The sequence below is a fragment of the Melozone crissalis genome, unplaced genomic scaffold, assembly GCF_028551555.1.
Source record: "Melozone crissalis strain CALT ecotype California unplaced genomic scaffold, PUWL_Pcris_2 ptg000018l_1, whole genome shotgun sequence".
In the NCBI taxonomy this organism is placed as follows: Eukaryota; Metazoa; Chordata; class Aves; order Passeriformes; family Passerellidae; genus Melozone; species Melozone crissalis.
Window position 1 is genome coordinate 4369753 of NW_026535796.1, and position 69373 is coordinate 4439125.

Genomic DNA, 69373 nt, shown 5'->3' on the forward strand with positions numbered 1-69373 from the left:
GCATCTCTTCTGCCTGTGTCCAAGGAGCTGATCCCAGGTGACTCCAACAGACAATGTCATTTAAATCAATTATCTCCCTATTTGGAGCCATCCGCCCTCTCCCTCCTTCACCATACAGCCACCAGCCCCATAATTTATTCATCCTTGGCTGCACTTAAACATCTGCTCCACTGCCATTTGAGTTTGGCAGAGCATTAGCTTTAAAATTTCATGAAACATAGTGCAGGTGGCAAAATCAGAAATTAGGGATTATAATCACGGCAAAGCCGGGTTCGTGAGCCGACTCCAGCTCAGGACAAGAGACGCCAGGAGAACTCCTGGGGATTTAATGCCCCTCAGGTGTTCAAATCACATTTTTATTCCCTTTTCCCAAAGGTTGGGGGGATTTTTACATCACCACTGCTCTTAAGTGGATGTTAAAGTGAGGGGAGCATCTTGTGCTTATTGCTTCTTGGGTTTTGTTGCTCCACTGCTGCTGCTAGATAAATTTTCTGACTGGGGGGTTGTTTTTGAAGGCTGATGTGTCCCCTGAAAGGTGTCTGAAGACATCTTTGCCCACCAAATTTGGATTATCCGGATTAAATGACATCCTCCACCCCGGCAGTGCTTTTGGGAAGAAAGAACCATGCTGGAACTGTGCCACAGTTCCCTCTCCAGCCCTAGGGACGGGCCACAAAGTAGGGATGAGGTGCTGGAGCAATGCTGGTTTTAAGAAAAAATAAGAAATCCATATGTCCCCAATCCCTGCTTTCACCATGGAGCCACCAGCCTCTAAAACACGCTGGTTATCCGCAGCGGTTCCCTGTGTTTATAGCTAATGAAGAGAGCTTTGGAAAGAAAATATTTGCTTTAGCAATTCCTCTTTCATCTATTAACCCAGTTTTCATCGTTGCACAGAGCTGGGTTGGAGGGATAAGGGACCAGGAGGGAGGGCAGGGGGTGGCTGGGGAGGTTAGAGGGAATTGAGAGACCTCTGTGCCTCTGGATCTGGTGCTGATGATGCTGAGGAGCTTCAGGATCCAGCAATTTCTGAGCCATCAGACAGCCTGTCCCACAGAGGAGATCAACTCCTACTCCTCTTCCCAAGTGTTAAGGGGAAGACCAAGGGGATTATTTAGTGCTCAGCTGCACTTTGATGCCTGGGAAGCTTCTGGAGTACGGGAGGTTTTAGATCTATTGAAGCATCTGGCAGATAACCAGGTGATAAAAGAGCCAGCATGCATTTGTCACACAGAGATCACATCAAACCCTTGAATTCCCCTCTTTGCTGAGGAAACTGGATGTGTGGATGAAGAAACTGAAATGAGACATATCCTGACTTTAGGAAGGCTTTAGACCTCCTGTGACATCTTGGGAAGGAAACGAGGCTGTTTGGGCTGGACACAGACCCACTGTGCTGCACAGCTTGCCAGAAAATTCTCTGCCAAAGGCACAGCCAAGCTGCAGCCTTGGCAGGGTTCTGAGGGGCTTCCCTCCACACCAGCCTCCTGTTTTTCCCCTGTGTTCAATCTCCCTGGATCAAGGATGTTGTTTTAAAGAGAGGAACGAGTCAGCTCTCCAAATCCAGTCCCTGTGTAAGGAAGGACTTGCCTGGACACCACCAACACTCACTGCTGGGTGAGGAGGCACCAGTCTGGGTAGTCCAGGGCTGCACAGGTTCTAACGTGACAGAGAACAGCTCAAGGATGTTTGGTACAGAGATGATCCACTCAGACCCAAATTTAGGGCAAGGCATAGGAGTAAACATGCACTGATGAAATTTTCAGGTTATGCTTTGAAGTCTCAAGGATAGGAGGAAGGGAGGTGCCATCTCTGAGGGTTTGGGGCCTCAATTTTATTGGGTTTATGGAAGAAAAACAAGTGGGGGGAAAGAGGGTGACTTTTAACCAGTTTTATCTCCACAGGTTTGGACACGGCTCCCATCGGGACCTGCCTTGTTCCCCATTTTAGCTTTGAAACTTTCTACAGCTCTGGATTCTTACAAGGCAAACTGAACTTTACACGAAGTAACAGTTTTTAGCAACTTTTCCTTCCATAACCTTGGAAAGGTGCTTTTATGGAGTGGGGCCTGGCTGGAACCTGTACCAGTGCCCCAGTTCCCCCTGGTTGTGGGGATAAGGCAGGGCTGGGGCAGTCTCTGACCACGGTGGTGGAATAAGGAGGATTTATCAGGGTTGCTGCTCTCAGGTGAAGTTTGGGGAGCTCTTACCACACCAGCCCCTCATACCCAAATGCATTCTCAGCAGCCCCTGGGGATTTTTGTACTTCAAAAGCCTCCACTAGACCCTGCCTAAGCCCAGGCACAGGCTCAAGGCTGCGAGGAACCCTGGGAATGGGTTCCTGGGCAGGAGCCTGATTTGGGGTGTCATGTGGGTAAGGAGCTGGGCACAGCAGGATGAGACCTGGATGTGGATGGGCAGTACTGGGAAAGGCTCTAAACAGGACAATCACAGTGGGACTGTTAGTACCTGAGCACCCCAAGGTAGAGATCCAGCACTTCCACATACTCCCAGTGAGCCAGGCTTGCCCAGGGCTTCATTTCCCATTCAGAAACCAGGTCCCTGTGAGTGTGGAGCTGTCACTTTGATGGAGTGATGTGTAACTTCCCTGGCTAATTGTCAAAGCACAGCACTCAATCCAGGGCACTCTTTCCTTGGGAAAGTGGCTTCTCCTACCTGAACTGGCAGGAGAGCAGCCCCAGGAATTGGGAACATTGCATCATTCCCATGGCAACAGCCTGGGAGGCTGCGAATGGAGAATTATGACTGTGTTCCCCGTTCTGGCACGAGGAGAAGCTGGGCTTTACAGGATTAAGCAGATCCCAGCTCAAACATCCAGGGTACCACTGGAGGGAATAATGAATAGTAATAGCAGAATAAATGGGGTTTGATCCAAGGCTCTGTCCAAACAGTATGAACAACCCACTTTGTTTAAGTTTGGTCGGTTTCCAGGCCGAGTGTGAACCCGCTGGGGGTTTCTGAGCTGGGACACAAGCAAGGCTGTGCCACCATTCACTTCATGGACACTTCTGAGGAATAAACTGGTCATTAAATGTGAGGCCAAGAATGATCACTATCATCCAGGGTCTCCTGAATTAAATTTCCCTTTACTCCAGGCTCCTTTGAATCTCAAAAGAGCAGAAATCTTCACACTTCAGGAATACTTTGGTCGACTACAAGTCCTCACGTGGGGATCTAATGAGGATATTTGGGTTAATGACTATTTTTGCAAGGGTTGCAGCAGCCAGGACTTTGGGATAAGCCTTTAGCTGGGCCCAGAGCTGTGGCCACCCGCAGCCATGGGGCCCACATCCTCCTCTGCAGCAGCTCCCCCATTGTCCAGCACCCTTGTCATCCCTCACTCCATCCCATGGGAAGATTCTGCCATTGGATATGCGGACAGGACCTCAACATCCATGGCTGTGGTAGCTCTGCCTGTTTTCCAGCTGTTTGAGCATGGCTGTTCCTCCCCTGCTATGGTGTCTCTGCACCAGGGTTTTTCTCTGCTCTCCCCAAAGTGCCAGCACTCGCTCGATGACTGACAGCCCTGTGCAGCCCTGTCCCTCAAAACCCATCCTGCGTTTCAAAGTCTGGAGGAAATGGTGCGCTGACCCTTCCTTTTTTCCTTTCCTTTTTCTCTCTCACTGCAATAAAACAAGAGTGAGAAACATGTAGGAAAGGAAATTAAGGAGGTGCTGCCACCCAGGGCACAGCATTTTCCCCAGCCAGTTGCACATCCTCCAGATCCCTCCCCAGTCCAGATGACTCTCCACAGCAGCTCCAAATCCCCGAGCACTGCCTGATTTACTTCCCATAGGAGACCCCATCACCGGGCAAACCCTCCTTTGCTCCCGTCTCTCCCTTTCTGAGTATTTGTTATTTTAAGCCAACCCCTCAGGGATTCAATTTCTGTGCAGAATGTGGGGATTTAGCCACACAGCCCATGTTAATGCTAATAGGATTATCATAGAATCATGGAATCATTTAGTTTGGAAAAGACCTTTAAGACCATTGAGTCCAACCGTTCCCCCGGCACTTGCAAGGGCACCACTAAACCATGTCCCTAAGAGGGAGATTTGCACAGGGGAGCTCCAAACCTTCCCACTGAGTACCTGATGTATGGCCAACAAGGAATGGAGATGCAGCAGCTTCAGACTGTGAGTATTGAGCCCAAATTCAACCCCCAACCCCTGGGGTGAAGCAGAGGATTAACAGATCTATGTGTGTGTGTGTTTTCCCCCAACACTGAGATGTTGTTATTGTCCTAATGAAGATTTTGGAGCTTTTCCTGATGTCCCACAAAAAGCCCACAGAGATATTAGTTCCTTCTTGTGCTGATCTTGCCTCCAGCTGCTGAAAGTAAGGAAAGAAAAACAATGCTAAGGGCTGAAAATATCTCTGAATGGGACTCTGGGTGAGCCTCAGGATGCTGGACATCTTTGAGAGCTTGGGGACAAGGAAACAGTAAAGCATCCAGGAGTGATGTTTCATTTTCACATAGGAAATTAGGAATGTCCCTGTCTGCATGTCTGTGTGCTGGCACGAGCTCCCACCCACCTGAGGGACACAAAAGAGAGATGAGGATTTCCTGCTGATCCAGCTGTTTCTCTGGAAATGCAGATTGGCTGAGTGGTGCCTTTGGGATTTCTTATTAGGTTTTTCCTGTATTCATTCTGTGCAAGGAGTTGTACAAGCAGCCATGGGTTTGTTCCCACTGATTTTTCCAAGCAGGCCACAGCTGAAGTGTTTGCCCCAGCCCAACAACCCACAGAGGGGTGAGGGACCGGTGCTGGTTCTGCACAGCCCATCCCACGGCACAGATGGTCCCATAATTGCTGCTTGCTTTCCCATCCTGACTTTCTGGGACATGTGTTTTGCATTGTGATCCCCTCAGCCTCCCTGGTTTTGTGAATCACACTTCATAAAAGAATGGCTACCTTGGGAACTCAAGGCAGGACATTTATTCTTCCTGTGCATGCGAGTTTGTCACTCCCTGCCAGTTTGTCACTCCCAGCCCAGCTCATAAAGCAGAGTCTTTGCTTTTAATCCTGATTTTGCAATGTACTGAAGTACACACATTCACCTCTCTCCACTGTAACACTCAGGGATGTTCTTAACTCTTAGTCCTGGGATTTTCTGCTTTAATTCAATCCAGTCTCATTTCCTGACTGTGCTGGTCCCCACTGAGCTATTCTCATTGTCCCTCTGTTTTCACCTTCCATCAATAAATTATATGTTATATCTATCATATATTCCTTACTAAAGCACTTTAAAGTGTTAAGATGAGAGGCAAAACAAGAAATAGAACACAGCAATCCCCTTTCATTTGCTGAACTTACTTGGCACTGCTATATTCATAGACAATATAGGATACAAACAGCATGAAGTTTTCTAAAACTAAAATAAAATAAATTAAAATAAATGATAAATCAAACCTTTGTTACAGCAACAGCACCAAAAAGCTGCAGATGATTCCCTGAGACACCAATACAGTAATTTGGATTTTTCCAGGTAGGTAATGAGATCCTGTGTGACAGCTCTGTGCTGGCAGAGCCCTCTCCTCCAGCCTGAATCCCTTCTGGCTTCTTCCGGTGGAAAAGGGGAATATTTCACCCAGCTAAAAATGAGCAAATGCTGATGTTTAAACAGAAATCTCAGAGGAAACTGCCTCTGTAACCACAGCTGGTTTGCTGCAGACCTGAACACTCACAGCCAATTTGCTTTTTTGGTGTAATAGAATTCCAAGTCAGTCCATGGAGCTCCACCAGGGATTCATTTGGCCTTTTGCAGTTACTGGGTTAACCCTGGAAGGGAGAAGGAAAGGAGGGGACCACCAAAACCCATGTCTTTGCCAGCAAGCCAGTGCAGCACCAGCACCTTTTCTGTGGAGACATCAGGAGGGATGGGATCACACAGCTGGATTTGGGAATGTTTCTTAGTAAGGGATATGCCTGAAAAGGGCAGGATCCCTATGGGATGCAGCTGAAATTATAAACTTTTTAACCCAGCTCTGTCACTGCAGCCAGACAGGGGCCACACAAAGACCCAGGGATGGGTTTATCCCCATCTGTGGCCACCAGGCTGTTTGGGAAGGTGGGGCTGGCCATCCTCCCCCTCGCAGATGTGCCTGCAGCCAAGTCCTTCCCTGAGGCCCAGCCAAGGAACCAGTTGGTGCAGGATCCTCCACACTGCTGCTCTTAGTGTGTCAGCTTACTCAGATTAAGGTTGTTGCTTAAGCTTCCGTGCCTATTTGCAAGCTGCCAGGGCAATGGAAGCTCTCCATCACTTTGTGGCTGTGCAGGAAGCTCAGGTGCTCCCAGAGATGCCCTGCCTCCCCACTTGGATTAACAAGAGGGACTGCCATCATGGACACCAGAGCTCCAGGCTCCCTCTCTCTGTCCTTGTAGCACTGCTGGGGGATTTCTCCTCTTGGATTTCCTGTGGCTTTAAAACTCACCATAGTTGTTCCTGAAAGTCAGAGAGCTCTGAGAATGCATTGCAAACACCCTTCTGCAGCCTGACCCACGGTGAGGTGCTGGGGCTCTTTCCCATTCTCCCGTGGCACAACTAAAGCTTTTACTCCTGAAATTTAAAATCATAAATCTTCTTCCCCATTTTCCCTTTGTTAACGGTGAAATCCTCTTTTTCCTTCTTGCCTTTAGCTCTGGCTCAGCTGTGTGTGCCTGTCCCACTGCAGTACCTGGAGGTAAGTGTGCAATGAGGGACAATCTCTTAATCCCTGCTGGTTCCTGGCCCAGCTTCCCCACAGCCATGGGGCTTTAGAACCCCTTTCACCAACAGGTACTGCCTCAGCAAGGTGCTGCCACAGCCCAAATTGTGAGGAGTTGGGGACAAATATTCTTGTTGTGCTACTGTTCAGGCAGTCTGTAGCCCTGGATGTTATCCCTTTCCCAAAAAACAAGCCAGAATTTGGGGTAGGAAGATCTCATGTTGGGGCTTTGGTGGTTTGTTCTTCCCAGTTAAAAAGGGGAGAAAAAGCCCAAATGCTGCGTCTCGGCTGTGTCCCGCCTGACAGAGGCTGGAGCCCGGCAGACACACAGACATATTGTTCTGGAATCAGCAATTAGCTTCCCATTTTCCCCCCTCATCCCTCTGAGAAAGGGACAAGGAAAAGCCCCACTTGAGAATAAATTAGTATCTCAAAGGAGAGGGAGCTCTGCAGATGGCTCTGTTGTGCTTCACTCTTGTGCAGCTCTGGAGCACACAGCTCCCCATCCTCAACCTGCCCGTTGTCCAGATGTTCTCCTATTCCAGACACCTGGAAGAGGGAAGGTGGCCTCACCTCCACTTTCCCCAAAAAGCAGCTCTTAAATGATATTTGTCATCAAACTTCAGCATGAATTTTGCCCAAGTGTTTCCCTCTGGAACAGTGTGACACTGTGGGTTTGCTGCTTGAGTTGCAGGGGGATTTCAGAACTTTGGAATTCCCAGATTCTTCATTTTTTTGCTCAAATATTACTCTGTTTAGCTATGGGAGTCTGAGGTGGGAGATTTTGGAAGTCAGTTGAACGCAAATAACAACTGGAGTTAAGTGTGCTGTGTGTAACATCAAAATTGAACTCTGATCTCAGAGTGCTGTGATTTCCCTCCTGTTCCTGTGGCTCACAGAAGAGGGAAAAACTCCAATAAAATATCATTTTTTAGGGAACAATTTGGCAGCACCGTGAGCTGCCTTCACTTTTCAGGTGGAGAGCAGCTCTGGTCTGAGGAGACAGAACTTTTGTGCTTGTGGAGTGGCTCTTGGTGATGTCCAGCTGCATTAAATAGAGCCTGGGAAATTGCATCCAAAGGGAGGAAGTGAAATGGGGTAATCACAGAATATCCTGAAGTGGAAAGGATGCACAAGGATCATCCAAGTGCAACTCATACACAATATCAGAGAGTTTTTAAGGAGAGTTGCCCTACTGCACCTTGAGAGCTTCCAGGGGTGTAGCTGTTAAGTTTACTTATTTTTCCCTGCTCCATCACCAACGACTGATATTTGTTTCAGGAATCAGTGTCTCCAAATAGCTGAATTTCCTCTCAAGCTTCTCCTGTGTAACATCTGGATCCTGCAATAATCATAGCAGTGCTTGATCCTGCTGTTGTTTGCAAGATCCCTGTGGACCACCGGAACAAGGCAGGAAGTATTTCAGGCTCTTAAGTCTCCTGCAGTTTAGCTGAATTTCAAGCAGATCATCAGGGTCTCACCCTTACTGTGTGTGTATTTATCTCCTGGAGCCCCATGGGTTGCTTGTTCTATGTGCCAGTTCCTTCCCAGATGTTTCCCAAATTTAAAAGAAATAGGATGAATTTGGTACTGGAACAGGCTCCTCAGGGAAGAGGTCACAGCTCCAAGCCTGAGAGAGCTCAAAAAGTGTTTGGACAATGCTCTCAAGCACATGGTGGGATTTTGGGGCTGTCCTGTGCAGGACTAGGAGTGGGGCTCGATTCCTGTGGATCCAACTCAGGAGATTCCATGATTTATGGAAAAACCCCATTCTGCAACTGATGGAGAGGCTTTCGTGATGGGGACTGTGGTACTGCTAAAGGTACTGATCAAATAACTTCCGTGGCTTGCTGGGCTGCTTTAGGGCTTTAAACTCATTTGTCCAGGAAAACATAGAGTTTTCCAGATATTCTCATTGCTGCCATGTCTCATCTGTTGGTAAGACCATGGAAGCCATGGACACCTGAGTGTCCCAGTGAGGACAGGTTCTGTGGGGAAGCTCTGGGACACCTGAGAACTCCCTGTTGGCCTTTTCCCCCTAAAATGCAACGGGATATTCCCCTGGTGCTGACTCACAAGGCTGCTCAGGGACAGCCACCACACAGGGGGTGTCCGTGGCCTTTCCAGTGCCCATCTCGAGATGGGAATGATGGGCGCTCAAACCCGCTCTGCCTTTTGCCTCTCGTCCCTGGCAGCTCTCAGCGGAGCTCCCACCGGACCCCTGGGACATACAACTTTCCCCGAGTTTGGATGCAGGGCTCGGTGTGAGTGTGACCGACCCCGGGATGTGCCGGGCACACCCGCGAGGTGCGAGGGCGCCTCGGGCGCCTCTGAGGGACCCAAGGGGGGGCCCCTGAGTGCCGCGCGAGGCCGCCTCACGCCGCCGTCCTGTGAGGGAATCGCGGCCACCGGGGGCTACCCCAGAGCTCCGGCGGGGCGGTTATCTCGGTTTTCCCGGTTATCCCACGCCACTGGCGAGGGGTGACAGAGTGGGGGGCTCCGTGAGGGGAGTGGGGGGGCGACGAGGGGGGCTCGGGGCGGGGGCGGGCGCGGCGGCGATTGGCCGGCGGCGGCGGGGAGAGGCCGCCGTGATTGGCCGGCGCGGCGGGGCGAGCGGCGGGCGGCGTGCGGCGATTGGCTGCGGACGAGGAAGCAGGAAGGAGGCCGGAGGCGCTCGCGGCTTGCGGGGAGTTCGCGGCGGCGGCGGCGCCCCCGGTCCCTCCTCCGGTCCCTTCTCCGCCCCCTCCTCCGCCCCTCCCGGCCCCTCCGCCGCCCGCTCCGGCCTCCGCCCGCCCGCCCGCTCCGCGACGCCCCGCGGCCAGGGGCGGGCGGCGGCGGTGGCGCCTCGTCCCCATCCCGCAGCCGAGGAGGCGGCGGCGCTGACGCAGCAGCAGCGCGGAGCTCGGGACTCGCGGCGCTCCCGCCGCTGGATTTCTCCCCCCCGGGGCCTGCGGCAGCCTCCCGGTGAGTCCACACGCGGTCTTCGCGGCGCCGGCTCGTCCCTCCGCCCCCGGGAACTCCGCCGGGCCGGGAGCAGGTGCCGCCGCCCCGGGGTTTGGGGGGCGGGGGGTACGCGGGGCCACCGGGAACTTCCCGCGGCGGCGGGGAAGCGCCGGGAGGGCACAGCGGGCTCGGTGGCGGGTGGGCCGGGCCGGGCCGCCGTTACCCCGCGCGGTCCCACCGGTGCGAGGCCGGATCGGCCCCGCCGAACCCCCCCGGACTCCTCCGCCCCTGCCGCTCGGGCAGCACAAAGGCGGCGGGGCCGGGCGGGGGGGCCCGCGGGAGTTGCGGGGCTCGTGGTCCCGGGGGGCTCCTCGCCCCAGGGGCCGCTCGCCTCGGCATCGCCGGATCGGGGGCGATTCCCGGGGAAAGCCGTCGCTGTCCTCGGCCCCTCCGGATCTCGGAGCTGAACCGGCGCTGCCCGGCCGGGAGTTGGCACAGGACGGGCCGGCTGGGGTTGGTGTTTTGGGGCTCCCCACGCCCGAGCGGGGCCGTGAGCCCCTCCCCTGAGCGCTGAGCGGTTGAGTGCGTCGAGTTCCCGATGGTTTGCAGGATGTGATGCCGGGCGGGCTGCGCGCCCCGTGTCCCTCTCAGGCAGGTACCATCGAGCCTCTTTGGGGGACAGCAGAGCAGTTTTCATTTCCATCGTGATTTTTCCCACTTGCCGTGCGCTCCCCGTGGCTCTGGACATCTCTCCTGCCGGCTGCTCCGGTGGCCGACGGCTTGTTTCCTCTTCTCCTTTTGTGTAGCGGTGGCTCCTAATGGAGGCAGCTCCGCTGGCTCCCTCTTTTCCAGCTGCTTCTATAAGGCGCAGGAGCCAGCACATGTGACTGGGCAGATCTCGGGAAGACTAGCAAGTGCTCCCCGGGCTCCTGCTCGACAGCCAGCCCCAACGCGGGGACACCCACACCCCGATGTCCCTTTCCCTGCCCCGGCACGGGGAGACACAGGAACCCCCTCTCTTTCACGAGAGCAGCCATGAAAACTTAAAAAATACGAGCATTTGGGATCTATTCTGTTTGCCTCTCCCCCTCCCCTCTCTCTTTCCACAAAATGCTTATCTGAAAGAGGTTCTGGTTGTGTTTTGTTTTAAAGAATCCAGCTGCCCCTCGTGCTCGCTCTCCATCTGAAGTCATCATTGTCAGGAGCAGGCGAACCTCAAAGCGAGAGGCTTTGCCGGGCTTTTGCTTGCCTGGTTAATTGATCTGTCCATCAGTTTGCCACAATTAGCGAGTGCTTGCTCCACGCTGAGGGGCTCTCTGGTGTTCTGGGGGGCTCGGGGTTTTATTTTAAGGCTTCTGGTCCTCGTGGTTGTGAGAAAGAGTGACACGAGCTGCGTGATAGACTGATGCTTTTGAAATCTTAATGTGATTTAAATACCAGCACGCTGCTGATCGCTTTAACAGAAATATCCTGCTCACATATTCATCCCGGGCCATCCTTCACGTTTGTCATGTCCTGGCTACCTGAATCTTTCTCATGCTTCAGCTGGAACTGTCTAAATGTTTGCTGGTGATAGGAAATTGTGCATTAGTGTGATTTACCAGGATGTTTTGGATTTAAACATTGATTTCTGTTTGTTTTGCTCATGAACTCAGTGCAGCATTTCCAACTGCTTTCCAGCTGGAGCAGAGCAGAGAAGTGTAGTGATACTGATAGGTGTAAAATCAGCTGGAAAACGCCAAGCCTGCAGGGAAAAATAATTCCCTGAACTTTGTGCCAGTGGATCCTTTCTGGATGCTTTGTTTGCTGGGGGTTGATGGTGACAGTTGCACAGAACAATAAGATACAACTTAGAAATGTGGGTTTTGGGGGAAAAACAGTCACACCCTTGTGTCTTGAGGCAGAAATGTTATTTTGGAGGCCACTGACGTGTTCTCATCCAACTGAATCATTCAGTTAAGTGTCGGTACTCTGTCCTTCTTGCCAGTTTGTCTGCATCACCTTTCTGTTTCCACTCTGGAAGCCTCAGTGTTTATTTGGCTTTTTAACCAGTGTCACGGGACAGTTAGGGTTGGAAGGGCCCCTGGAGACCATCCCCACCTAGAGCCGGTGACACAGAAATGTGTCCAGGTGGGTTTGGAATGCCTCCAGAGAGGGAGACAGCCTGAGCAGCCTGTTCCTGTGCTCTACCACACTCAGTGGAAAGTTCTTCCTCCTGTTGAGGTGGAACTTGTTGTGTTTTAGGTGATGCAGGTTAATTTTGTTTGCTGTGGTGGTGTTCATCGCTGTTGTGTGACTCGGAGGCTCTGTGGGACACGTGTGCCGGTCCGGTCTGTGGAGATCCGATTTAGGGAGAGCCTGGCCATGATGTGGGGGGAAATCCACCCTTCAGCAAAAGCTTTTCTAATGCTGCTGCAGCACTAAAAATAAGCCCTTAGCAGCAAATCTGTCCAAAGTAAACAATTGAAAAATAATTAGGAGTGGTAGGCAAAGGCATGCTCGCTGCTTGGCATCATGTTCAGATCACAAGCAAATGAATGAATGATGAGATCTGGCTCTGCAAAAACAGGAAGGTGTGCTCAGAGATGTGCAAATATCACATCCAGTGTGGGGCTTATTTTGCCCCATCTCCCAGTTAGTTGTCTCCATTTGGACATCAGGAGGGATTTCTTACTGTAAAGAGTTGTCAGGCACTGGAAGGGGCTGACAGCAGGGAGGTGGTGGAATGCCCATCCCTGCAGGTGTTCAAGGAAGGACTGGATTCAGTGCCATTCAGTGCTCTGGGCTGGGTGACAAGGTGGTGGTTGGTCACCAGGGCCAACTGTTGGACTCGATGATCTCAGAGTTCTTTTCCAAGCTCATTGGTCCTGGGATCTCAGTTAACCAGGGGATGCAGCTCGTGGAGGCAGCAGCAGAACGGCCTCGGCGTCACACCCAAGCAGCCGAACCGAGTCATAGCTCTCATGTTGATAATAATAAACAGAGCAGTGTTCAGATGACTGGGAAATACAGGGGGGAAAAAAGCAACCAAAAATAAGCAGCCCAAAGAAGTCATAAATCTGAAAATAGCTTCAAACACAAGCTGTGAGCTGGCAGGGGCTGGGGTGGCTGGGCTGTGACAGAGAGGGACGTGCTTCCATCCCGGGGGATTTCCCCATGCCAGGGCTCTGACCCTCTGGTTTGCTCTCCTGCTTGAACTCACAGTGTGAGTGATGATTTATGTGCCTGTTTCCAGCAGCTCATAGGTGAGCTGGTTATATTCCCAGCTGCAGATTTGGGCTGTCTTGAGCTATTCTCCAGGTGTGAAGTCCAGAAGATGTTGCAGTTTTGGATGCAGACAGTGTTTAAAGGGAAGAACAGGGGATGTTTTGTGGAGGATGCTCAGAAGGAATTGTTCCTTGTGTTCAGCATGAGGACTGGAGGCTTTGGGTCCTTCAGCCATGATCACAGCTGTCCAGCATGGCAGCTCCTCTTTTATTGAGACCAAAGACATGGATTTAATGGCAGAAAATATTGAAATTCATGGCCAGGTTGTTGTTCTCAGTGAATGAGTTACCTGTAAGAAGATCATCACAATTTAACTCTCTGTGCTTTCACACTTGTACTGGCACCTGATATCCTTGAAATGGGGAAAACACGCTTGAATTTGATACTACTGGTTTTATGTCTTTTCAGACAGAGAGAAACGAGATTGTATGGGACAGTGCCATAACTTTGTTCAGTTATTGCCCAGATTTGCTATTTTAGCATGGAGCTTTATTATAAATAAAGTAGAATAGAGTCACAGTAATATTTCATGTGAATAAAAAAAACCCCCTTCCATTAGGAGAACAAGACACTGGAAAACTTTATCATGCAATAAAGTGAAATGAGGGACTGAAGTTACTAGAAAGATAAGCCAAGGGTATCATTAAGAAAAACAAATAGAAATCTGGTTTAAAATCAACTCATTTGGGCCCTGTCAATATTTGTGCCATTGGAGTTTAATTGATCTGTTCCATGTTATTTTTTCTCTGGCCATGTGGGTGAAACCCCTATAAAATCAGAGTATGGAGAGCTGGCAGGATATAAGAAGTGCAGTCAGCTGAGGGAACTGAACCTGGACCTCTTTGTGAAATCTCTGGTCTCTCAAAATTATAATTGTATAATTTCCAAAGAATAATTTGATTTAAATCAGAGTGGAAGTCCCTCAGTGGGGATGGCAGTGCTGCTCTGCTTCTGGAGAAAAGGAGCTGAAAATGAGGATGGCTGCCCTGGAGGAGCAGTTGTTTTCCCTTCAATCCACTACTTATTGATATACATTAAATTTCAGGACATCTTCCATAGAGGGTGGGTGGTTATTAACTCCACATGGGTCAAAAATAATTCAGGGGACGCTGTTGGTTTTGGCCTGATTTGTGAGCGATGCTCTCATTTGGCAGTGCTGGGTTCTTGCTGGTTGATGACAGGGGGAAGGCATGGCTGTGTCTTCCCTTGACTCAGACCGTGTGGGAATGAGCGCTGGAACGCCCTGCGAGCCCGGTGGCACCGGGCAGTCCCCCCTGGGGACAGCTAAATAAACACTGTTAAATGGGGAGGGGATGTGTGTCACTCCCCGGAGCACGCCGTGCTCGGGGCCCTGCCGCGGCGCTGTGGGAATGCCGCTTTTATCACCTCTAACCTAAGTCAGAGCTGCATTTTCAGGAGAGGGGTTTGGCCGGACCCTGTCTGAGCCTGCTTGGAATCCCTCGGTTTGTCATTCTGCTTCCTTCACCGTCTAAAATTCCCAGTGCTTTTGGAGACTTGGCAGCTCGGGAATTTGAGGGGTGTTTGCTGTCACACGTGCAGCCAGGCACCGTGACAGGAGTCTGGTGGCATTGGCAGGGTGTCAGCTCATCCCATGGGATGGCACAGCCGGCACGGTGATGCTGGGAGCAGGGAGGCTTTGGGATCCGGGTGTCTCGTGGCTCCCTCCTTCCTCTGCCAGAGAAGAAGATGCAGCCCAGGCGGGAATTTTCTCCTGCTGTATTCCCTGGCTCTGCCCTGTTGTGGATGGAAGCGCTCCGGGAAAAGGCACGTGGAGAGCGGGTGGGATTTGTGTTAAACGTGTGGTGCTCAGGAATAAGATGATGCTTGGGCTCAGCTGCCGGGTGCTGCATTCCTCGTGTCCCAGTTCTCCTAAACAAAGGTATGACTAAAGAAAATGACGATTTTTAGGTTTTCCCCCTTTGTAAGGCACATCACAGGAGCGCTCACTGGCACCCATTGTTCTTCCAGCAGTTTTTGAAGGGCTTTCTCATGCTCAGCTTTGAAACTCTACAGCTCAGCAGCCTTGATTTTTTTTTTTTTTTTTTAATGAAAGATCTTGGCTTTTAGAGGCTGCCTGTATCTCAATATTTCAAATTATTTACGAGGCTCTTAGAAATAGAAAGCAGACGTTTTCCTCTCATTGATTGGAATAAAACTGCTTTGCTGGCAGCTGATTCTTCAGTGTCTGAATTATCATCCTTGAAATAAAATCTCAGTGCTAGGGAAGCATCGAGATCCCAGGCATTGCTTCCTACTTACACCGTGCCTGGCCTTCTATTGTTCCTGCCTGTGGCCTGTGGGAAGCAGGGAAAATCGGGAGCTTCAGCCAGCCTTCCCGCAGCACAGCATTATCCGGTGCTCGTCTTCATTGTGTCTCCGGTGCGTGCGGAATACCTGGAGCAGGCTTGACTGGGCAGCGGGGGAGAGCGACGGGCAGTTCCGGGACGCGAGGGAGGGAAGGTGCCTGGGCTGGGCTGGGCTGGCTTTCGGAGGCGGGAGGGAGCGGGCGCAGGAGCCGCGGGCAGCGCGGCCCCGGCGGATGCGGCGGGAGCCGGGAGCATCCCCCGCTCCCGGTGCCGGGAGAGTTCGGGGAACGAACGAGCATCCTAACGGGAAACGGGCCGGGACCGCGTCCCTGGAATCCCTCCGGGAGCCTGCCTCTGTCAGGGCACTTGGCAGGTGGAGCGTGTTCCCGCTGGCTCAGGGTTGGGAATTCTGTGGAAAAGAGCAGGATTTGAGGCGGGGTGGAGAGGAGCATCGAGGTCTCTGCTGGGGGAGGATGGAGAGGTGCCGGGGGAAATGCAGGCAATGAGGATTAAGCTGTAATAATCACATATTGATAAATATGAATGGTTTGGAAGGAGAGAAAGCAGGAAAGTGCAGGCTTGTGGAGGGAACTAGTGGGCAGCAGGAGGTTTATTTTTAATGAATAAAAAACTCGTAAGAAACAGATGCAAGAGGCATGTTTGGGTTTGTTCCTTTGTTCAGCTCAGCGAAAGTCAGTGGAAGGATTCAAGGTTGGAGAGGGCTCAGAGTAAGGAGACAGAGCAGCTCTCTCCAAGGTGAGCAGGATAGTAAAGGAAAAGGATTTGGCAGCTATAATCACGTGTAGACAGAGAAAAAAGAGATTTTATTAAAATCCTGGACAAATGCCAGGTGTCAGAACAGGTACGGAAATGCTGAGTTGGACAGGTAAATCCCAACCTGGGAATTCCTTAGGTTTCAGCAAATGGTACAAGCAACAGAAGCAAACCAGGCATTTTGGGAATTTTTTCCTTAAAAATTACTTGGTAACCCTGACTCTGTGGCGTGTCCCTAATTCCTGGAGGTGGTGATTACCTGGAGAGGGCCCCTGCAATAACCAAGCATGTGGTGGGCAGAGCTCCTGATGAGGGGGAATATGCAATGCCTGCTGGCTGCCCCTCTGTTCTTTCCCAAGAACTCTGTCATCTTGTCCTTCCTAGATGCTGGGTTTCATCAGGGATCTCTAGGGATGCCGTTATGTGGGATTACTACTGTCCTCCTTGTGTTTTGGTTGGAAAAGGCGAATCCTTTCCAATCCTGTTAGGGCAGACAGTGTGGTTGGGAAGCAATGTTTAGCCAACCTTCCAAAAAAAAAGCTATTTTCATTTTCATTTCTTCACGATTCTGTTTCTTCTCATATAGTGGAAAAGGACCCTGGGAATAATTCCCACTTGAGAATAAATTGCCAGCTTTGCTGGAGGTGCAGTCCTGCCACCTCTGGGGCTGTAGAGGGGTGGTACAAACCCTGTCCCTCTCGGTGTCTGTGGGTCAGGATCAGTTACCAGGAATAACTTGAGCCTAGGGATGAAGTTTTGGATGCGTGTGGCTTAATTACAGTGCGAATGGAGCATCACTGTCTGTGCTCAGCCCACATGTGATCTGCTGCAGTTCTCCTGCCTGAAACCACTAATGAGCTTAAGAACTCCCCTGTTTTCCCAGCGCTTAACAAAAATTAAATCCTTCCCTCCCAACAAAACTGGTCGCGTGCTCAGCCCGCTGCTTTCATCAGGAACAATGGGTGAGCGCTGACCTTCCTGAGATGCCACCTCAGAGCTCGTTACTGAATAATTAGGTGATCCTTCCCCTTGCCACAAAGCTCGGGGGCTGGTTTTTGTATTGATAACGTGACATATCCCAAGGCTCGGCCTTGAATTTCAGGCGCTGGGCTGTTCCAAACTCCATCTGTCCACTAAGTGAATGTCAATCCAATTTAAGCTTGCATATGTTTCCAAGGAAACCATGGGAGGCAGTGGGGAGAAATGGATCATGGAGGGGCAGGGAGGCTCGAGCAGCAGCAGCGCTTTGACTTTTCACTATTTAAATGTAATTAAGCCCCAGTTCACTGTAATAACCCTATATAGAGCAGTGTCTGGAGGCCTTAAGGGTCTGATGGCTGATCTTGGAGTAGCCTGTGTTATGTATAAAACAAACACAGTGAATTTAAAAATAAGAAAGGAAAGTGGCCTCAAGGAAAGTGGCTTCAGGTGCTTCTGTGAGGCCTCAGTCCAGCTCGTAGAGCTCTGCACTTTCTTATGTAGATCCCAGAATCATTTAGGTTGGAAAAGACCTCCAAGATCATCAGGTTGTACCTGTGGCTGATCACCGGCTTGTCAGCCAGACCAGAGCACTGAGTGCCATGTCCAGTCATTCCTTAGACACCTCTAGGAATGGTGACTCCATCACTGTCCTGGGCAGCCACTTGCAATGCTTGAAATCATGGGTTTGTGTAGTGAGGTCCTAATTTTCTTTCTCTCAGGCTGGAGAGCTCATGCAGCCATATAAAAGCCTGTCCAGCCCTCAGCTGAACAAAGCAAGCTGTGAATGGACTCAAAGGAGTTGTCAGATGTGTATTTAGACCCCCATGAAAATATAAATGGAAAGTGTTTAGATAAATTGAGGACCAGTGTCCCTGTTAAGTTGAAAGGGCCAGGTTGTATGAGTCTTGGAGCAGCCTAGGCCAGTGGAAGGTGTCCCTGCCTGTGGGGGTTGGAATGGGATCATTGCTGGGGTCCCTGCCCACCCAAATCATTCCAAGATAAAACATTTTAATGCTGCACACTGATGTACTTGTGTTTGGAGGGCAGTAACTGTGACAGGCCTTGCCTGGGGAGCAGGAAAATCAGTGAATATTTGGATATTTGCTCCTGATCCCTCAGATAAGCTGCAGGTGCTGTGGCTCCCCAAGGGCTCATCCTTCACCAGAGGTGTGAGAACTTCCAGGCACAGCCCAGCTCGAGCAGAGGCACGGAAGGAAAGCTGTGAGGTGACACTGAGCAGGAGGCCCCAGAGGTAATTTGGGGTCTGTTCCTTTTGCAGACCTCGTGTCAACCCCAGCAGAGACCTGACAGAGGTTGCGGCATCCTCTGGGAAGTGTCACTCAGCTCTGCTGGTGCTCCCACGTGTGGGGCAAAGCTGTAAGCGGGGTGGGAAGCAGCAGGGCTGGAGACTCAAACGTGGACTTTGTGCTTGGTTTCTGCTCAGAAGAAATGAGGGCTCCCCCGCTCCATTTCCAGGAATTCATGTTGAACTGAGAGTTTAAATGCTGCAGAAAGCTGGGGCTGTAAGTCTGCCTGGCTTTCTGAAGCAAAGCATGTTTCTACCTGCTAATACAGCTGTTAAATAAAATGTTTATCTTAGTTATTGAAATGATGAGTGAGGAGCTAGCTTTGGAGCTCTAAAATGGGATATTATCTGTCATTTTACTTTGAAGAATGCTGCTGCCTTAAAATGTTTTACTGTGACAGATAGCTGTAGCTGAAATTCTGGTGTCTGGGGATATCCTGCGTGGATATATCTCTCCTTGTGCACTGTGACTGCAATCTGAGGCAGAAACTCCTCAGCTCTGAGCTCTTTGTGGCTGTTGTCCAGCATCAGATCCTTTTTGGATCAAATCTCCTGAGATTTGGACTGCCAGCAGCCAAACTGGCCGAGGGGAGGTGTGTGCTGGGCATGGGCACTGGGAATTGTCCTTGGGCCGAGCTGTGGGATAGCAGGGGGTTCTGCCTGCTTGGGGGGGCTTTGCAGCACATTCCTCCTTATCAGCTGTTTACCCTTCCACTCTGGGCACAGCCTGGGAAAGCAGAGCTTGCTGCAGCCTGCTTGGATCTTCCAGCAGCTCCTGGAAACTTCCTACCAGCTCTCCCGACATTCGGCCGGTAGCTGCGAGCGTCTCCCGCTGCCACTTTGGCTCTGCTTCAGCTGGCAGCTCGTGCGGCTCAGGAATCCCTCTGGGATCGCTGCTCCACTCGCATTCCCCATGGTCTGGCTTCACACATGGTCTCCTTGTGCCCCACTCCTTGGAGCCTAGCTCTCTGAACCCTGTGCATCTTTTACCCTTGTGCTCCTGTGCAGGTGATTGGGAGGGATGAGGGCAGTTTTCCCTTCCCCATCCCTCTGATCCACATATTGAATACCTCAATGTGCAGTCAATGTTCTCAAATCCTGTAGCTGATAATGAAGGGATGATCTGATTATATTTTTGTTTCTCTGCTGGTCAGTGCTAGGAGTTCCTCAAAAGTTTTGATGTTTTCTTCCCTATAATGAATATTCTCCTTGAGGCTGGAGGAAGGGCGTGGGGGGTGGTTTTGCAGTATCAGAGCATTGTTTGGCAGAACAGTACTTGTAGGACTCTTCTCCCTGCTACTCAGCACACCTGGGTGTTTTGAATCCACAGCCTGACTTCAAGGGATCTTCCTGAAAATTATTTGGAGCACCTGTGGCATTTCCATAAAACTAGGCTGCACTGTTTAAAAGCTGTGTGGTTCCCCAGAGGAAGTTGTAATTAGGCTCCTTTGCCAGAGAGCTGATGGTTTATCCTCTGGAGTTCCCACTGGCTCCATGGTGACCTGCACTTGTGGGAGAATAGAAGCATTCAGCATCCCCCCAGAATTCAACCCAGAGCTCTTGGGACCAAGGCTGTGACTTAGTCACTGCTCTTAACCATTCCTGATACTCTTAAGTTTATTTCCTTCCTGGCTGTGCAAGGTACAGTGAAATCCAAACAATATTTCAATGTGATGGAGTCTGCAAGACCCACCTTATTGAAGAAGTCTGATCCCAGCCCTGGCTGGGAGAGCTGAGTGTGTTTAATTGCTGCCTTTCTGAGCAGCATCACGCCCGTGTGGGTCGATAAATGCGCCTTGATGAGTGCATATAAACCAGATCACTCCCAGCACGGGCTGCAAACCCTGTCCACTCTGTTTAAAGGTGCTATTTGTTGCCTTGACTGATCAAACCCGGGGCACAGGCAAAGGTGTGTGTTTAAATACACCTGTAACGATGTGGGTAAGGGATGAAAGGGCTGGGGCAGCTCCTAATGGGAGTTAAACGGGCTCTCATGCAAGCAGCGTTCCAGCAAGCTGGGTTTCTCCTTGTCTAAAGTGGCTGAATTGCCTGTGTTTGGCTTGTGGTTCCTGGGATTTTAACATGTTACAACATCCAGCTTCTGCTTGAGTTTTCTCTCACCAGATTTCTGGTCTGTGCCAGCTGCTGGTTCCTAGAAACGCTCCTCTGGCTCAGCTCAGGACCTTTGGCAACACTGAGTCCCCTGCTTCCTGGGCTTAAATGATCCAATTGGACCCAAATTTAAATTATTCCTCTGCTAACACCTCAGGAATTAAGGAACCTGTTCTCCTTGGAGGCGTCAGCTGTTGCAGCACAGTTCAGCAGTGCTACATTTCCTCGGACTGACCTAGTACTTGAAACCAGTTGAGTTGTGAAATTTTAAGTGGAACTTCTTCACTTACTTTGTGAGTTACTGATTTGTAAATACTGTCTCTGGCACTAATGAGAGGGAGGAAAGGGTTTAAAGCAGGTTTAGGTAGGCTTGGCAGTTCTGCCTTGGCTAAAACCGTGTCACCAGAACATGTGTGAATGTACACCAGTGTTTGTGGTGGTGACTGGTCCTGTATTTTGTGAAGGAAAAAAAAAATCATGTATTTTCAAGCTACATCTGGACTTTTATTCCAGGAGTTCCCAAATCATTCTATGATTCATGGAATGCCAGAATGTTTTGGGTGGGAAGGGACCTTAGAGCTTATCCATTTCCACCCTCTGCCATGAACAGGGACATCTTCCACCAACCTGTGCCAGGGCCTCACCACCCTCACAGAGAAGAATTAGATGCTCTGATTCTAGTGCAAATCCAGTAAGGTTGGCTCTGGATTTAAGCTCTGCTCAGCATTCAGTGCAGCACTGTGGTTTACAAGACATCAGGGAAGGAGAGGGTCTGGTTCCAGGAATTGCAGTGGGAATGCAAGAGTTCTGTAAAGTCTTTCTTTGACTTGAGTTGTGGATTGGGATTGAAACTCTCAAATGGAAAAATGCTCAGCATAACTCATCCTCTGTCACCTTTGTCCTCAGCTGGGAACCTGTGGGGTTAAAGCTGGTGTTTCAAGTGATGATCAGAAAGTGAGAATAAAGAAGTAGAAAGTCTGTTTTCTTTTGAAATGTCTGTTAAACTTTGAATAGAAAGAGGAATCAAAACCTTTGATGAAGGAAATCCCAGAGAGCTGTTTTGCTGTATGGAAAACTTGCAACCCAGCTGAGGGTGAAGTGATGTGCTACTGCTTTTTAAACCATATAGAATCAGAAGGTATTTCCAGATGTAAGATGATACTGTCTGAAGTACTTATTCTAGAACTGAAAATAATTCAGGTAGCAGTTTTAGTCTGAAGAGGTAGTTCTGGCCAGTGTATTTCAACTGGAGATGAGTCAGAACACAAGAATCCTCAAAAATACTACATTAACTTGTTCTTTAACAGAACTTAGTTTTGCCTGCTTGGGTTTAAAGCTTCTGTGAATTTAAGTCGAGGTTATAAACGTGCATGTCTGTTACATTTTCATATTCAGGCTGCCTTTTGCACTCCTCAGAGATGACAATTCCTAGAGTCCATACCTGGAACCATAGTGTGAAGGATTTGGTCACTGAGGTGGGGAACAGGCAGTTTTGAGGGACACTGAGGTGAGGAAAATAAGATGAAGATTATTTAAAGGAAAAGAAAAAGTTTAAATTAAACATTTAGTTAAATGTCATGTAGAAGGAATGCCTTGCCCTTCCCTGAATTTCTTGCATTTCTTTTATCTCCCCTAAAGCCAGTTCTGAGCTTGTGGAGTAGGAATGTGTTGTGTTTGGATGCTGAGGGTGCCGTGCCGACAGTTCCCAGTCAGGAGAGAGTGAATGGAGACCTTTGTGGGAGAGATGTACCCGAGGGAGGAGAAGGGAAATCCACATCCAGAGACAGGATGGCAGTGACAGCTCCGTGACATGGAGAGGAGCTGGCAGGGATGCACCTGCCCTTGAAATTCCCACAGGCAGCAGAGTTTGCAGCCGCACGTGTAGAACACAGAATCACGGCGCCGCTTGAATTATTTAAGCTCAGCAGCTTGGAGGAAGCTCCTAAAGCAGTCATGGAAGGGTGTGATTATAATATATAGAAGAGCTTTAATATTTACTATAGAAAAACCTTACACCTTGTTCTTCAAAATAAAGCCTTGGGAATAATTTGTTATTCCATTTTGCCCGTGGAACAGGAAGGGTGCCAGAGCTATCTGAGCAAAGTGACATGTGATTGATATTTTACCAGACTCAGCCTTCTGCCACGAAGGAATCGAGTTTGCATTTTGCATATATGAAAAATCAGATGAGCAGGGCTTGTGTGGGTTATTTTTTTAAAAACCTTGATTGGCAAAGCTTGTGCTTTTTCTATAAACACGACTGCAAAAGCTGTCCCGGAATATTTTTGACTTGGTTTTTCAAACTACTTATAGGCATGTTTTAGGGTGTTATTGGCATAGCTGTCACATGGCAGCTTTGTACAGAACCTATTTAAAGTTGTAACAGGCAATTCTGTGTAAAGGGGTGGTATTTAACAGATCTGGTATTTTATAGAGTCAGAGAATCCTAGAATTTTTTGGGTTGGAAGGGTCCTTTAGGGTCATCTCGTTCCGCACCCTGCTACAGGCAGGGACACCTTCCACCATCCCAGATTGCTTCAAGCTCTGTCCCGCCTGGCCTTGGACACTTCCAGGGATGGAGCAGCCACAGCTTCTCTGGGCTTGATCTGTGCCAGGGTCTTTCTATCCTCACAGGGAAGAATTTCCTCCCAATATCCTGTCTGACTCTGTGCTCTGGCAGTGGGAGGCCATTCTCCCTTATCCTGGCACTACCTGCTCTTTCAAAAAGTCCCTTTCCTTCTTGCTGCTGCTGTTCCTTGGGATATTTCGGGATTGCAATATCTGTGTAAGCTTCAGCCTTGTTGTTTTTCCAGGTGGTCTGGTGTGCACCTCCCATCCTTTCCCGTGTTTCTCTTGCCTAATCTCTGGACTCTGAGTGCCTTCATTAAAAGCAAATGTTAGTAACTAGTTCACTGGGGAGTGATGCAGCAAAAGCCAAGTGTCAAAGCATCTCTTTCCATCAAATTGTCAGCCTGGAGACAAGCTCAGCCTCATTTCCACCCCGACATCCTTGTACTTACCGGCAAATGCCAGGGAATTCCATTGCCCTACCTGGGCTTTCCTTTGCAGCAGCATGCGTAGGCTGCTTATCCATGGTTCTCCATGGGTTGCTGCTGCAGCTGGGAGGCTCCTGTGGGAAGCACAAGTGATGGATGCTGTTTGGGAATTGCCATATGCTCTATCACACTCTAGAATCCATTAATTCCAAATTTCCTTCTCCTCCTGGTGGATCCCTCCCTAACTTGTTGAAAAGCAAAGAAAATACATCCCCTCTTGAGGGTAGGAAGGTAGTCATGTTATCCATCTCTGAACAAACTAAGGGCACAGAAACAAATCCTGATCTCTGCTTCCAGTTTTTTACTGGCTTTGGAGTGGGTTTGGAGTTTTGGGGAGGCAAGGATAGCTTTGCCTGTTAAGTACAGCTTTTGCATCTCTTCTGCACAGAGTGAGTATGAAACCGTGGCTATGCCATTGCCTCTCCAGCTCTGACCCCACTCAAGCCGATTTCAGTGGGATTTGGAAGGCTGCAAAGAGCAGAAGAGGCACCAGAGGTACCAGAGACCCAGAACAACGCTGCTTTATGTTGGGGTCACAAGCAAAAGGGCTTGTGATAGCTCTTGGGGTGGAATTCTGCAGGTCTTCAAGGCTGTAGGAAGTGGTTTTGCCAGTGTTGATCACGGGTGTTCAGTGAAGGCTTTGCTTTCAGAAACTTGGGATTTGCTTTAATGCAAGTATGGGCCAGACCCCAAAGCTTTGGGGCTCCAAACTTGGTTGGGGTTTGGTGCCTGATGTTGGAGTTGCTGAGATCACTTATCAGTCCCCACATTCGTTTTTCACTTCATCATTTCCTGGCTGTTTTGCTGGGGGCAGCCTGTCACTGGCAACCTGACACAGTGTTACAGCTTCTTACCATCGGTGTAAAGGGGAAAGGAAAGCCGGTGCCTTTGAGAAAGATGCGCTTTTCCGGGAGTTGTGTTAATTGCCCAAACAACCTGCCCTGTTGTGGATTTTGAGGAAATATCCTGTGACTCTCCCCCACGCTTGTACATTGTTCACTTCCACTGGTGTTTTCTTGCTTTTCCCCTTATTTCTTCCCCTCTTTTCCCACCCCATTTTCACCCTCATTTCCCCCCACTTTTTCATCCCCCATTTCTTTGCACCCCCCCATTTATTTTCCCTTTCTTTTCATCCCCCTCTTCTTTCCCCCCGGCTCTTCCCCCTATTTTTTTCCCCTTTCCTCTTCCCTGAGAATGCCGCTTGCTGAGGCTGCGGAGAGTGTGAGAACAGCCAGAGAAATGTAATTTTGGCTTCCCCAGACAGAGCACTGCCACTAGGCAAGATCTGAAAGCAGATAACCGAGGCTGAGGCAGACCTTCCCAAGGAACCAGCCGGGAGCTCCTCGGGGTGTTCCCAGCTGTGGCTCCGGGCAGCGCGGGTCAGGCTGCGCCCGGCCGGATTCGCTCCCTGTCGGACACATTCGGCTCTCAGGGTGTGGAGCCCCGGGCTCTCATTGCAGTTGTCTGTGATTTATCACGGCCACACACGGGCTGCAGAGCTCCCAGCCGGGTGGTGGAGCACACACAGGCTTTCGCAACGGGGGGATAATTACGGGCGTTGGAGCAGGGAGTGAAGCAGAGCGCAGTCCGGGACAGCTCCCAGAGATCCTCTCGGCTGTGCCAGAGTTGCCCCACATCCCTTTTTATGAGCCTTTTGGAAGCTGTGGAGGCTGCATGTCCACATGGCTTTTCAGGAGCTGCTGGCAGTGAATAATACAATCCTGGAATGGTTTGAATTGGAAGGGATATTAAAGGTCCATCCCTCTGCCGTGGCCAGGGACACCTTCCACTATTCCAGGTTGCTCCAAGCCCCATCCATCCCTTCCAGGGATCCAGGGGCAGCCACAGCTTCTCTGAGCAACCTGTGCCAGTGCCTGAGCACCCTCACAAGGAAGAATTTCTTCCCAGTATCCCATTTATCCCTGCTCTGGTACAATGGTCAGAGCTATGCTGATGAGTGAGAGAAGCCAGCCCTTGCTGCAGCCTAATGAGCTCTGTATAAACAGTTTCCTCCAGAGCATGTGAATGATGGAGCTTTCAATGGATCTCAGGAGAAAAATCAGGACTGGACCCTGGGAAGACAGACTGTAGCTTCCAAAGCTACAGATTTTCTGAATGTCTGAGAGGGAGGCGATGTTTTCACTCACAGGATGTGCATGGCATTCAAGGAACTCAGCTGGGGATACCTGATGCTGCTGCAATTTATCCGGATTTCCCAAAGCTCCTGCAAGGCTTCTTCCGAGCAGCACGTTCCTTAGAGCACTGGGAATTACTCGCCTGCAAAAGCAGCAGGGAGGAAGGAGCCAATCCTCCAGATACTCACAGTTGTAGGGCTGTTGTCACAGCAGAAGCTGTTCCAATGGAAATGGATAGACAGGATTCAAGTAGATGGGGCTGAGAGTCATCGGAGCGGCGCCGTGCGTGGAGAGGAGGATTGGCGTTGTCGTAACTCTTTGTGTGTTATTGAAGTGCCAAATGGATTAGGAGCTTTAAAAGCTTTAATTTCTGCGCTTTTGGCATCGTCTCTTGGAACGCGTGCGTCTCCGTAGTGAAGCTCTGGAGAGGAAATGGGGCTTGAAGGGGTAGTCCCAGACTAGTTTCTTCTAATTTCACTTGCAATCAAGTGCTGGAGAGAGAGAGACAGATGCTGCAGCTGCATGATTACAGAACATGCAGCTGTTATCCCACTTGCTTCTTTTCCTGCTAATGAGGCATCAACTCTCTCCTGAGTTTGCTGTTTGGGTAATGGTTTTATTCTAGCACGAAACTAGAAGTGGTTTTAATTTTTCTTTATCCTGATCTGGTTTGGGTTCAGCAGCTGGAAAGATGGTTTTTCAGAACCAGTCTGGTTTGAGGAAGGAGCTGCCCAGAGAAGCTGTGGCTGTCCCATTCCTGGAAATGTTCAAGGCCAGGTTGGATGGGGTTAGGAGGAACTTGGGCCAGTGGAAGGTGTCCCTGCCCACGGCAGGGAGTTGGAATGGGATGAGCTTTAAGGTCCCTTCCAATCCAACCCATTCTGTGATTTGTATGATAAGGAGGCAGCAATTCCAACTAGCTTTAAAGTGCTTGGTGGACTCTGCATGCAGCTGGATAGACTGAGCTGCTTGCAACTTTAATTTCCAACGCCTCAGTGTCTTCTCACCATGAATCCAGTTCCTCAGCCACGAGCAATAAATAGGGGGTTCTGATTTAAGTATCTTTCAGTTCTTCACATTGTCTCGCACTTTCTTGGAGACTTCTGGGCACAGGCAGCTTTTCTGTGCTTTGTGAAGCAATACAAAGGTGGAGAGAGGATGAAGAGCTCTGCCGCTCTCCCTTCCCAGCTGGCAGGAGCACAATACTCGCTGGAAGGAAGCTCGGCAGGACTCTGATTTTGAGGAATGATGCATTTGCCTGTCAGAGGCCTGAGTTTGAGCTGTGTTCAAAAGCTCTGTCTCTGTGTTGTGCTGAGGGAAGAGCAGGGATTGCTGGATCCCAGGTGAGCTGGGAGCAGGGGCATCCCCCTCACAAAGCAATCCATGCAGTGCAGGTGATTGTGGAGGTGTGGAAAAACCTCTGAGTAGTCCATACTGAGGATAGATTTTGTTCCATAGGTGCTGGCACTGAATCATAGAATCCTGCAATGGATTGGGTTGGAAGGGATCTTAAAGCTCAAACAGTTCCACCCCCTGCCATGGGCAGGGAGACCTTCCACTATCCCAGGTTGCTCCAAGCCCCATCTAACTTAGCCTTGGACCCTGCCAGGCACAGCTTCTTTGGGCAGCCTGTGTCAGGGTCTCACCACCCTCACAGGGAGTTTATTCCTAATATGCCATCTAACCCAGCCCTCTGTCAGGGTGGAGCCATTCCCCCTTGTCCTGTCACTCCAGGCCCTTGTTCAAAGCCCCTCTCCAACTTTCCTGTAGGCCCCTTCAGCTGCTGGAATGGACAGTTAGGTCACCTCAAAGCTTCTCCAGGCTGAACAATCCCAGTTCTCTTACACCCCCTTCCCTCAGCCCCTCCCAGCCTTTTCCTAACTTCAGAGCATCTATGACAGTCGCAGCTACAGCACCCAGTTTGTAGCAGTTACTCCAACTCATGAGAGCACGAATCCCCCAGGATGTGTGGTGCTAGGTTGGGTCAGGCTCCTGCCTGTGGAAACCTGAGAAGAACAAGGTGCCTGATGCTGGGTTTAAGGCAAACCATGGCTTTTTAGTTTGGGATTTTTACCAGAGGCTCAGTCTCTCAGTAGGGACAGTAGAAAATAGGATGAAAGTTGCAAGGAAATCACTGGTCCATATAGCCTGGGAAGAGTTGTCCTCCCCAGGGCACATTCTGCAGGATACCTGTTCTGCCTCTGCCAAATCCTGCTCTGCCTGATCCATTTTTAAAAATCGTACTCCTCTTCCAAACTCCAGAGAGGTTGCATGGGGTCAGTTTAGCCTTTTATGCAAGAATAATTCAATTCTGGAGGAAATTCTGTCTGACTTGATCCTCCTAATTCCCAGAGCCTGATTTTCTAATAAGAAAAATGTAGACATATATAAGTGTTTGTTCCCCACCAAGTTCTCCTCCTGGGGCACCAGACATGGGATATACCCTGTTTAAGGGGGTGGAGGAACTCAGTCACCCCAAAAACACATTGCCAAGAGGATGACATCTAAAAAAGCACCATGCAAACCCCAGCGGGTTTCAATTCCTGATTTTCCCTTAGTTAATGCATATATAAGTAAGGCAATTAAAACACATTGGGCTTATTTCAAATAGATAATCTAATTATCAGCTTGATTAAACCATATCAAATGAACAGTTCTTGTAATTCGGGAGCTTTGTTCTAATCACTGCCAAAGCAGTAGGAGCTTTAATTAAAAGCCTCAAAAGTGGCAGACCAGTGTCAATTGAGGGGAGTTACAGCCTGAATCCTGATTGCAGGGAAGAGCAAACCCATCCTAGGTGGATGATGATAAAAAGATCAGCTCTTTGCTGCCAATAAATGGAATTTGACCATTTTGTAAATACCATTGAATGAAAGTAATTGTCCTTTGCTGCTGTTTCTGGTGCTCGGAGACAGACTTCATTAAATCTATTCCACTATCACTCATTTACACTGACATTTTTAATGTCTCTAGGTTGGTATCACCCAGCCATATCCTCTCTCAGCCTTGGACCTCCAAGCTGTAGACTGAAGAATTTCTTAATTAAAAATTGGGTGCTGGATAACTCAGGAAGCCCAGACTTCTTTTTCCTACCATGAATGTATCTTTGGGGCCCCTCTGCCCATTGTGATTTGGTGTTCGATGCCCACAACTTTTATAAGATACAACTACAGGGAATGACAAGAGCAGTGGGCAGCCAGGTTCCAACCTGCACAGAGATTTGCATGTATTTAATTTATTAATGTTGGCAGGTCTCTGCTTAATAGCCCAGGTTTTCTTTTCACCTGAGTAGGTGGACTTTTTGTTTTTCTTTTGCCTAATTGTCTCAGAAAATGAAACTGGAACAGTTTGCCTGTATCAACATGCAGGCAGTCACAGGCCGGGGGTTATTTCTGCTCTGTGCCCTGGACCAGCCTTCAGATTTTGGAGATTTGATGGGAATTTGTAAGGTGTTAGGTGTTAGGAACAGCATCAGTGGAAGAGGGAGCTGGGTGGACGGCGCTCTGTCCGGACCCAGCTTTCCCCAGCTGCTGTGGCATTTGCCATCACCGCTTTGCTTTTAATTACTGTCGTGTTCCATGGCTTAATATTAAACCACATCTAATTGCATCCTGTCTCTTAATTGGCTTAACTGGCCATCACCCAAATAGACTCTGCTGTATAGAAACAAGCTTCCCCAAATATTTCCTAATTGGCAGTTGGTGCTTTGTGAGGAGATGGGACCCTCTCAGCGATATTAATAGATGTTTTCTCCCGTTCGTTCCCAGGATTGGACATTGATCCTATGACGCATGCCCGGAAAAAACAACTTTTCCTTCTGAAACATCCAGCTGGTTCTGCTGGCCAGGCCTCGTCGCCAACAGGCAGCAGGAGGATGGACAGGGCCAACGCAGAGCAGCGGGACGGAGATGCCCCAAAGGCTCCAAAGTGCCCCAGTGGGTTTGTAGGGAATAACAAAAGCAAGAGTTTGCGCGAAGTGCGAAAGACGTACCCGCTGCGGAGGCGGCTGCTCCCCTCGGTGAGCAAAAAGACCTGCAAGGTCCTCCTCACCAGGCTGGAGGATGTGGCTGGCTCTCTGTCCAAACAGACCCCGAGCTGTAAAAAAAAGCACCTTGCCAGCTGGGTTAAGGGTTTGGGATCTGCTTTGTTCTCGGAACAAGTTCAGCCTGTGGGAGCGGGCAAGAGTGACTCATCCGGGGAGAAGTGCGCAGTAACTTATCCCGGGCCGGAGCAGGACTTTGATCCTGCTCCCTCGGAGCCCAGGAAGCGCCGGCTGGCCTCGCTGAACGCCGAGGCGGTGAACAACCTGCTGTTCGAACGGGACGATGGCTTGTTATCCGGCAGGCGCTTCCGCAGGGACTCTGGGAAGGCTGCTGGGGACTGTACCCTCAAGGGCTTGCAGTGCAAAGCCGGTGACAACTGGCCTGCCCTGGAAAAACCGGCTGTGAAAGCAGGGAAAGGAAAGAACCGGCATGAGCCCAGTCAGAAATGCAATAGCTGTGAGCATTCGCTGGATGAGGTCTTTGATGATGGGGCAAAGAGGGAGGATGGTGCCATCTCCTACCACCCCACCCCAAAGAGACTGGCCAGCCTGAATGCCGTGGCCTTCCTGAAGCTGACCCACGAGAAAGACCAACCCCTGAAACAGAGGAGTAAATCGGACGGGGAGGGCAAGTCCGAGAACCACTGTTCGAAATCTACACTCAAATGGGCCAAAGCCGGACGGAAGAACTGTGTCAAATCCAAGAAGGAAGTGGCTAGCTTAAAAATGGATGGGCAGCACGGCTGGCAAGGCCAGACCCTGGGCACGTTTGGGAAAGGGGAGCAGCGGGACTCTTCCAGGCTCTATGGGACAACAGAGCCCATCCCCTACGAGTCGCTGTCTGGCTCCTACGCCAGCACGGAGGGCTTCTACCACAGACTGCCTTTGCTCATGGGAGGACAAGCTTCCATGAAGCCAGAGTATGGAAGACCTGGAGAGAAATCCCCAACCCCCAAACAGGAATTTCATCAGCCTTCCTTTCCCGTGCAGCAGTTCCCTCCCTTGCCTGTGCCCGGGAATCACGCGGATTGTGGATGTCTCTATGAGTCCTCAGATCTGACTCCGTTGAACGGGTTTTATGTTTATTACGGCCAAAGCGGATACAGTGGCTATTCCCCCTGCTCCATTTATCCCAAGGACGAGCTGTCGCAGGCTGCGACCTGCGAGGGGCTCCTGGTATCTTCCGGTTCCTTGCCATCAGGTGCTCACTTCCAGCCCCTGCACTGGTGCAGCTCTCCGTACTGCTGCGGGGAGGGAGCGGCCGTGAGCAGCTACAGCGTCTGCGGCGTGGTGCATGTGCCGGAGGGCAGGATCGGCAGCGTGCATGCGGGACGGAACAGCTACCCCTACAAAATGCCTTTTGCAGCAGGTAAGGTGCAAAGTGCACGCAAATCCCGGTCGGCGTTCCTGGGAGAAGAGGGTGGCTCGGCGCTTTGCCTGCTTGCCCGGAGGCTGGTTCCCTCTGCGAGCAGTTCTCAGCTCCACAGCCGAGCTGCGGCTTGGAAGGGATCCGCCTTCCACCTCCCCTTCCCCCGTTTTTTTGCCCGGGGGTTTTTTCCCACCGAAAGGTCTTGTTGGTGTGGAAAGCAGACAATCGGTGAAAGGATTTTGGCAGCAAGAAGTTGACTCACGGTTTGTCACGCTGGAGCTGAGGCTGAGCTTTGATCTGTGTAAAACGAGCAGGGTTCAGTTCCTGCACGCCGTCCCGCTGTGCCACGCTGAGCCGAGGGTCGGGAGCACACCAGGATGAGTTACTCCCATCCCAAAGCCCCGCTCTGGGGGCTGAGGCATCCTCACAGAGCCTGTGGAGAAGCAGGCATTGCCTCTGCTGTTAGACTCTAGCAGTGCCAGCTGGGGGCTGCAGGCTTTTTGGATTCCATGGATTGATCAGAGCTGGCAGGGCTGCATAGGGAGTTTCACTGTGGTGGTCTAAGTGCCAGGCACACTGTTAGTTTGGGAATTCTTGAGCCCATCTTTGCTCTCTGTCTGACAATGAAAGCACTGGAATGAGGAGGGGTGAGGGGGTATGGAAATATCTTTACCTGCCTGGCTCTCCTCTGTCCCCGCCTGCTTTTCAGACTTCCTGCTTTATCTTGGAGCTTTGCCTCTGCCATTGAAAAATACCTTTTTAAATATTTAAAAGTGCAGTGCTGTGTGGGGGTTATCAGACACCAGTGCTGTGTGTAACGCCAGGCTGGACAGTGCTGCAAACAGTTGGTCTGTAGAGGAGGCTGCTCTCCAGCTGCTGGGAGTGCCAGCGTGGGATCTTTCCACTAACCACGTGTTCCAGCCAAGAGCTGGCACGACTTACCCACTGAGAACAGATTTTCAGGTAGGTGGATGGAGTTTTGGTTCAAGCGAGGCTTTGTCATCTCCCGTTGTAGGAAGCTGCTGAAACTCAGGAGTGTTTGGTTGAAGTGTAATTTCTGTTTTCCCGAAATATCCCCGCTGTCATGGTGCTGCTTCCTACAGCAGCAGCCAGACAGGGCTTGCTGGTGGCTTCAGAGCTCTTGAAAGGGGAGTGCTCACAAGACAACCAGCTCAGCAGTGTGTTCTTGCCTGACAGTTTCTGTGTAGTGCCCCGAGGTCATACCAGTCTACTTTGTTCCTCAGCTTTTGCATGCTAGTGCCTCTGGTTTTGTGCAGCCAGAAGGATGCAGGCAGTGCAGGCAGAGTATTTTCCAGAGCTCAGCCCTCCCTGTGGATTCAGTGATTTCTCCTGGTGCTGGCAAGGGCAGCAGCGGTTCCAGGAGTGGGTGTTTGCTAGTGTGTCACCCCACTGCTGAGATCTCCCTTGCTGTGATTTCCTTGCTGGGAACAACTTGGATTTAAAAACCTATAACACCAGAATGATTGAGATTTTGGTTTGTGGATTGAAGAATATAAGGAGGTCTCAGAGAATATTGATGGTGCCTTAGGGATTTATTTCTATATAATTATGCACCTCTGAAATATTTTCCTTCCCGGGATCCAGCCTGACATGCCAAATGCTGTGTGTTACATCTGTCTGATTTGGTGTCTTCCAGGTGTTTGTAGGGAAATATCAGTGTCTGTGTGGTACAAATCCAGGGGCTGGGCTGTGATCCTGGGCAGTGGTTGGGCAGTGTGGAAGCAGAGTGGTGGAAAGGAGCTGGGACAGGCTGTGAGAGCTGCTTTAGTGCCAGTGCCATTGGAGAGGCTGGAAGTGTGCGTGACCAAGGAAGGAGTCCCAGGGGTGCCAGCAAGCGCAGTTCTGTAGCAGGGCTCTGACGTTCAGTAAAGATTTTTGTGAAGCTTTATCTTGCTCTAGCTCAAGCTTAAAAGCTGCTTTTGTAAGCAAAATACCTGAGAGGTGATTCCTTGCTCCATGTGTCCTGTGCCTGCCAGTGCCTGGGGTTCTTGTGGCATTTGCTACATGGGGTTGATTTGATTTGATTGATTGATTGATGAGGATGATCTGTGGCATCCCTTGCACTCACAGCTCCACAGTGGCTTGGCTGCAGCCCTAGGGAGGGTAAGGTGGGGAGGCAGGAGTCCCAGCAGTTCTTTGGCTGGAGCTGTGTGGCTTTGGGTGGAATTCTCCCTTCAGGTTTGTAAGCTCTGGTCTGAGGCATCTCCTGGAGCCTGACTGGAGCTGTGCTCTGGTCACCCCAAAAAGCACAGTCCCCCATTTAGGGAACAGGGGTGCATGGTGTATTGGTCCAGGAGCTCTTTTCCCGCTGATAGGGCATAATTACAACTGGTTCTTCCCTTGGCCTGGGTTGAGACTTGTTTGTGACTCCTGAGTGGAACAATGTATTTCTGGGATGCTCTGAGAGGCGGCGTCAGCCAAATTCCAACCTGCTGAGGTTCCTGTGTCTGCTGCAGGGACACAGTTTTGCTGAGGATGCAGCATCTTGTGGTTGTGTTCCACCTTGTTTCATCTTTCTGGACTTAATTTGGAGAATCTTCTCAATTTTCCCTGATTAGTAGAATTTGGCTTTTTGAAAGAAGCTGTCTGCTTTTGGCAGCGTGATTTAATCCTTCTCATTGTTTCGATAAGCCTTTTATTTCTTTTATACATATTGACAGGCTGGAACTGCTTTGGACACTGGCCAGCCTTGTGTGTATTCCTGGCTGGCATTACTTGGGATTCAGATGGGTTTGTTGTGGTGCAGTGTCATCTGCGGAGCACTGGAACACGCAAGCTCGGAAATGGCTTTGCTTTTACAATCCAGTGACAGTGCAAAATGAAATTACAGCCTGGAGAGTCTTTACAGCTATAATACAATAAAGGGGATTTCGGGCAAAAGCGGCCACGGTGTGGGACAGTCCCGGCTGTGTAGTTGCTTTATGTTCCAGATGAGATCCGTGACTCATTTCTTCCCTTCCCTTAGAAGGCTGCAAGTCTCTGGACCAGCTGAACCTCACAATCCCGGTGGCAGGACACCCCGCGTCGCCTGCCCACCCGCTCTCAGGATGTCCCGTGCCCAGCGTGCCGCCGGCTGCAGAGCCCGTTCCTCACCTGCAGACCCCCAACTCTGACCCTCAGACCATGGCCCGAGAATGCCCTCAGAGCTCCAAGCCCCCCAGCGGCTCCAAGTCGGGGCTGCGCAATACTCCGGGCTGCCTGCACGCCTCCAACAGCAAAGCGGCGGGCGGCCACTCCCACCCCAAGCAGCCGCGCATCGGCCGGCGCAGGGCCACCAACGGCTGGATGCCCGTGGGCACGGCCTGCGAGAAGGCTGTCTACGTGGTGGTACGTGTCTGGGTGCTGGGGCTGGGCAGGGACAGCTGCCTGGGAACCTCCAGGTGTGCAGGCTTGGGAGTTGTGGGGCCCTCTTCCAGCTGGAGGTGGTCACTCGGTGCTGTCTAGAACCTGATGGGAGCAGAGGCACTGCTGGCTCTGTTCCCTGCGTGTCCTGGTGTTACCTTGCACGGTGTGGTTTGGGAGGGGAGGAGAACCTGCTGCTCCTGTGCTGGCCTCAGCTCAAAGGTGATGGATCCTCCCAGCTCTGGCATGTACAAGGGTGGCACCCGAGGCACGTGGGAGTCCATCCTGCTGGGATCATCCTCCAGCTGCTTTCTCCTGGGTAGGGCAAACCTGTCTGAGAAGCTGAGGGTTGTTGTAGCCTCATTATAAGGGGCACATCTAGAGGCAGCTCTCATGATGTGGCTCTTGTGTCTGTAGCCCCACTAGAATCTCCCAGCACACAGAGGACTGAGACAGTGTAGTGGCTCCCAGGTGGAATTTTTCTAGCACCCAAAATCCCCTTTCTTGTAACTTGCGTGGTGGCACAGCCAGTTGCTTCTCCAGGGATTTCCTGTCTGTACTTTCCCATTTGTTGCATTCAGGGGCAGACACTGCTTCCTGTAAGATGGGAGATTTCCTGCCAGAGAATTCAATTAGGTGCAGTCAAGTCCACTTCAATTGTGAGAGAAGGCAATATCCTTCATCTTATTAAAGCATAAGAGCTTGAAATGGGCCCCACGTGGTGTCTGGGAAGGTGGGACAAGGCACTGATGTGCAGTAGATGTCAGGAGGAAGGAGGGCCATGGTCCAGGCAGGATCTGTGCTGCTGCTTGGTGTGGTGGCACACACTCAGGCTGCTGAGAGCAGCAGCCAGGGCAGGTTTTGGAGCTTTAGCCTTTGGGACTGTGTCCAGGTGCCAAGGACTGTGCCAGAATGAAGCCTGTCAGGGCCAGGGACTGGCCTTGTGCATCCACCCCTCAGGCTGTCACACCCCAAAGGAGCAGTGAGGCATTAATCTCCTTAAGATGCTTCCAATCCTGCCTGGGAGATCTGGCAGGAGGTTAAACCATCCTGCTCAGGCACTCTGAAATGAAACTCAGAGCAAAAGCATGCTAAAAACCCCTGGTTCATAGTCCCAAAAGTGATTATTTTGTACTGTCAGAGGGTACAAAGGAATCATTGGCAGTCCTGCTCAGGAAGGCATTGTGCCACAGCCTCCCTGCCACTCCCTGCCCTGCTTTTGTCAAATACTTCATGTTTTATTGGTTTTTACCATGTTTGAATCAGAGAAACAGCATCCAAAACACAATTTTCAGTGCCTTTGAATGGGAAGGAAAAGCAGGCCTTCAGGTAGGCAGGTGGAAAGGTGATTTTCCTGAAGGTTGTGGTTTTGCATGCAGAATGGAAGGAGCGAGTGTGGTTTAATTTGAAATCAGAGTATTAATTTCAGCAGTTAGGGCTTTTGTGAGATGTGCTGTCCCCCTGGTGAGCTGCCCCTCATGGAGGAGAGCCATGAAGTCGCCCTTTGCCTGCTGACTGGGTTGTTTGGTCCCTGTGTGTGCAGAACGAGCCGGAGCCGGCCGTGCGCAAGAGCTACCAGGCCGTGGAGAGGGACGGGGAGATCATCCGCGTGCGGGACACCGTGCTCCTCAAATCCGGGCCCCGCAAGAAATCCATGCCCTACGTGGCCAAGATCTCTGCACTCTGGGAGGACCCCAAGACAGGTACTGTGCCAGCACAGTGTGTGTGTGTGCTCGACAGAGAGAGCTGGAAGCAGGGAAGGAATGGATCTAGGGAGAGCTGCAGGCTGGTTCGGGTACCGGGGTGATGGAGAGGAGATGAGTGCCATGGCTTCCATTTGGATTGTTCAGGAACTGAAATGCTCCTTAATCACTCGTCTGGGGCTGATAAATGGAAATCTTCCTGGATGTGGAAGCATAGAATATTTGCCAAGTGCCCGTCTTAGCAGCCCTCTCCTGTATTATTTCATTGCTCAAACATCGGGGGAGCTGCTGTTTGCTCCAATCCAGCATCTGGTCTGGGAGCTGTTGGGAACAGGGCTCTTCTGCAGCAGCTCTGATGGACCCCAGTAGAGCTGGGGATGGGATTTGTGGGGCCTTATGGTGAGATCTGGTGTCTGACTGGCAATCCCTGAGCCAAGGATGCTGAGCCAAGTGCTTTAAAGTAGAGGTCGTGCTTTAAAGGGGGGGAAAGAAACCCCAAAAATTCTGTAAAAGACCCAAATCAAGGTGTGGTGAGGCTCAGTGCAGCAGCAATTCTGCCTTGAACCTGGGAATCAATGCTGCATGTTCCCACCTTTGGATGAGCATCTTTTCCAGCTTGTGCGCTGAATGAATTTTTTTTTGCAGGTGAAAACATTTGGTTTTTGAATCTTTGGGGAGTTTTTTTGTGCCTGACTTCCTTGGGATGTTGTAACCTGAGTAGAAGGAGGCGAAAATGTAGTGGAAAAGCAACATGACCGACTCCATGCAGCCTCTTGCTGTAACAAAGGGACACCTAGTTCAGCATGAAATATTTATCAGCCACAGCTGCCTCTCCATGAGCACTGTGGGAATGAAGGGGATGGAGCAGCAGGAGGAAGCTGGGAATGAGTAGGAAAACACTCGGAGAAGCTGAGGCTTGACTTGTTTTCATCTGTGCTGTTGCAGGGGAGCTGATGATGAGCCTCCTGTGGTATTACAGACCAGAGCACACTCAGGGAGGCCGCAACCCCAGCATGCACCAGGTGAGTCCCCCTGGGGCAGGGCATCCCGGGCTCTCTGTGCTCCTGCAGCAGGAGGGGGGCACTGCCCCAGCATCTCCTGCATTCCTGGGGGGCCTCCAGCTCAGTACAGCACAGCGCTCTTGGCTGTGATGCAGCTGTTGCCAGATGTGTTGAGTGGTGGTGTCCTGAAGTTGGGCTTTTCCCCCAGATTTATTGTCCTGTGGAGAAAATCTGGGCTCTCAAAAAAGCTGCTGAGTTCCTTACATGGAGGCTCTAACAGAAACTGCTGAGTGTTGATGTTTCTCCCTTTAATCTGAGAAAATTACACATACTAAGTAAAAAGTAATTTAAACTGTTACCTTAAGAGTAAGGAAGAATAAGTTTATACTGAATCAAGATCAGACATCTTTCCAAAAGCACATTCTAATTCCTACAGGACTGCAGAGCCTGATGCAAAAGCTCCTGCTGCCATTTTGCAGGAAACTGAAGTGCCTGTGTCATGTGCTACCTTTTAATAAATCCCTTAATCTGCTTCTTAAACTCCAAAAACGTGTTAGTTTTGTACAGAAACGTGGATGCATCATCCATGCCCCGCATAGATTTATGATGAGAACTAAAGTCTGGCTTGAGGATGCTGTGCCAGGATAATGGAGTTGCTTTTTAAAGAAAAAACGTGTGAATCACTGTGACTTCATGCCTTGCTCTGCTTTGCATGGGCTTGTGTTGGGTGACAGAACAAGCTGGTTTTAACTGGGAATGAAGAATTCACTGCTGTGTTCAACCCAATTTTAAAAACTTGGTGCTTTCTTAATTTCTATTACTTTTTTTAAATAAAAAGGGAGGGAGGGTTTGAGAGCAGCCAGGGAATTGTAATTGCCTCATTTGCAGGGCACAGGTGAGTTCCTAAACCAAAATGTGGCACTTTATAAATGAAAGGTGAGTGTATCCAGTTGCATTTCAGTCCAGGGAGAGTGCCAGGAGGAATTAAGCCAGGTTTTTGCAAAGCCATTTAAATTACACAATTCTTCAAACAAGAGAGAGCTTGGGCTGAGGGCTGGGCCAGGCTTGCCAGGGTGACTCAGGTAGTTTTGACTCGAGGAGTAAACCAGAACCCCAAGGTGCAGAAGGCAGGTGTGGCATTCCCAGTGTCCCTGATCAACCCTGTCCCCAGATGTTCACCCTTTTGTGAGTTTTCCCTTCCAGCAAAGCAGAAATGGAGCCTGCAGGGAATGCTTCCAGACTTGTGCAGGGCATCCATGTTCCCAGAGATCATCTCTGCTGATCTAACCATACCTGAAATTCTTCTCAGTGGCTCTGTCTGGGTTACCCTGTGTATAACCAATCCTGCCTGCTGCAGAGCCAAATTCCCTAAATTACTCTGGGAAAAACTGAAGAGAAATTTGCCAGTAGAAGTTGTGGCTGATCCTCCTTGGATGTGTTCTAGGCCAAGTTGGATGGGGCTTGAAGCAACCTTGTCTAGTGCAAGGTGTCCCTGCCCATGGCAAGCAGTGGAAGGAAATGATCCTTAAGGTCCCTACCAACCCAAACCATAGCAGGATTCTATTCCATGATTTTGAAAAAGGCTGTTGCTACTTCTCTCACTAAACCAGCCTTTTTAATTGAATTGGGAGGAGGAAGTGGTTGGATAAGAAGGGTTCTTTAAGTTTTTAAGATATAAAGATGGATTAGAGAACCCAGAAGGGAAGGGAAGACCGAGGGGTGCAGCCAGCTATGGCCTTGCTGCTGAAGAGCTTTGTGACATTGGAAATTCATGGGATATTGGAGCACCTGGTCTCACAAAATGTGCTGGGCAGGTTGAGATGGTGGGAGAGTCCTCTGCTCACTGTTGCTGGATAAAACGTGGTGCGCAGAGCACACGGCAGGTGCCTGGGTTACGTGGGACACTGCCTCTGAACAGTATTCACCGTGGGCATGCTTTGGTGATGGTGAAGGTGCAAAGCTCCCCATGAGCTCTGGGTGGGTGAGGGTGTGGAGCTGGCCGTGCCTCCCGGGGCTCGGGCCAGCCGGGTGACCTGTCTGTCCCCTCCCTCCTCGCACAGAATGAGATCTTTGCGTCGCGGCACCAGGACGAGAACAGCGTCGCCTGCATCGAGGAGAAGTGCTACGTGCTGACCTTCGCAGAGTACTGCAGGTAGGTGGAGCTCTGAACCTGCTGCACTTCCCGAACCTCCCCCTGCCTCCAGCCTCTGTCACCCTGGCCGTTCCAGCCAGCCCCGCTGTCCCAGCCTGCGGGCTGTGCTGTGGCTGGAGCTGGGGTAGTGACCTTGCTCTGCTGCAGGCAGGGAGCTTCTCCTGCTCCACATCCAGGTCTGGATTGTGTAGGATCATGGAATCTTTTGGGTTGGAAAATAACCCTTAAGATCATCAAGTCCAGCTGTTCCCCTGGAGCTGCCAAGGCCACCACTGACCTGTGTCCCCAAGTGCCACATCCACATAGCTTTTAAATCCCTCCAGGAATGGGGACTCCACCACAGCCCGTTCCAAGGCCTGGCCACTCTTTCCCCGAAGGAATTCTCCCAATATGCAACCTAAATCTCCCCTGGTGCAACTTGAGGCTGCCTCCTCTCAACCTGTCCCTTGTTGCCTGGGAGCAGAGCCTGACAGGCTCTGGCTGCACCCTCCTGTCAGGGAGTTGTGGAGAGCCAGAGGGTCCCCCCGAGCCTCCTTTTCTCCAGGCTGAGCCCCCCCTGCTTCCTCAGCTACTCCTGGTGCTCCAGACCCTTCCCCAGCCTCTTTGTGCTCCTCTCAAGGGACTCCCAGATATGGATGCTTGTATGACCACTGCATGTGGTTTCAAGGAAGACAGGAACAGGTGTACAGGAAAACATGGAACTTGGAGCTAAAATCTAACTGAGCTAGGAAGAGATCCTATGTACCCATCCCTTGTTGGATACAGGTGCCAGACTACCCAAAAACCTGCTGATACAAGTGCCAGTATTCATGCTGGACACCACATCCTGGGATTTTGGCAGCAGCACCCCTTGGAGCAGTGACTTGGGCTGTTATAGTTGGGCTCTTGCTGACTGAATTGCAGCTTTGTCAGTAGGAACTTCCCAGCATCCATATTCCAGCCTGCCATCCTGTGATGGGTACACAGGGCTGAAGGAAAATAGGGGTTGAATGGGCACAAACCCATAATGCAAACTAGTGCTTTAAATCTCAGTTCTGCTGGGTGCATCTTGTGGTCTGTGCAGCCCTGCCATGGAGGGGATGCCTGAAGCCTCCTCCTCAGCCTGCTCCTTGCCCAGGGCTCTGCTCTTGGAATTTCTAAAAACAAACTGGCGTACAAACTCTTTAGAAGTTGAATTTTGATCTTGCTTTTGAGAACACTTAAAAACCCCAAACAAACAAAAAACCCAACCTAACCCCAAGAATAACAAACCAAACAAAGCCAACCAAACAAAATCCCCCATCCCCAAGCTTTGGATCAAAGCAGTTCCTCTCCATTCTAACACCCCAGTCTTCTGGAACAGCTACTGGCAGGAATTCTTTCATGCTCTTCTGGGTCAGGTCACCTTTGAGAGATGTTCCCTGAAGGCATCCTGAATTCTTGTTTTCCTAAACATTGGTTCATAAGCATTTATTAGGGGCTAATTAGCAAAAATGAGGCCAAAGCATTAAAAACAAGGTTTTAAACCTTTTTTTATTTAAATTGCTATAGTGTTTGGTGCTGTACGATATCCACCAGTATGGAAATACAAACTTGTGTTGCTTTCTGCAGGAGTTCTCTTTGAACAAAGCTTTGTCCACATTCCTTCCCTTCCCCTGATCCCCCAGCAGCTGCAGTTGTGGCTCCCAGCAGGACACAGGCAGCAGGAGAGGGAATGAGTTCATGGTCCCCAGCACAGGAAGGACACGGACCTGTTGGAGCAAGTCCAGAGGAGGCCATCAGGTTGATCAGAAGGATGGAGCACCTCTCCTATGTGGAAAGGCTGAGAGAATAGGGATTGTTCATCCTGAAAAAGTTAAGGCTTTGGAGTGACCTAATTTCCCCTTCTAGTACCTCAAGGGAGCCTACAGGAAAAATGGAGAAAGACTGTTTACAAGGGCCTGGAGTGCCAGGACAAGGGGGAATGGCTTCACACTGCCGAAGGGCAGGGATAGATGGGATATTAGGAATAAATTCTTCCCTGTGAGGGTGGTGAGGTCCTGGCTCAGAAGCTCTGGCTGGCCCATCCCTGGCAGGGCCCAAAACCAGGTTGGATGGGACTTGGAGCAACCTGGACTAGTGGAAGGTGTAACCTAGTGAAAGGTTCCTGCCCTTGGCAGGGGTGGGACTGGATGAGCCTTAATGTCCCTTCCAACCCAAAGCATTCCAGGATCCTCTGATAACTCTTCCAATGTGATTGCCCTGCAGATTTTGTGCCTTGGCAAAGCGTCGAGTCGAAGGGATCCCGGGCAGGAAAACCATCATGGTTCCTCCCTCGGAGGAGTATTCCACCCCTCTGCACCGCAAGGTGCCCGAGGACACGGACCCCGAGCTGGTTTTCCTCTGTCGTCACGTCTACGACTTCAGGCACGGGCGCATCCTGAAGAACCCGCAGTAGCGCAACCGTGGCTCGGAGCGGGCGGCACCGAGTGCCCGCCGTGGCCTGGGACACCTGTGCACTGTCACCCACCTCATGCTGCTGCAGGTGGGAGCGCCCAGCGCTCCGCCTTGGGACTGGGAGCGTGCGAGGAGCGGAGCCCCTGGAGGGGGAGGCAGCAGCTGAAAGCACAGCACTTCATTAAAAGCATAAATGAAAATATATACGTAAAAAAAAAAATAAATATATGTATATAGATATAGGGATTTGCATAAGTAAATCTATATCTATATATGTATGCAGAGCTGCATCTATTGGGAGGGTTTGCAGGGGATAAAAGCCAGGAAGCAGTGCAGAGGCATGGCTGGGGCAACGGCACCAAGGTGCAGGAGGGATGTGTCAGTGCAGCGTTTGTGGAGTCTGGCTGGGTCACTTGGGGCTTTTCAGGCCCTGAACTGAGCCCAGTTCTTGGCAGAGCACAGGAGAGTCTCCTTGGTTCCACAGGACAGACTCTGAGGATTCCCATGGTGAGAGCTTCAAAATGCAGCTTGGGGAGCTGCCTGGGTGCAGAGTGGCCTTGTGTCATGCTTGGATAGGTGTTGCTGCACCAGGGGAAGAGGTGACCCCTGTTCTCCCCTGTCTTTTCCCTCACCTCACCACCTAGACTGGGGCTTGGAGCCTGTTCCATGGTGGAGCAGAGGGAGCTGGCAAGGTGGCAGGTGTCACACTGCAGTGTAGGGCTAGAGCTGGTCCTGTCCCAGGTGTCCTGACTGAGCCCACAGGATTTTATGTCCCATTCCCAAGGCCCAGCACTCACCGGCACTCATCGCTTGGAAGCTTGGAGCTCACCAAGTGGTCTCTGATGGGGAGAACCATGTTTCCTCTTCTCTTCTGAGTGTTGCTCTTCCTCTGATGGCTCAGGGGGCCCTGGATTTTCTCTTTCTTCCCAGTTTGTTTCCTGTAATGTCGTTTACAGACCCTGCTTGTCCCCATGTGTCTGCAGTGGGAAGAAGCCAGAGGGGGAAGTGGCAAACCTTTTGCTTGTGTGTTTTTGGCTTTTTAAAATTCCTTCCCCATGTGAGTGTCCTGATCCTGGGAGTGCTGTTGAAGTCGTCAGCAGCCTCTCCCCCTCCAAACTCATCCCAGTGTCTGAGCAAGCTCACCAAAGTGGCTTTGTGGCTCCTGAAAGGACCTGAGCATCGGGAAAGGTTCGCATGGACCGTGTGAGCCCGCAGGTCCTGCCTCTTGCCTTACCTGTACAGATCCCAGACAGACCTTAGATCCCAGACAGACCTTAGCTTATCTCAACGCTAACTTGGAGTTAATCCCAAAGCAAACCAAAGGACAGCGTCACATCCTGGGGCGTCACTGCACCAGGCTGGGAGCCCAGCCCGAGATTGCACTAACTTACAGCAGAACTGACCCCGTGCCACCCACCTTCCTGCTGGCTGGAGCTGCTCACTGAATCGAGGGATCTGCGTTTTCCCAGTCTTTTGGGGCTTCTGAACTTGTGTTCCATGGTGGAAGTGTCCATTCTGCTTTAATGTCCTGTCAGTGGAAGCAGCATTCCTTGTACTCCCTGAGGACACAGGGCTTGTCACCTTGCTCCAGTGGCCACACACCTGCCTGGCCTGGAGAGAAAGCCCATGGCATCCAGTTCCTTCCATGGAATAGTTCAGGCATGCAGGAGTTCTCCAGAGATTTGCTCTACATACCAAAGAGGGGAACGTGTCTGGAGGCGATGGCTGGAGGGGATGACAAGGTCTGGCACCTGCCACAGCAGGCAGGCATCTCCCTGCAGCTGGTGGGTGATTCCTGCTGGAAAATTCCTGTTTATTCCCACCTGCATAGCCCAGGGAGAACACCCAGCTCCAAGAAGGGGGATCCCAGGTGTGCAAGCAAGAATTGTCAGGTGAAGCATCTTCTCTCACTTATACCTCAAGATACTGTTGGTGTCAAAGGGATTGCCCAGATCTCCCCTGAACAATTAGCTTTGCACTGGGGGTCTCTTGGAATGACGTGGTGGGGCTGCGTTGGGTTGGGAAGTGGTGGCACCGTGGGGACACTCGGATGAAGGGGTGCAAGGAGGCATTGGAGATTGCTCTCTGATGCTTCTGGGGGAGGATATGAAGTGGTTTTCCCCGGAGCAGGGAGGGAGGATGCTGGAGAAGTGGAGCTGCTCCTGCCCGTGACACGGAGGGAACGGCAGCTGCCCGGCTGTGGGGGGAGTGCAGCAGCTGCACCCCACAGTGAGTGGGAGGTGATGGGAAGCTCTAAATCCACGTGTTTGGTTTCATGGGGACTCCTTTGTCCCTGAACCTGAAGCAGGAGAGCTGCTGTGGCCATTTCTCCCTGGCAGTGCTTTGGACACGGAATGCTGCAGGACCCACCAGCCAGGTGAGCTGAGCACTGCTGCAGCTGGGCCCAGGTGTGAGACCCAGCCTTGGAAACACAGTAACTCACTGAAATTCCTCCTCCTGCCCCATCTCCCCCTGCTCCCACCTTGTTCTGGCTCCTCTCCAGGTAGCAGGGAAGTTATCCTTGCCCTGGGTCCATAACAGGCTCCGGTCAAGCTCTGGAGAGGACAAACCTGAACTCTTCTCATGTTGAATCTGCTTCAGGCCATGAACATTGAGGTTCACGTGGTTGCTGATGCTGTTGTGCAAACAGCATGTAAATGAACTGAAATGTCTTATCCCTAATGAAAAGATTTCCTGCTTTTTTAATCTATTAGATATGGAAATATTTTTTGAAACTGAAAAATGCAGTCGGTAGAATTTAAATTGAAGCGTAATACATGTAAAATATATTTTAGTTGATAATTTTGTAAAATGCACTTTTTTGTGTCTCTTCCCTGGTTTCCCAGATCTGTATTTCATTGTTTACAGATGGAATGAGAACATTCCCTATTCCCTCCTTCTGTGAGAAAGATATATTAGAAGTAATTCTTAAAAAATAAATTTGAAAAATTGTATTGATTTAGAAAACAAACCAGTGCTGGACTGTTCTTCCCATTCCTGCATGAACTTCCAGCCTAGAGTTGGTGGTTGCAGGAGTTAGGATTGCTTGGGATCAGATGTGGGTGCTCATGGTTGTGGGATGAGCAATTTGTTGGGTTTTCCATGGAAATAGAGCAAGTGGCAGCAGGATAGGCAGGGATTGACTGACTTTTCTCCAGTCTGATCTTGACAGCCACTGTCAGTGGAGTATTTGAGTCTCTGCTGTCCAAGCAGGGCAGGTAGTGGTGACAGATCTGGTTTCAGCTAGGCTTTAGGAGCCCTGAAGGAAGCATTTGGGAATGTTCCTTTGGAAAAGTGTCTCGCTTGGAATGCTCTCTCCACCAGCTCCTGCCATCTGAGTGTCACAGCCCCGTGGCACCAAGCACCACATGCACCCTGAGGACAGGTCCAATTAGCTGAGCCATCTACGCAGACATCCCAAGGGGCCAGAAGGATTCCAAGTGGGAGAAGAGCAGACAGGAGTCAAATAACCTGCTTGAGGAGCAGTGAGGAGCAGGATCATGGGATTGGGAGTACCTGGTGGGAGTGTCTGCAGCCACATGCAGCTGAGAGCTGTTCAGGGGTGCTCCCAGCCAGCCACAGAGCTTGGGGGTGCAAGGCTGAAGGCACAGGCATGTGCAGGGGCTTTGCAGGGGCTCCTGCACACTCATCCTCAGGGGGAGCAGCTCCCATGGCCCTGGGTGGTGACACAGCCACTCCCACACATCCTGAGCTGTGGCTCCTCTGGAGCTGTCCCAGGCTTTTCCTTGACTTTCATGCTTTCCATTCCATGTTGAGATGTTCTGCTGCTTCCTGGGCCAATGGCTCTTGCAACCTGGGGAGGGAGGGGCTGAGTTCTGGGAGCAAAATGGGCAGAAGGAAAGAGTAATGTCTGACATGGAATTAGCTCCTAATTTCAGAGAAGGGAGCAAGGGGCACGTGTGGCTTGTGGCCTCAATGCACATTAGCTGGGCATGGCAGAACTGCATCCATAGCCCTTGGATAATCCATTGGACCCCAGCTGCATCTTTTGAAAATTTGCAGTATCTTTGACTTCCAGGTCACCTTGCGCAGGAGATTCTGAGATGGTCCTGTTGGATGAGCCGGGGCTGCTCAGTCCCTGTTCCCCTGCAGCCCTGCTGGCACCACACCTGTTCTTAAATTCCTGATTAAATTTCTTCCTAGCATTAGGAATTTTGCTAGAGGATCCTTGACTTTTCCTTCTTGCTCCCAGCCTTGTCAGCACGGTTTCTCTCAGGGAGCTGCCAGAAGCACAGACCTGGAGAAGCAGATCAAACCAGGAGAATTCCTGAAAAAGGAAACCACAGTGATGGAGTGAATTCATTTGGGAATTTTCCTCCCAAGGGGAGGAAGGAGCTCATCCAGGGACATGTAAATTTGTGAGCTGCTGTGGGATTACTGAGCATGATATTCCCAACCCCATGGCCTGGGATTTCTGCTGAAGAACCAATTTTGGATTTAATGTGACGTGGTTCCTGGGAGCCATCAGTGATGTGGGAGCCAGAAGTGGAACAGAAACCTGCCCCGTGTGCGTGACCCACGGCCGCCTCTCGTGCTTATCCAGGCATCGATGCTCCCTCAGAGAGGTCCTTTGGAAAGACACCCAAGAAGAAGCTTTTCCATCCCCTCTCCTCCTGCGTGGTGAGCTGTCACCAGAAGGATAATCTGTGGCGGGCTGAAAAGTTGGGATTAATGTCAAACAAAATTGGATTTACTGTTGAAATCTGCTACCCGAGGGAGGCACGTGGAGCCCTATCCGGCTCTCCTGGATCTGACATTCAGCAAACTGCTCTTGTGTCATGACTGACGCTGCCAGGACTGTTCTGCTGCCACTGTGGCAGAGTCCTGTTGGCCACAGGTTGTCCTTGGAGTCCCCCATGCGTCAGGAACGCGTGGGCTCACCGGCTGGAAAGCTGAGGTGTGTGGCCATTGGAATCCTGCCCGGCTTTGGCCAGCTGGGCATCCCCTGGCAGGTTCTGATGTCCAGCAGTGGTTCAGGTACCTGGCAGAACCAACCTGCTGTGTCCCATTTCCCTCATTTCCGTGTGTGGTGTCTGAAGGTGACAGAGCCTTGTGGCAATTGCCGGGAGAAGGAGGCACTTGGGGTGCTGGGAAGGAGCTGTTTGGGCTATGGGCACTTCCGGAGGCTTTGGATGAGGTTTGGGCGCCAGGATGAGCATGCTGAGAGGGTGAGAGCTGCTGACCTTTGGGAATCAATTCTTTGAGAAGCACAGCAGTGTCCTGCAGATTCAGGGATGCTGGTGTGGCTCTTTGTTCTGCTTTGGAGCAGCTCTTTTTTCCAGGGAAAGTGCCAGCTGGTCTCCTGCTGCTGCTGTGGGGCCCTTCCTGGGGTTTCCTCACCTCACTCCCTACATGTCCCAGCCAAGCAGATCCAGAGCAGCATCCAGGACTGGCTGAAGTGTCTTCCCACCTGGAGTGAAAGCCACGAGCTCCTGCTTGCGTTTAACTGGGCTTTAATGCTGCTGATTATAATTGGCTGTGATTGTGCCAAAATCCCTGCAAGCCAAGAGACAGGAGCAGTTGGGACTGTCACATGAACGTGACAGAGTGCTCCAGCTCTGTCCCTGCCCATGGAGGAGCTGTGCAGGGAGTGGGATTTGTCCCATCACTGGTGGCAGGAGCAGCCCTGGCAGGGTTGGTGCCACACAGGGAAAAGGGATACACATCCCCTTAACCTGGTGGCTCCAGAGACCTGAGTGTGGGCAATTTTTTGTTTTACTGTGCCCTTCTCACCCCGTCCATGTGGGATAAACACTTGGCTCAGTGAGCTGGGGGCTTGAGGGGAGATAATGGATAACTGCTTGCTAGTCCCTGCATGCCAGCATTGGCTCTTGCTGCTCTGTGCTGCTCCAAATGCTGCAGTGGCAGCACAGGGAGCCCCCAGCTCCGTTGGCACAGACTCCATCCATGGGAAAGCAGCCGCAGCCTCGCAGAGCCACTCTTGGAATGGCTCCTGCACTGCCTGTGTCACTCAAAGCTGAATTAAAATGAGCTTGAGCTTTTCGTGTTCTTCTCCAGCTGCTGCTCCTGCCATGGCTGCATTCCTGTGCCCAAAACCTCAGGGTCCTGGAGCAGCAGTGTGGGGAACCATTTTTCTGGAAATGTCAAGCTGAGCACTCCTGGAGGCTCTTTCCTGTGATAAAGCCCTTGGCGGAAAGGTAATTCCTATGTGGCTCTTGGGAAGGGAACTGTGCTGAGGGGTCACATGGGGACTGGCCAGGACTCTACTGCTTGAGCTTCCTACAAAACCCCAAAATCTAGCTAAATCACCCCTTTATATGTGAATTTTCCTTAAATTCCAAATGCCAGCCTGGAAAACATGTTGAGAGCTCTGCAGGGCCACTGGGAGTGGCACTGGGCAATGCGAGAGACTGAGGCCAAAAGCAGGAAGAAAAGGAAAACAACAAGCCCAAGAATCAGGGGAGCAGAGGAGGAACCAGGTGAGCACTGCCAGGTGTGCTGGGAAAGGCATCCAGCCTCCATCCATGTGTTCCATATGGGGTGGGACTCACCGAGGCAGTGGGAAGTTGCAGCACAGCACTCAGTGCCGGCCTCAGGGTTGTAATTAATAGTGGGAGATGCTGATTAATAATTGGAGGTGGTAAAAGGGGATACCTGGGCTGGGATGAAGGCGAGGGGCTGGCACGGAGCGAGGGGTCTCTGGGAGCACGGCGTTGCCATAGGAATCCAACAGCTTCTCCGTCAGAGCCTCCAGCGAGAGCAGTTAATCCATTTTTAAGAGGAAAGGATATTTAATAAAGGGAACCATTTAAACTGGATTTACAAGGCACACTGAATGGAGGCCCCATTTATTCCGTGACTTCATATTTAATTTTAATATCTCAATAAACCCCTCCAGAGTGTTCTGCACAAACAAGCCAGAGCCAGAGTGGTTCAACCGCCCAGTGATTCTTAAAAGCAAATCAATTTAACAGGGCTGGAAAAAACCTGCCTCTCCAGGAATATTCTTCCTCTCTCAGAAGGAGCACCGGAATAGCTGCATTAGAAAACAACAAACAGGCTCTTCTGATGGAGAGGGATTTTTGAAAGGATATGGTGCAAAGCGGGATTGGGAGCCCCCACGGCGAGCCAGGTTGTTGGGAATTTGCTTTGTTGCTCTGTTTTCTCTGCACTCATAAATAATGTAATTAATAATCATATAACTTCATCAATAATCCAGTTTTTTCTGTAGCCGTGCTGGCTGCTATTCCCGTGCTGCTGCCTGAGCAGGGATGCAGGGACTGTAAAAGTCCATACAAGAGCTGGGTTAGGGACAATGGCACCTGGCAGCATGTAGCACTCCATAAGTGAGAAAAGGACAGGAAAGCAGCCAGATTTCCCACGAGGAAGCAGTTTGTGGCTGTTCCCAGAGCGTTTCTGCTTCCCACACTGGGAATGTCGTGGTTTTGGAGGAATCAAGTTCTCTGGGAAGAGCTGGTGAGAAAACTGCCTTCACCCTCTGCAACAGGTAAACTCTCCTGCTCCTCCTGCACCTGGCTCAGGGCACAGAGCAAATTGCCTGGCTTTCCTCTGTCCCTGGAGCATCTCATTTTTATTTCTTTTTACTATGTAGAGACTGTGCTGCACAAAGCTGGCTCTGACTTCTCCATCTTTTGGGTGGTCCCTGAACCCAGATGTAAGGAGTAGAGCAGGTGCCCCTGGCCACCACATCCCAGGCAGCCTGTGCAGTGGTTTGTGCTCTCAGAACACACAATGTTCCCTCACCTCCACTTAATCCCTTTTTCCCCCTCTTTTTCCTTCCACACAAATGACCTCCCTAGCAGGAAACAGCATCCTCTGCTGCCCTGGGTCACGGAGATGGATTTCTCAAGGAGCAGACTCTGAACTGCTCAGAGTGAGGGTAATTTAGCAATCAGATGTTTCTCCCTGTCCCAGGCTGGGGGATGTTTCTCCTATCACAGCCAAAGATCCACGAGTGGGATTGGATTCGTAGCACATCAGATAATTAGTCTATAAAAAGGGAATTACATGGCGTGTTAACGAGCACGGTTGAGTTTTGTTCTCGCCTCCCTGGGAGATGAAGGCTGAGACTCCCCAGGGAATTGCTTTCCTCAGGGGACCTCCCTGTCTCAGGAATGTGATGTCCCAAGAGCAGCCCCACAGGTTCATGGGGGTCTGGAAACCAGGATCCAGGCAGGCAGCAGTCTCCCATTTCCAGGGGCAGACCCCTTGCTCCCAACCCATTTTTTTCCTAATATTTGAGCAAGTTGTCTTGCAATTTAACTTTCCCAATTAGTTTTCTTCTAAAATCTGGAAATAATGCAACTTTTTTTTTTTTTTTTAATTGGTAGAGAGAGGGAAAAAAAACTATTTTTATCACTCTTTAACAGAAAGCCTCAGTCTTCTGTGGTCCAGAGCAAGAGGAGGCACAAATGGACTGATTTATTTCATTCTTCCTGATGTTTATTTTAAATTAATCCTGTTGGGACAGATATCAGGCCAGAATTCTTGCTGGAGTCACTTATCTTCTTTGATCTAATTAACAATGGCTCATGTTTTATAATAACTCATTTTTCTAATAATTAATTTTTCATGAGTGATGGGATTCACTTACTCTTTGCTCTTTGCCTTCCCCTAGATCCTGTGTTTCCTCCCTCATTTTTCTTCCTTTCATTTTCCAAACCACCTCCATGCTGATACATTTCGGGCTTGAAAACACTGGAAATAACTTTCCAAATATGCTGCATTTAGAGAAAATTTCAGATTAATTCTACATGTTTATTCATTAAAAGCACCAGTAAGATCCTGCTGTGCACACACAAGGAGTTTAACATGGAAAAGCAAATTGAGTGTGTACATAAATGTGTGTCAGTAATAATAAAATAGGAATGATGCTGCTGTGATTCATTGACCCAGGATTTCCGACTGGAATTTACAGTGGGCTTGATGATAAACCCTCAGACTTTCCTTGGGAAGTGCCCCTGGAATACTCAGGAAAATGCTTTTAGGGATTACACAGCAATTTAAATAACATGCTGCCTAGGATGGCCTGAAGGCACAAACCTCGCGTTCCTATAAAATTCAGGTTACAAATGGAAAACCTTATCAAGAAGAATAAGAAACAGACCAGAATGTTGAGAAGTTTTCTGCAGTACCACAGCTGAAGATTGCACCTGATGATCTTGGAGGTGTTTTCCAAATTCTGGGATTCTGCGAGTCAGCCAGCCTGGACTCCACACAGATGGCATCATTCCTCCGATGTCTGACTGTCCCCTCCAGGATAAATTTGTCCGTGTTTCCGTTCAGCTTATCCCCAAAACTTCCCAGCAGCCGTCCACCATCAGTCTCCAATATCCCAGTCAAATACTTTCCCTGGGGCAAAGCACGTCCTTCACAGGCCGTTATCACTCCTAGCACATGGAAGGATGTTACAGACCTAAACAGGCTTCAGTCAAATGGGTCCTTATCGGTCCCATTGCCTTGGGGACAATGATTGCTGGTGTCAGGGATGCGATGCTGCCGGTTTTGGAGGTGTTGGAGCAGATTCAGTCCTCGTCCTGCTGCCTGAGAAACCACAGAAGCATTAATTGCCTACAAATTCCAGCAGGAACTTCACACACACAGAGTCACGACTTCATTACAGCCCCGCAGGAGCCGCCTGGGAGCCTCGGGAAACTCCGTGTAAAGAGCAGCAGATAGACCTGGAATGAGTTAAGAGACTCGGAGACTCTCCTGCGACGCGGGTTTGGGAGCTGTGATGGATTTAATGTGTGTTTGTACGGAGCGCTCGTGGTAAAACCCCGCTGGCTGCGACTCCGGGGTGTGTGTGTGTGTCTGTGTGTGTGTGTGTCTGTGTGTGTGTGCGTGTGTGTGTGCGTGTGCGTGTGCGTGCATGTGTGTGTTTGTGTGTGCGTGTGTGTGTGTGTGCATCCAGCAGCCCTGGGCTCAGAGGGATCACGGATGGGTCAGCGGGAGGATAAAGGGTGCAACAAGGGAGCTGTGGTTATTACTGGCTTAAAATCGGATACACTCAGCCTGGCAGTGGGCTTTGCATGTCAGCCTGATTTTTGGGGGAGAAGATCTGGGAGAATTACTGGGCGAGCTCTGCCCGAGCCGCTGTCCCCGTTGTTGGGCTGGCGCCTGCGGCATTCCTGCCCTCGCTCGGACCTCCGGGGCGTGTGGCACCCGGGGGATGCGGGTCCGTGCGGTGCCTGGCAGCCCCCTGGCTGTGCCATCCATCCCCGGCCAGCGGGATGCCCTCCGGCTCGCTCCCTGCCTCCTCACCCCAAATCCAGAGGGGAAGGGCGAGCCGTGCCTGCTGCTCCTCCTGGCCCCAAGGAGCTGGACCTCCCGGGATGGCTCCGTTGGGAGCGATTCCACAGTGCCCAGCGGAGCAGGGAAAGCAGAACGGAGCCCAGCGTGAGGAACTGAGTGAGGATCTGAGCTCAGAGCAAGGTCTTTGCAAGTCCAGCCAACTGCATATCGATGAATTTAGAAGCAGATACGTCAACACAAAGTTTTCCTTGAAAACAGTGATTCTTGTGTTTGACCATCTCCTTGGAATTACTCAGTGTATTCATCCAGAGAGTTTCACTTTGTTTAAAAAGGCTTTTTCCCCAGAGATAAGAAACTCTGCCTCGGTAGTGAGCTGATTGTGGAGCGGCTTCTGTGCTTATCCCCTTGGATAAGAGGCTTTATTATACCAAATTACGGGATAATCTCTGGACACGCAGACACAGCATCAGATCTCTCCTCCTTTGCTTGTTTTACTTTTTGATCCAGAGCTGCTCAAACCAATCCAGGGGGTCTCCTCTGATAGGAATCACCGTCCTGTTTCTTTTCTGGGAAGATGGCATCGGCCCAAACTGATGTTTTTTCAATAAACCTTCTTTCTCTTGCTCAGCTTTTCCAGAGGCCTCACCCGTTTGTCCTTTTTGTGGTTCTTCAGACCAAAATAAATATCTGATCTCACCCCAAAGGCCAGCAGAGCCTTGGCAGGGCATTTGTGATGACATCAGTGTCCAGCCTTACTCCAAGCTGGAAGGACAGGGGTGTCCCTCAGTCTTTCTCTCCAGCCCCTCTGGGAACTGGGCTTTTCCTTGTCACACTGACACATATTCCTGATTTCTGGCAGCCAAGGTGAGTTCTACAGCCTTCCTTAAACTTGTGTGTGCATAAATGCTGCTGGCTCAGTATAAGGTGGTTGATATTATAATGTAATATTATAATAATAATAATGTATTTTAATGTTGTTTTTCTGCTCCTGTGAGTAAACAGTGAGGAAAAGGCCCAGAGATTTACTGCTCCTGTTACCCAGGGTGGAGGCTGTGGTGCTCTTAAGGTGAGTATTGGGGTTTGGAGGCATTTTGAAGAGGGCTGGGAAGTACAAAAATCTTTTTATACCTGTAAGTGGGAATTTTAGGGATGAGGCTGCTGCTCCAGCCCCTGGTAGCAGATCACACAGAGGCCTGGCAGAGCATTTCCCTGGGAAGGGCTGTGTGGGTTTCCCTTCTCCCACAGAATGGAGAACCAAACCCTTCCATCATTGCGGTGTGTTGTATAAACTTGTAGGCAAACCACAGCAGCCTGAAGCTGGGTTTCCTCGGTGACATTTTATTTGCTAAATGTGCTTTTTCTGAAGGAATGGATCTGTCTGGGAAATATATTCCCATAGTTTTGCACATTCTGAACGTGAGGTGGCTTTTAACTGCTTTGGAAATCAAATTAGTGCTCACTCTGGGTGTTAATTAGGCACACTGAGTGTAACCACAAATAATTTCCCCTAGTGACACAGGGTTTAGCCCTGCAAACCAGCCCCTGAACCCTGTATTTGCTTGGCTGTGCTGTTCCTGTAGAGACTCTGCATCCCACCCCATGCCTTTGCTCTTCAGACCAGGCCTTAAATCCAGGTTCCCTTTGGAAAAGCCCCTCTGACCTCGTGGGCAGTTTCCTGTTTCTCTGCATTTCCAGAAGCAGTGGGCTATCCTGTATAACTGCTCCTGACCTAGAGATATTAGTGGGGAATAGGAACAAAAAGGCAGTGCCAGACTAACACGCCTTCGAAGAAATAAAAATTCCCCTTGGCTGCTTTGGAGTTTGCTGCAATCAGGCTTTTTCCCCAGGAGGAGGGATTGATTTTTGTCTCAGTGACACGGATTATATATGTTGGCACGGTTTCAGTTTGGGCTGGTGTTGAGATCGGATCAGGACCTGCCCTCTGAAATGAGAGCAGGAATCTGATAACGCTTCGTGTGTGCAGCTTTGCTGGTGGCAGGTCGGATATCGGTCTCTTCCTAGAGCTAATGCTGTATTTACATCCAAATAAAACTGGGAAATGTGCAATAATCTAGCTGCAGGCTCTCACGCTGCGCTCCAAGTGCTTTGTCTGCCTTGGCTGACAAAATGCTCTTGGCTCCTGATCAAAGGAAAGTAAGTGGAAGCTGGTTTTCTCTTGATGTTAAGAAAGCTCCTGACAGAGAGTCCCTGCAAGGCTGGTTAAGAGCCCAGGCCCCGTGGTAGGCTAGGAAAACTCATTGAAGGAAACTGCGGAGAACAATGGCAGTGTGGGATGACTTGGGAAAGGGCTGTGTGAGGAAATGGCATCCTGATGGCTGGGTTAGTGCCGCGGGCAGCCAGGGATGGCCTGGAGCAGCAGGTGAGCGGCTGGGCTCATTCACAGAGGTGCTCTGGGGGAAATGCCTGCCGAGAGTTGGGAAATCCCTCCCTCTGGCTGTCGGTGTGCCACAGCCTCCTGGCTCAGCACAGAGCCAGTGTCCGCCCCTCCTCCAGGGGCTAAACCTGTGCGGGAATTACAGAATTCTGGAACTCCTTAAAGTGGAACACAATGCCTCATTATGGATAGTTTGGCCTGGTATTATAAAAGCCATCCATTATCACAGCACAGGGCCACGGAAGCACTGGGATGTGAACTGTGCTGCCAGCAGCACCCAGCACCTCGGAGCAAACCTGGTGCGCTGTTTGAAATGACACTTCGGTGTATTCTGGGATGAGAGCAGTGCGAGTGTTGCTCAGGCCTGACTGACATCCCAATATGCCGAGGTGCTGGTGGAGGGATGGCTCTGGACTCGCTCCAGAGGGGTGATCAGTGGGAATGAGTGCTCTGAGGAGCAGCCGAGGGAGCTGGGGAGCTCAGCCTGGAGAAAAGGAGGCTGAGGGGGACGTTCTCGCTCTCTACAGCTCCCTGACAGAAAGGTACAGCCAGGTGGGGGTCAGGCTCTGCTCACAGGGAACAAGGGACAGTACAGGAAATTACCACAAGTTGCACCAGGGGACGGTAAGGCTGGACATCAGGTGGAAATTTTTTTTCGTGTAAAGGGATGTTGGTGCTGGAAGGGGCTGCCCAGGGAAGTGGTGGAGTCCCCAAACCTGCAGGTGTTCAAGGAAGGACTGGACATGGCACTCAGTGCTCTGGGCTGGGTGAGAATCAGTCACAGGTTGGACTCAGTGGTCTGCAGGGTCTTTTCCAACCTGATGATTCTGTGATTCAGTGATTAGAGAGCTGGAGCAGCTTTGCTCTGGAGACAGGCTGGGATGTTCAGCCTGGAGAAAACTCTAGGGTGACTTTAGAGCCTTTTCCAGTGCCTAAAGGGCTCCAAGAAAGGTGGGGAGGGACAAAGAGGAACGGCTTCCCACTGCCAGAGGGCAGAGTTAGGTGGGAGATTGGGAAGAAGCTCTTCCCTGGGGAGGGTGCCGAGGCCCTGGCACAGGGTGCCCAGAGAAGCTGTGGCTGCCCCTGGATCCCTGGAAGTGTCCAAGGCCAGGCTTGGAGCACCCGGGGCGGGTGGAAGGTGTCGCTGCCCACGGCACGGGTGGCACTGGACGTGCCCTGCGGTCCGCTGCAGTCCCGCTACTCGGTCACCCCGTGACTCCGCCGTCCCTGCCGCAGGGCCCCGGCCGGGGCGGGCTCAGTGCGGGGCGGTCCCGCCGCCTCTTCCGCCCCGCGCCGTCACCGCGCCCGCCCCGCCCCGCCGAGCCCGGCTCCCCCCGTAGCCCCGGCCGAGCCGGCCCGGCCCAGGAGCTCCCGGCCATGCAGCCCCGCGGCCCCGGCCCCGCCGAGCCCCGCCGGGCGGTCCCGCCGGGCCGCAGCCGGGCGCGCTCCCGGGGCGCGGCGGGCGCGGCGCTCCTGCCCTCCATGCTGATGTTCGGCGTCATCCTGGCCTCCAGCGGGCTCCTCCTCATGATCGAGCGCGGCATCCTCGCCCAGGTCGGGCCGCCGCCGCTGCACCCGCCCGCGGGGCCGTCGCGGCGGGACGGGTGGGATTCGGCGGCGGAGCTGGAGCTGGAGGTGCTGCGGGACACGCGGAACCGCACGATCCGCGCCCTGTGCGGGCAGCGCTCCATGCCCCGCAGCGTCTGGGAGCTGCCGCCCGGGCAGCGGCACACGGTGCTCCGGCACCTCCTGGTCAGCGACAAGTACCGCTTCCTCTACTGCTACGTGCCCAAGGTGGCCTGCTCCAACTGGAAGCGCATCCTCAAGGTGCTGGACGGGGCTCTGGAGAGCGTGGACGTGCAGGGGAAGATGGACCACAAGAGCGACCTGGTGTTCCTGGGCGACATGAAGCCGGAGGAGATCAGCTACCGCCTGAAGCACTACTACAAGTTCATCTTCGTGCGGAACCCGATGGAGAGGCTGCTCTCGGCCTACCGCAACAAATTCGGGGAGATCAAGGAGTACCAGCAGAAGTACGGCGTGGAGATCGTCCGGCGCTACCGGAAGAACGGGGGGAACTCGGCCGGCGACGACGTGTCCTTCTCCGAGTTCCTGCAGTACCTGCTGGACGAGGACGTGGAGCGCATGAACGAGCACTGGATGCCCATCTACAACCTGTGCCAGCCCTGCGCCGTCAGGTACGACTTCATCGGCTCCTACGAGCGGCTGCACGCCGACGCCAGCCACGTGCTGGAGCACATCCAGTCGCCGTCGTTCGTGCGCTTCCCGGAGCGCCAGGCCTGGTACAAGCCCGTCACGGCCGAGACGCTGCACTACTACCTGTGCAACACCCAGCGCCGCCTCATCAGAGAGCTCCTCCCCAAATACATCCTGGACTTCTCCCTCTTCGTGTACCCCCTGCCCAACATCACCAGCGAGTTCTGCAGGCACTGAGCGGTTCCCGTCGAGAGACGGCGGGAATTCTGCCTCGGCCACAAGGATTTGCCTGCACGGCCCTTGGTGCTGTGTGAAGCACCCTCCTCTATGCATTATTTCCTGATTTTATACTTTGCAAGCACTGTTTGTATGAAATACTCTCTACTGCCTTCACTACTTAGGATCCTTTTTGTACCTCTCTGACTTTCCCATGTACATACGCCACTGGCTCGAGTGCAGTGGCTTTTGTATCTCTATTTTGCTCTAAATCCTTTTTTTATGCCACAACGTGGAGAATTCCTGTAAGAAATCTGAGAAATTTATATATTTTAAGTATTTTTGTTCCTTTTTGGGTTTTGTACTAAACATTGGTTGAATTGAGATAATAACGTGGCACTTGATGCACTAAAAATCAGTGGTGTTAAACCAGTTCTGGGTGGGGTTTGGGTATAAGTAGGGAAAAAAAGTAAACCAGGCCCCATTTGTTCTTTATTTTTTCATTGTAGATGGTACTTAAATGAGGCTGGTCATTTTTTCTGTGTCAGTAGCATCTCTGGTCTTTATTTTTATTATTATTATTATTTACCATTGAAATATAATGAGAGTTAGGATAATACCCCTTTTTTGGGTGATTTTGGGAGTACAACTATTTACCCAACATCACGTGTCAGATGCAATATCAAGCCATCCCATTCTGCTCTTTTCTCTGAATTGAAGCAATACAGACTCGGGATAAGATCAAAGCCCATCCTGGTCCTTAGGATGGAAAACAAATCCCATGGGCCACGTGCCAGCTTTCAGCCTCGTGGGTCCCTGCATGGAAACCACTGTGGAAAAAGCCTTTCTCCGCCATGTTTGAAAAAAATGGCAATTTGTGGATTGATTTTTCCTCCTCTAATAGCTGTGCATATCCTTTTTATTGCTTTTCTATTTAATTGTGGCTCTGAAATCATAAAAGTTTGGGAGATAAGGCAGGATGATGTTCCTGGGAGGCTGTGTCCTCGTTTCTAATAAAGTTTTGATATGAATTAGCCTGTTAGTGCTTTTCCTTGGGATTGTTTGTGTCCTTGGGGAGGTCTCTGCCCCTCATGCTGAGCCACAACACAAAGGTGGGATGAATTGGTTGTTCCTGTCGTGATTAATTAATGTTTTAATTGCCAGAACAGCACCAACACATGGAGAAGGGATACATTGGAGCCCAACACATAACAGGACACAGGGAAATGGGATGAGAAGCAGCAAAATGGGCTCCTAATTGCTCTGGAGTTAGTACAAAGTGATTTTGGAGCTGGCGACTTCCTGGGATTCCTCTCTTAATTTTCTTTCCCCATTTTTAAGGTGTTTTTTTCAGGATTTTAACATTGTCTGAAAGAAGGGCATGGAGCCAGATCCAAGCCCCCTGTTGGGGTAAGTGGCCAAGGACAGTTTGGGCTGAGGGATTTTTACTTTTGCCGAGGGTGCCGTGGCTGGGTATGAGGGCAATTGCTGGAATATTCATGGATTTGAGCTCCTGGTCATGTTGTGAATCTGTGGGCACTGATCCCAGGCCAAAAATGGGTCAGAAATTGGCTTTTCTCTCTCTGTGCCCACTATGAAATCAGCAGCATTCCTGTCTGTCCCCAGGGGTTTTGGTGCCCAGTGCTGGAAGAACTGGAGATCTGTCCTCCAGCCAAAGGCACCAGATCTGGCTGGGAATCGGATTTTGGGTTGTAAAACAGATGCTGCTGAGGGGGGGTGGGCTGAGCTGTAATTAAACCTGACCTCCAGGTCTCCCTAACTAGGAGTAAGTTGGTGAGACTTTGCTATCTTTGCTTCTGGGAACATTTCCCGCTCGTTTGGCAATTTGGTTTTTAATTAAATGTTTATTTCTCAGTAGTTTTAAAGGTTTATGCTGCTTGTTTGTTTATCTGCTGCAGCTTCTGTTCTCTATATTAAATTTCTGTCTCTTGTCCCCTTAATCTAATTTACTGTGCACAGGATTTTGCTTTTCTCAGACTCTCTCTCTCCTTTTCTGAGCATCAATGATCACCCTTTTCTCTTGAAATAAGGCAAACAGGCTCCCACTCCTTGTACCTTCCCATGAAGAGGATTTTAATTCAGACAGAGCCTTGTAGCTTGGAAAGAAGTTTGTCTGCAGGTCAGCAAAAGTGAGAAATCTATCAGGTTTCCATTGTTTGGGCTTCTTTTTATCTGTGACCAATGGTACAATTATCCGTGGCAGCTTTGTACAAGTAGAGTGAAAAAAAAGCCAGCTCCCTCTGCAGCTGTATCATTTCTTTCCTTTGTCAGGTGTTTCTCCAGGGTGGAATAAATCAGGAGGAGATTCCAGAGCTGACAGCAGACGCCGGAGGTGAGAGGTGCTGAGCAGGATTCAGCCATCCCCTGGAGCACGGGGAAAGGGACGACAGCTGCAGGAGCAGGGAGGAAAACATGAAGTTATGAACTGGTTTGGATCTGCTCCAGGCTGGCCGCTCCTTTTCCCACCTTTCCATCCCTACACGTGCAGTTATCCCTCAGAATCCAAAGGGAATCTTTCCTCTTTTGAATTCTATTTTGTTAATCCTCAGTTCTGCACTGAGTGCTCCAAACTTCCCTGGTTTTGGCATCGGGGTTTGTCCCTGTTTTTTTCCTCGCTTGCTTATTCCAATCTTGTGCTGATAAATCTCATCCCTGACCCCACTGCTCTCATGTTTTCCCTTTAGAACCCTGTCCAGGGATGTGGAGACAGCCCAACAGTTTAATTCCACCTGATGACACAGAAATCTTCTGATTCCCTCTGAAGTACCACAGTGTTACTGTATTTTGTCATTAGTCACTTCTTCTCCTGCTCAGTTTTTGGAATTTGGAGCTGGTTTGGTGTTCCCCTGCGCACCTGGGAGCGAGGCAGATTAGGAACCTTTGCTATTCCAAAAATCTCACTTCACATGTCATCTTCTTTACTAATTCCAACATTACACCTGCAAAGCCTCGTTCCACCCTTTCCAAACCCCGAGCTGTTGGCTTTTGGCAGCGTGACTCTGGGAAGGGGTTTGGAACACGTTCCCTCTGGTCCCCATGCTCAGCTCAGGGTGTATGTCAGGTTTCTCCTTTTTCCTGTGGATCTTGTGTGGGTTTTGCAGGAATACCCGACTTCCTGGCTAGGCACTGGGGCTGAAATAAACACATTAAGGCTGCCAGTCACCAAGCTGGCTGGTAGCCATGACCCCGGCTCTAGCGGGAATAAAGCTTTGGGAATGGCGGCGGTGCCAGGGACGGCTGCCCTGACGCCTGCAGACGGCATCACACCAGCCTGGCTTCTGCTCCGCTTGGCTCCCGGCCTCCCTCCTCATGGACGAGGGTCACCACGGGCTGTGCACCTTGCTTGGAGCACCAACATCCTTGGGATGTTCCTTCCCTCGCAGGCAGGGATTTGGAAGAGCCGAAAGAAAGCGTCTCCAATGGGTCTATTGTGTGTCGAGATATTTTGGTATTCGGAGAATCCCGGAATGGTTTGGAAGGGACCTTAAAGACCGTCAAGTTCCAGCCCCCTTCCATGGGTGGGTTTGAGAGGGTGTCAGGCACATCCCTGGATGAGGCTGTTTGTAAGGCAGGGAAATGAGGAAGGCTGGGATGAAAAGCGCAGTGCCCAAGCGCTACCCCCGCCCTGCACCCCTCGGCTTTTATCGCAGCTATTTTGCATGTGAATGAGAACTTTCCCACTTCCTTCTGGGACTTGAATTGGCGAACGGGGAGTTGTTAAAAAATCTCCAGTCTTCAGCCCCGACAAAGGATGGTTGCCATGGAAATAATGGAAGTTGCATCGTGAGCAAAATATGTCCAGGCCCGGCGCCAGCGGGAGGGAGGAGGGAGCACCTTGTCGGTCAGGAACCTTCTGCCAGGCCCATGTGCCTCCACGTGGTGCTCCTTGTCCTTGGCAGTTTGTGCTTTGGGTTAAAAGAAGAGAAACCACAAGTGTCATGACTGGATGGGAAGGGCTGGTAGAACTTCACCTGCTCTTTCCACACGCTGGTGCCACCAAATCAGCAGAGCTGCCCCACATTCAGGATCCCAAAGGAACCGAAGCTGGAGTCCCATCTCAGGTAACGGGCAGGAGTCTCCTGTCTCAGCTATATCCAGCCTCTTCTTCATGTCCAGGAATCTTCCAGGTGTGTTTTCCACTTACCCATACAGACAGACAAGGTGGCTTCCTTTTCTTCTGAGGAAAAAACACCTTTGGATTTTAAACTCTCCAAAAGCCTTTTCTTTGCAGACCCACAGTTATAACCTGCATTTTCTGTTGCTTTCAGCAAATCTTAAGGTGATTTCGAGCCAAGAGGCTTGAGGAATTCACTTTATACCTCTCCAAAGTGCTAATGGGAGCCTCAGGATCCTTGCTGAGCTATGAGAGGGACTAAAATAAATCTCCATCAGGGTTTATCCATGAGCTGCAGAGCTCTTTGGTGAGGCCCAGAATCAGTGAGGGAACTGCACCTTTCAGTGACTCTGGTGAGTGGTATTCGCTGGTGGGAGCTGGAATGGGGAACACCAGGGCACTTTGGGGCCTAAGCACTTCCTTCTGCTCCCCTGAAAGCACTGGGGACTTGGGAAGAAGCTCAAAGCAACCAGCAAAATCCTGTTTATTGCTGTTAGGGAGCATCAGGTGAGCAGGAAAACAGGGATGTGGGAACCAGCAGCAACACACAGGTGCCTGAGGAAACCCCTGTTGAAGCTGTCACTGTTGAAGGAATTTTAAGGTGCTAGAGTGAGGAGGAAAGGATAAAGAGCGTGGCTGGGTGTAGGCTCAGATCCCTGCCACCAGCAGAGCAGAATTCAGAAGGTTCAGGCTCATTTCTAACCTGGGAAAGGGCCAAGCAGGGGAAGCAGCAAAGGCCTGAGATTTAAAATGTGAAAACATAGTAAATGCATATAAATATCTGTGTCCCCACACTACTTTTTCTTCCCATACCTCAATCCCACCTCCTGATCATTGGCAAGTCCAAGTGGATATTAAGCTGATGAGAGCCCAGTGAGCCTGCCCTTTGAAGAGAATCCAAAATGCTTTGGGGAGATTTTGGTGGGAACAGACCTTAGAAATCCTCCAGTCCCACCTCCTGCCATGTGCAGGGACACCTTCCATTATACCAGTTTGCTCCAAGCCCCATCCAGAATGAAGGTGTTCTGCGGGAGGCTTTTGGGGGCTGGGGCTTTGAAGGAAGCAGCGGCTGGGATGAGGATCTGGGGACACTTGGGGTGGCCGTGGAGCCATCTGGTTTGTGGCAGAGCCCTGGCAGCAGGGCAGGGCTGGGGGGTCTGTCCCGCTGAGTGCTCACAAAGAGCCCCCTGGAGCCAGGGCCGCAGGACGGCAGCAAATTCCTGGCGCTGACAGGGCGATGCTGCCGAGACCCGGATCCGAGGGCACCGCCGGAGCCTTCCCTGGAGCAGGAACCCACCCTCCCTCCGCTCGCTGCTTCAGACAATTCCGCATAAAACATCGCTTTCACCGAGCCTTGCAATGGCGGGGGCGAGCCCTGCAGCGTTGCAGTGGGTCTTTGAAGACTGTGAGTGGTAAATGCCCCCCAGGGGGCTGGGGCAGCTGCCTTGGTGGGGACGCGGTGCCATCCCGGCCTGTCACATCCCTCCCCTCCCTGCCCCAGCCTGGGATGCTCCCGCACACCCCATCCCTGCCACCCCTCTGATCCTCCTCCACCTGTTTGCTCAGTGTTTAACACAACCCCGGCCCTGCCCGTGGCTCCCAATTCCAAACCTGCCCCTTGGAGCATTGTCTTTCCGGGGGGGCTCTGCCAGCTGCTCCCCCCATCCACAGGCGGCCCCGGAGGGCTGGGCAGAATTCCCGGTCCCACAGGGACTGCTGGCAGGAAGCAATCTGGCAGACAACATGTTTAGAGGAGACTGATGTCTCGCAGCCACCGAACCGTTTAATTGCCAATAAACACAGCCCACATGTAAATAATTATGGAGACCCGGGAACTGTGTCGTCTTCCGTGGAAGGAGGGAGCTGTCAGCCTGGAAACACCCCATGGCAAAGGGAGAAATTAAGATTTCTTGTTAATGCAGGAGGGATGAGCATCACTAAACCTGCCTGGATATTTCCCAGTGTTGCTTCGGGCTCAGAGTGGCCCAGGAGGTGATGATTCCTGATGAACTGAGAAGGACCAGGCTGTGCCTTGGGGTGAGTTTGAGGGTAAATCTTGAAAATTCATCCATTTGATTCACCAGGCTCTCATTGCAACCCAGTGGGATTATTGCAATATCTTTTTTTTTTTGGCCACCTTTTTGTGATAAAGAGCTGTGAGGGTCCTAGTTCAGAACTTTGGAGCTTTATCAACATCCTGCACATTTTCAGCAATGCAGACTTTCCCTTCAGAGCCCTGGTAAAATCTGTAAGGAACCCTTTGTTCCCATCCCATCCCATCCCATCCCATCCCATCCCATCCCAGCCCCTGCCTTGAGCAAGGACACTTTCCACCATCACAGGTTGCTCCAAGCCCTGTCCAAGCTGGCCTTGGGCACTTCCAGGGATGGAGCAGCCACAGCTTCTCTGTGTGATCTGTGCCAGGGCCTCAGCACCCTCACAGGGAAGAATTTCTTCCCAATCTCCCGTGCTGCCCTCTGGCAGTGGGAAGCCATCCCCCCTCGTCACTCCAGGCTCATGTCCAAAATCCCTCTGCAGCTCTCTGGGAGCTCCTTGAGGCACAGGAAAGGGCTCCAAGGTTTCCCTGGAGCCTCAGGCATCCCCGCTGCCATCGTTCACCCGCTGAGGCTGCCCTGGTTCCATTCCTGGAGCGGGAGGGTGTCACCACTGACAGAGCCCCCCACTGTCACCGCCACAGAAGCCGCCGATCCAGTCATTTGGCTTTTCCCAGGGGGGTTGATGGTTCCTATGGCAACCAAGAGCCGCTCGGCAGCGCTTCCCTGCGTGGCAATCAGCGCTCACCTCATCTGTGGAATTAGCGAGTGGCCCCGGCCCCATCCCGCTCATCACAGCTTGGACGTGGCTGGAGGCACCCCTGTGTGGGGGATCTGCCTGCAGCATCTCCCCCAGTTCTCGGCTGCCAGGGACTGGGGGATGGCTCCATCCATCCATCCCTGCTGCAGGAAATGCCCGTGTCTCCCTCACTGCTCCCAAAATTGGGTATTAACCTGCAGTAAAAACGAAGCTCTGAGTGGGAGAGTTTTGGGGTGTCTCCAAGGCCTGCTCCATCTTTGGCGTGCTGGAGAGTCCCAGGCAGTGCCACCAAGCCAGGGATGTGTCTGTCGGTTTTTGGGGACTGGCACAAGGCACCCCATCCCTCATCATCACCTTGGGGAGCAATGGAGAAGCAAGTCTGGTAAATGCCAGGTTTGTCCCCGAGCTGGGGCACGGTGACCGTGGTGTGTGACTAAGGAGGTTCTTGGCATCTGCAGCGGGAGCGGGATGACGGATAAAACAGATGAATGAGGAGTAAACTGGGGTTTAGGAAATCTTGGTTAATTTGCTGCAGCGAGAGCTCGCTACGCTCACAGAAATTAAAGCGTGAGCGCTCGCAGCGACAGGGGAGGAGGAGGAGGAGGAGGAGGAGGCACCGGGGGAATACGGCATGAGTCGGAAGTGGGTACATCCATAAATCACCTGTGGTGCTTTCAATAATTCAACAGCGCTGGGAGACCCAGCAGTTCACAGAGAGGTGATGTCCATGGGAAGGTGCTCAGTGTGCCTGACCCAGCGGGATCCAGCCCCCAGTGTCCAAGGCCAGGCTGGATGGGGCTTGGAGCAACCTGGGCTGATGGAAGGTGTCCCTGCCCATGGCAGGGGGTGGGACTGGCAGGGATTTAAGGTCCCTTCCATCCCAAACCAGGACCCATTCTGGGTCATTACTGTGAGCCTGAGCTGTATCAACTGTACTTTTAGTCAAAAGAAGTGAAAATAAGCCTGATTTACTCGTGTACGTGTCACAAACCTGCCTCTTTAACCAGAGCCAAGAGCTGGGAAAAGAGTTGGCCACAGTTTGTACAGCCCAAGGAATCTGCTGAGAGAAATGCAAAAGATATTTTGCAAGCCCTGTCAAGAAAATGAGAAGCAGTGGCTTGAGTCAGAATGTTATTCACAATAAACCAGGGAATAATTATAACAATAACAATAACAACAACAATAATAATAACAGTTATAATAATAATAATAATAGTAAATGAACCAGCAATTTCTAAGCTTTTTCCAGATCCACAAATAAAATTTGCCCAATGATCCTGGCTCAGTGGAAGAGCTTCTCTCTTCTGGATTTTTGTCATCACTGGTGACATCCAGACAGAACAAATACAGCAAGAGGGGGACTAAAAGTCAATGGAAAATTACCAGGCTAATTTTGTTTGCTCTGCCTGATTTGGAGACAGAGGAGGAAATTTCTAGGAGTACACATGAAAACAGTGTTGATCTTTTGTGTGCATTTAGAGCTGATCCTCATCTCAATTCGTTCTGCAGTGGAGGACAAAGGGCCTCATCATCTGCAGCCATGGGAGAAACCCGGATGGGGACCAAATAATGGGAATAATACCTTGCTTGTAGGTAAGCTCTTTGAATAATCATCTCTTGAGTGCTTTTGAGAGAACATCACTGGAATAAATTACATTATCTGCCCCAATTATGTTATCTGCCCCTTAAAGCTGTAAACACCTGAACAGGCTGAACAATATTTCCCTTCCTGGGCTGTGTCCTGGCAGATGGGAGAGCTACAGGCACCAAATCCTGGGAGAGAAGAGGGTCATGGAATGGAATTTTTTAGATAGGAAAAGATCTTTAGGATCCTAGAGTCCAACTGTTATCAACCAACAAGAGAGTTTGTGAGGAAGAAGCAGCCTCAGAGAGAATATTGTGCAAAGCTCTCAATAATTGAGGATGATTTAACAAAAATATTCCCTTTATACCCCCTGGTTCCTGGGAGAAAAGCTTCGAGCAGCTTCCTGAGGAAAGCTCTGCAGAATCAGCCTTCAAACATGTTTTTCTCTCTCATTTATCTGATTAATTTACCTTCATTAAGAAAACCAACCATGTTCTCCTTTATATACCCAGTTTCTGTGAATCACAGACGACAGCTCCAGGATTTCTGTATTTATTCTCAGAAGTCACTCAGCTTTTAGCTCACTCTCCTGAAACAGTGTTTTCCCTTTTCCTGCAGGTAATTTGGGTAATCAGCAAAACATCTAAACAGGGGGACCTGAGGGTGGGGGTTTTCTTTCCTAGTGCTCAATAACGGCAAATTCTAGACTAGTCTGCAAACATGGAGGAGGAAACCTCATTCTCTTTGTGGATCAGTTCTCCGGGATGGATGGATGGATTTTAAATGGTCCTGCAGATAAATACAGTGATGGGAATGAGTGGGTGGTGGAGTTGAAAGGAAGAAAAAGGCTAAGAAGAATAATTTAGGGAAACTTAGGGCTCTTAATTAAGAGTGAAGTAATAGAGATTGCGATGGGATGAAATGGAGAAAGAAGGAATCAACACCTGCAGTGACAGGACAAGGGGAAATGGCTTCAGTCAGACAGAGGGCAGGGTTAAATGGGATACTGGGAAGAAATCCTTGGCTCCAAGGATGGTGAGGCCCTGGTACAGGTTGCCCAGGGAAGCTGTGGCTGCTCCATCCCTGGAAGTGTCCAAGGCCAGTCTGTTTGGGGCTTGGAGCAACCTGGTCCAGCACTAATCCCAGCCTTACCCCCAAGGATCTGCCACTGCCCAGGACTGGGACAGAGCACATCCAAGCTGGCATGTTCCTGGGACATGGCTGAGCTGCCATCAAGGGTTTCTGGGTTTTGTGGGATTCACACCAACACACACACACAGCCCAAGCTCTTGAAGCCTTTATTACAGGAAGGACAAACAGGGACCTTCTGCCTTGCTTGGCTCCTCTGGGATGAGCAGCCCAGGCCCAGGGAGCTGCAGGAAGCTGAGGAGGGAGCTGCTCTGAGGGAGCACAACAGGATCCCTGGCACTACCTTGGATGGGTCCCTGTCTCTGCTGATCACCCCACAGAAGATCAGAGCCCTTCTAGGGCCACCATGAGGGCCTCAGCAGGAAGGTGAGTGAGCTGGTGGGTGGGTGGGTGTAAGGGATCCTGTTGGGGTCCAGCCAGCTGTGTCTGCACTGGGTGCTCCCCAGGGATGCTGGCCAGTGCCATGGGCAGGTTCTGTGCAGGGATGAGGATCTGTTGCTGGGGGCTTTGAAGTCCTGTCCTTGGGCACGAGGAGCAGTGGGAGGTCACGGCTCGGCCCCACAGAGCAGGGCAGCTGGGAGCTGCCATGGCCCTGAGCTGCTGGTGCCTGTGGGCTGTTCCCAAAGGTTTCTCCTGGGAAATCAAGAGGTTAAAACCTAGATGGGAATTGGGTGTAAGGAGATGCTGCCTTCTGCATGTGCTGCTTGCACAGAGGAGCCTGAGAGGCCAGAGAGGCACTTCAGACACCGAGGAGCACTGACAAGCAAGTCCACCCTTCATCTGGCAGCTTCTGGGGTAGAACAGCCTGGCACTGGGATTCCCACCTCCACTGCAGGGCCCTGAACATGGACAAACACCAAGTTAAACTTCCCTGGGAGCAGAATTTAAGACACCATTCCCAGCAAACTCATCACATGAGATCTTTTGAGTCCTACTTGGCGATGAAAAGCAGTGATGACTTCATGGATGTGCCCTGCTGCATCTGCACCTTTGGCTGGAGAAACTGGGATGCCCTGTCTGGTTACAGGGGCAGCTCCTCCAGCAGGCCAAGCAGGTTATGAAAGTCACACTCGTTCCAAACAGCCATCTGCTGTCAGCAGCCACGTGTCCCCATCTGCACCTGCAGAATGCACATTGTCCTACATTGTCCCCTCACCAGTAAGCCACAATTTTAAAGGATAAATGCACAGCAATTTCATGGCTCCCTGTGCAAGTCGACCTCTTCCCGTGGCACAAAGCACTGCCTGTTGCTTAGGAACAATCTATATCCTACTAAAATGAAGATGTGCTCTCTCCAAAGAGTTTTTTACACAATGGGTGTTTGCCTTGCTCAGACACTGACCCACCTCCTGCATAAACCATGGAGGGAAGTCTCTGTTCTCCAAATGTAGCACTGGACACCTACTACGCCCAGCCAGGATTTGGGATATAGAGATATGGCCTAGCCGTGGTTTGGGATGAGGGGCTGTGCAAACCCGATCCCTCAAGGTAACCTGGACTGCAAAGCTATCTTGTCCGAGGCCCCGGTGGGAGTATCTGCCAGGGTGGAGCAGGTGTTGAAGCGGGAAGCCTTGCAGGACGTGCTCCTGGAGCTCTGCTTCTTGCGGTAGAAGTAGCCGCTGAGGTGGGACCAGAACTTGTCGTGGAGGGAGGCGTAGATGAAGGGGTTGTAGCAGGCGGAGCTCATGGCGATCAGGTGGCACGAGACCTGGATGACGTTGACGTACCTCTTGTCCAGGATGGTGAACTCCTCGTCGATGTCCCGGATGAAGTTGACCACCTGCAGGGGCAGCCAGCAGACGGCAAAGCAGACCACGGAGATGGTGAGCACACGGAAGGTCTTGTGCTTGGTCCTGGTCCACTTGTCCCGGCAGTGATAGGCGGCGCCCGGCACGTTCCTCCTGCGCAGGTGGTAGGTGATGGCGCAGAAGGAGATGGACACGGCCAGCAGCGGGAGCATGTAGGAGAGCAGCAGCATCAGGCACGAGTACAGCAGCCGCTGCCTCTCCTCGTGCTTCCAGAACTCCTCGCAGATGATCATGTCGTGGCCGATGGCGTTGAGGTCCAGGTAGTGGGTGTGCAGCGAGGTGGGCACGGAGGCCGCAATGGAGAGCAGCCAAATGCAGGCCACGAGGCCGGCGCAGGCCCTGCGGCCGATCCGCCTGCGGATGGGGTACGCCACCACCACGTAGCGGTCGATGGCGATGGCCGTGAGGGAAAGCACCGACACGAAGACAGTGGCGGCCTGCAGCAGGGTGACAAAGTGGCACATGAACATGCCGAAGAGCCAGCCCCGCTCCTCGAAGGCGTAGGACACGGTGAGGGGGACGCAGGCCAGGCACATGATGAAGTCGGCCAAGGCCAGGTTCCCGATCAGGAAGTTGGTGGTGCAGTGCAGCTTCTTGGTGAGGGCGATGAGGAGGATGAGGAAGAGGTTCCCGATGCACGCCACCACCACCAGCGTGGCGTAGAGCGGGATGAAGAGCGGCTTCAGCTCCAGGAGCAGGTCCAGGCCCGTGAAGATCAGGGCTGAGTCGTTGTGCCAGGAGTCATTGGGCAGCTGAGCCATGGGAGCCCCTGTGGCTGATGCAGCTTCTCCACAACTCAAAGTCAAACACAGATGAGCCTGTGAGCTCTGGAGGGGACACAAATACATTTTGGCTGAACTTCTGCGCAGAAGAACCTGTCCCAAGTCTGGACCTCTTGCACAGCCCTGTGCTGAGGCACTACTGGCTGGTTTAAATGACTTGCCTAAGAGTGAAGATGCCCTGTGACAGACACAGGGGAGCTCAGGTATGGAAGAGAGTTGGGAACCTGGCTGTGAAATAGTGAAGCAGCCAGCACAGATCTGTGGGAAGCTGACAGTTTGGGGCAGCAGGACCTAAAAATCAACTCAAGAAACCTCATAGAGAGTTTCCACCTGGAAACTG

At 51.2% G+C, this 69373-nt stretch overlaps 3 protein-coding genes across 4 annotated transcripts; 2 read left to right on the forward strand and 1 right to left on the reverse strand.

Moving 5' to 3' along the window:
* Positions 1-9575: 9575 nt before the first annotated feature.
* BAHD1 (bromo adjacent homology domain containing 1) lies at positions 9576-45287 on the forward strand. Of its 2 annotated transcripts, none has more exons than XM_054276135.1 (7): positions 9576-9693; positions 29398-31041; positions 34028-34389; positions 35948-36107; positions 37053-37129; positions 39169-39260; positions 41487-45286. In XM_054276135.1, exons 2-7 carry the CDS (start codon positions 29415-29417, stop codon positions 41674-41676), a joined length of 2508 nt encoding a protein of 835 aa, XP_054132110.1. In that variant the 5' UTR covers positions 9576-9693; positions 29398-29414; the 3' UTR covers positions 41677-45286. The 2 variants fall into 2 exon arrangements, with proteins under 2 accessions (XP_054132110.1, XP_054132109.1); XM_054276134.1 differs by having other exon boundaries at positions 9626-9693; positions 34031-34389; positions 41487-45287.
* A 10510-nt stretch (positions 45288-55797) lies between these two features.
* CHST14 (carbohydrate sulfotransferase 14) lies at positions 55798-57547 on the forward strand. Its single transcript, XM_054275956.1, has one exon. It carries the CDS (start codon positions 55810-55812, stop codon positions 56779-56781), a length of 972 nt encoding a protein of 323 aa, XP_054131931.1. The 5' UTR covers positions 55798-55809; the 3' UTR covers positions 56782-57547.
* Positions 57548-67869: 10322 nt separating this feature from the next.
* LOC128936948 (prolactin-releasing peptide receptor-like) lies at positions 67870-69012 on the reverse strand. The gene has a single exon (XM_054276255.1). The coding sequence runs from the start codon at positions 69010-69012 to the stop codon at positions 67927-67929; it is 1086 nt and encodes a 361-aa protein (XP_054132230.1). The 3' UTR covers positions 67870-67926.
* Positions 69013-69373: the final 361 nt, after the last annotated feature.

Bases quoted from the DNA above. Each gene is read 5' to 3' on its own strand.
- BAHD1 (XM_054276135.1), top strand. From the start codon at position 29,415: ATGACGCATGCCCGGAAAAAACAACTTTTCCTTCTGAAACATCCAGCT. The intron at 34,390-35,947 runs GTACGTGTCTGG...CTGTGTGTGCAG, and splicing joins AGAAGGCTGTCTACGTGGTG to AACGAGCCGGAGCCGGCCGT. The intron at 36,108-37,052 runs GTACTGTGCCAG...GTGCTGTTGCAG, and splicing joins CTGGGAGGACCCCAAGACAG to GGGAGCTGATGATGAGCCTC.
- CHST14 (XM_054275956.1), top strand. From the start codon at position 55,810: ATGCTGATGTTCGGCGTCATCCTGGCCTCCAGCGGGCTCCTCCTCATG.
- LOC128936948 (XM_054276255.1), bottom strand. From the start codon at position 69,012: ATGGCTCAGCTGCCCAATGACTCCTGGCACAACGACTCAGCCCTGATC.